Source organism: Rhopalosiphum maidis, chromosome 3, assembly GCF_003676215.2.
Source record: "Rhopalosiphum maidis isolate BTI-1 chromosome 3, ASM367621v3, whole genome shotgun sequence".
NCBI classification, from domain to species: domain Eukaryota; kingdom Metazoa; phylum Arthropoda; class Insecta; order Hemiptera; family Aphididae; genus Rhopalosiphum; species Rhopalosiphum maidis.
In genome coordinates this window covers 1,595,420-1,667,508 of record NC_040879.1, presented here as the reverse complement: position 1 = coordinate 1,667,508, position 72,089 = coordinate 1,595,420, and the positions used below count along the sequence as shown (strand labels likewise).

The 72,089-nt window shown below is 26.7% G+C and overlaps 5 protein-coding genes across 5 annotated transcripts in view; 2 read left to right on the top strand and 3 right to left on the bottom strand.

Annotated features, from left to right (window-relative positions):
- Window positions 1-29,003: 29,003 nt before the first annotated feature.
- LOC113560067 lies at window positions 29,004-30,270 on the bottom strand. The gene is made up of 2 exons (XM_026965847.1): window positions 30,129-30,270; window positions 29,004-29,218 (listed from the first exon to the last, which is right to left on the bottom strand). The coding sequence occupies exons 1-2, from the start codon at window positions 30,268-30,270 to the stop codon at window positions 29,004-29,006; spliced, it is 357 nt and encodes a 118-aa protein (XP_026821648.1).
- A 14,978-nt stretch (window positions 30,271-45,248) lies between these two features.
- On the bottom strand, window positions 45,249-46,529 carry LOC113560066. The gene is made up of 2 exons (XM_026965846.1): window positions 46,388-46,529; window positions 45,249-45,463 (listed from the first exon to the last, which is right to left on the bottom strand). Exons 1-2 carry the CDS (start codon window positions 46,527-46,529, stop codon window positions 45,249-45,251), a joined length of 357 nt encoding a protein of 118 aa, XP_026821647.1.
- An 88-nt stretch (window positions 46,530-46,617) lies between these two features.
- On the top strand, window positions 46,618-48,354 carry LOC113559811. Its single transcript, XM_026965569.1, has 4 exons — window positions 46,618-47,072; window positions 47,350-47,424; window positions 47,698-47,796; window positions 48,049-48,354. Exons 1-4 carry the CDS (start codon window positions 47,037-47,039, stop codon window positions 48,337-48,339), a joined length of 501 nt encoding a protein of 166 aa, XP_026821370.1. The 5' UTR covers window positions 46,618-47,036; the 3' UTR covers window positions 48,340-48,354.
- On the top strand, window positions 48,341-49,564 carry LOC113560065 (zinc finger MYM-type protein 1-like). Its single transcript, XM_026965845.1, has 3 exons — window positions 48,341-48,366; window positions 48,492-49,367; window positions 49,486-49,564. The coding sequence occupies exons 1-3, from the start codon at window positions 48,341-48,343 to the stop codon at window positions 49,562-49,564; spliced, it is 981 nt and encodes a 326-aa protein (XP_026821646.1).
- A 22,174-nt stretch (window positions 49,565-71,738) lies between these two features.
- Window positions 71,739-72,089, bottom strand: part of LOC114253658 (zinc finger MYM-type protein 1-like) — a 1,224-nt gene continuing 873 nt past the window's right edge. Inside the window, exons 2-3 of the mRNA XM_028188617.1 lie at window positions 71,936-72,089; window positions 71,739-71,817 (exon numbers count right to left, since the gene is read on the bottom strand). The exon at window positions 71,936-72,089 is cut by the window's right edge and continues 722 nt beyond it. Coding sequence (XP_028044418.1) covers window positions 71,739-71,817; window positions 71,936-72,089 — 233 coding nt within the window. The remainder of the gene's footprint in view (window positions 71,818-71,935) is intronic.

The window sequence follows — 72,089 nt, the reverse complement described above, 5'->3', positions numbered from 1 at the left end:
TGAACATTCAATTATTTATTCTATGCTGATATTTCATAATTACAAACAAACATGTTTTTTGTGATATTTTGGACTAACATTATGAATTAATATTTTTAACTGCCTCTAAAACACTAAACTTTTAAGTTATTATTCAACCATGATCTATTATTAATTGACAACATTTTTTTAGAAAGCAGCCATGCAGATCACTCAAGGAATGCTGAGACACAAATTGGAATTCATACGCTGTGGGGAAAGTAACAACCTCCAATGTTGAAAATAAATAAGAAGATACTGATAATAGTAATGGACTTATGTAATGTTTAGGTTATTAAATATTAGTGAATAATATTAAATTTGTTTAGAATCTGAATGAAAAAATTGGTAAATACCATTAGCTTGTAATAGTGTTTCTTAAGGTTTACTTTGGCAATTAGAATCTTATTAGTTTAGAAACATTTATATGATAATTTTGTTAAATATATCCGAATAATTTTTTGAACTGTTTATAAAACACTGAATTTTCAAGTCAGTGTCTTGAAACTTTTACTACTATATAAAAAAATGATACTTTTTTGCATTTTGAACATTCAATTATAAACACTTAGCTGATACTTTATAATTACTGAAAAACATATAATGTTATGATATTTTATACCAACATTAACAATTTATATTTTTATTCTGTTTATAAAACACTGATTTTTTCATGTTAGTGTTTTGAAAACTTCATTACTAGATTTGGAAAATGATACTTGTTTAGCCTTTTGAACTTTCAATTATTTATTTAAAACTGATACTTTATAAAAACCATAAAACATACAATCATATGGTAATTTTGAAAAATATATCCGATTAATATTTTGAACTGGTTATAAAACACTCAATTATCGAGTTCGAGTTTTGAAACCTCCACTACTAGATTAAGAAAGTGATACCTAATTAGCATATTGAACATTCAATTATTTATTCTATGCTGATATTTCATAATTACAAACAAACATGTTTTTTGTGATATTTTGGACTAACATTATGAATTAATATTTTTAACTGCCTCTAAAACACTAAACTTTTAAGTTATTATTCAACCATGATCTATTATTAATTGACAACATTTTTTTAGAAAGCAGCCATGCAGATCACTCAAGGAATGCTGAGACACAAATTGGAATTCATACGCTGTGGGGAAAGTAACAACCTCCAATGTTGAAAATAAATAAGAAGATACTGATAATAGTAATGGACTTATGTAATGTTTAGGTTATTAAATATTAGTGAATAATATTAAATTTGTTTAGAATCTGAATGAAAAAATTGGTAAATACCATTAGCTTGTAATAGTGTTTCTTAAGGTTTACTTTGGCAATTAGAATCTTATTAGTTTAGAAACATTTATATGATAATTTTGTTAAATATATCCGAATAATTTTTTGAACTGTTTATAAAACACTGAATTTTCAAGTCAGTGTCTTGAAACTTTTACTACTATATAAAAAAATGATACTTTTTTGCATTTTGAACATTCAATTATAAACACTTAGCTGATACTTTATAATTACTGAAAAACATATAATGTTATGATATTTTATACCAACATTAACAATTTATATTTTTATTCTGTTTATAAAACACTGATTTTTTCATGTTAGTGTTTTGAAAACTTCATTACTAGATTTGGAAAATGATACTTGTTTAGCCTTTTGAACTTTCAATTATTTATTTAAAACTGATACTTTATAAAAACCATAAAACATACAATCATATGGTAATTTTGAAAAATATATCCGATTAATATTTTGAACTGGTTATAAAACACTCAATTATCGAGTTCGAGTTTTGAAACCTCCACTACTAGATTAAGAAAGTGATACCTAATTAGCATATTGAACATTCAATTATTTATTCTATGCTGATATTTCATAATTACAAACAAACATGTTTTTTGTGATATTTTGGACTAACATTATGAATTAATATTTTTAACTGCCTCTAAAACACTAAACTTTAAGTTATATTCAACCATGATCTATTATTAATTGACAACATTTTTTTAGAAAGCAGCCATGCAGATCACTCAAGGAATGCTGAGACACAAATTGGAATTCATACGCTGTGGGGAAAGTAACAACGTCCAATGTTGAAAATATAAGAAGATACTGATAATAGTAATGGACTTATGTAATGTTTAGGTTATTAAATATATTAGTGAATAATATTAAATTTGTTTAGAATCTGAATGAAAAAATTGGTAAATACCATTAGCTTGTAATAGTGTTTCTTAAGGTTTTCTTTGGCAATTAGAATCTTATTCGTTTAGAAACATTTATATGATAATTTGTTAAATATATCCGAATAATTTTTTGAACTGTTTATAAAACACCTGAATTTTCAAGTCAGTGTCTTGAAACTTTTACTACTATATAAAAAATGATACTTTTGCATTTTGAACATTCAATTATAAACACTTAGCTGATACTTTATAATTACTGAAAAACATATAATGTTATGATATTTTATACCAACATTAACAATTTATATTTTTATTCTGTTTATAAAACACTGATTTTTTCATGTTAGTGTTTTGAAAACTTCATTACTAGATTTGGAAAATGATACTTGTTTAGCCTTTTGAACTTTCAATTATTATTTAAAACTGATACTTTATAAAAACCATAAAACATACAATCATATGGTAATTTTGAAAAATATATCCGATTAATATTTTGAACTGGTTATAAAACACTCCAATTATCGAGTTCGAGTTTGAAACCTCCACTACTAGATTAAGAAAGTGATACCTAATTAGCATAATTGACATTCAATTATTTATTCTATGCTGATATTTCATAATTACAAACAAACATGTTTTTTGTGATATTTTGGACTAACATTATGATTAATATTTTACCTGCTCTTAAAACACAAAACTTTAAGTTATTATTCAATCATGATCTATTATTAATTGACAACATTTTTTTAGAAAGCAGCCATGCAGATCACTCAGGAATGCTGAGACACAAATTGGAATTCATACGCTGTGGGGAAAGTAACAACGTCCAATGTTGAAAATAATAAGAAGATACTGATAATAGTAATGGACTTATGTAATGTTTAGGTTATTAAATATTAGTGAATAATATTAAATTTGTTTAGAATCTGAATGAAAAAATTGGTAAATACCATTATAGCTTGTAATAGTGTTTCTTAAGGTTTCTTTGGCAATTAGCATCTTATTAGTTTAGAAACATTTATATGATAATTTTGTTAAATATATCCGAATAATTTTTGAACTGTTTATAAACACTGAATTTTCAAGTCAGTGTCTTGAAACTATTTACTACTATATAAAAAAATGATACTTTTTTGCATTTTGAACATTCATTTATAAACACTTAGCTGATACTTTATAATTACTGAAAACATATAATGTTATGATATTTTATACCAACATTAACAATTTATATTTTTATTCTGTTTATAAAACACTGATTTTTTCATGTTAGTGTTTTGAAAACTTCATTACTAGATTTGGAAAATGATACTTGTTTAGCCTTTTGAACTTTCAATTATTTATTTAAAACTGATACTTTATAAAAACCATAAAACATACAATCATATGGTAATTTTGAAAAATATATCCGATTAATATTTTGAACTGGTTATAAAACACTCAATTATCGAGTTCGAGTTTTGAAACCTCCACTACTAGATTAAGAAAGTGAATACCTATGAGCATATTGAACATTCAATTATTTATTCTATGCTGATATTTCATAATTACAAACAACATGTTTTTGTGATATTTTGGACTAACATTATGAATTAATATTTTTAACGGCCTCTAAAACACTAACTTTTAAGTTATTATTCAACCATGATCTATTATTAATTGACAACATTTTTTAGAAAGCAGCATGCAGATCACTCAAGGAATGCTGAAACACAAATTGGAATTCAGACGCTGTGGGGAAAGTACACAACGTCCAATGTTGAAAATAAATAAGAAGATACTGATAATAGTATGGACTTATGTAATGTTTAGGTTATTAAATATTAGTGAATAATATGAAATTTGTTTAGAATCTGATGAAAAAAATTGGTAAATACCATTAGCTTGTAATAGTGTTTCTTAAGGTTTACTTTGGCAATTAGAATCTTATTAGTTTAGAAACATTTATATTATAATTTTGTTAAATATATCCGAATAATTTTTTGAACTGTTTATAAACACTGAATTTTCAAGTCAGTGTCTTGGAAACTTTACTACTATATAAAAAATGATACTTTTTGCATTTTGAACATTCAATTATAAACACTTAGCTGATACTTTATAATTACTGAAAAACATATAATGTTATGAATATTTTATACCAACATTAACAATTTATATTTTTATTCTGTTTATAAAACACTGATTTTTTCATGTTCGTGTTTTGAAAACTTCATTACTAGATTTTGGAAAATGATACTTGTTTAGCCTTTTGAACTTTCAATTATTTATTTAAAACTGATACTTTATAATAACCATAAAACATACAATCATATGGTAATTTTGAAAAAATATATCCGATTAATATTTTGAACTGGTTATAAAACACTCAATTATCGAGTTCGAGTTTTGAAACCTCCCACTACTAGATTACGAAAGTGATACTTAATTAGCATTATTGAACATTCAATTATTTATTCTATGCTGATATTTCATAATTACAAACAAACATGTTTTTTGTGATATTTTGGACTAACATTATGAATTAATATTTTTAACTGCCTCTAAAACACTAAACTTTTAAGTTATTATTCAACCATGATCTATTATTAATTGACAGACATTTTTTTAGAAAGCAGCCATGCAGATCACTCAAGGAATGCTGAGACACAAATTGGAATTCATACGCTGTGGGGAAAGTAACAACGTCCAATGTTGAAAATAAATAAGAAGATACTGATAATAGTATGGACTTATGTAATGTTTAGGTTATTAAATATTAGTGAATAATATTAAATTTGTTTAGAATCTGAATGAAAAAATTGGTAAATACCATTAGCTTGTAATAGTGTTTCTTAAGGTTTTCTTTGGCAATTAGCATCTTATTAGTTTAGAAACATTTATAATGATTAATTTTTGTTAAATATATCCGAATAATTTTTTGAACTGTTTATAAAACACTGAATTTCAAGTCAGTGTCTTGAAACTTTTACTACTATATAAAAAAAATGATACTTTTTTGCATTTTGAACATTCAATTATAAACACTTAGCTGATACTTTATAATTACTGAAAAAACATTAATGTTATGATATTTTATACCAACATTAACAATTTATATTTTTATTCTGTTTATAAAACACTGATTTTTTCATGTTAGTGTTTTGAAAACTTCATTACTAGATTTGGAAAATGATACTTGTTTAGCCTTTTGAACTTTCAATTATTTATTTAAAAACTGATACTTTATAAAAACCATAAAACATACAATCATATGGTAATTTGAAAATTATCGTTAATATTTTGAACTGGTTATAAAACACTCAAATTATCGAGTTCGAGTTTTGAAACCTCCACTACTAGATTAAGAAAGGTGATACCTAATTAGCAAATTGAACATTCCATTATTTATTCTATGCTGATATTTCATAATTACAAACAAACATGTTTTTTGTGATATTTTGGACTAACATTATGAATTATAATTTTTAACTGCCTCTAAACCACAAAACTTTTAAGTTATTATTCAACCATGATCTATTATTAATTGACAACATTTTTTAGAAAGCAGCCATGCAGATCACTCAAGGAATGCTGAGACACCAATTGGAATTCATACGCTGTGGGGAAAAGTAACAACTCCAATGTGGAAATAAATAAAGCAGATACTGATAATAGTCATGGACTTATGTAATGTTTAGGTTATTAACTATTAGTGAATAATATTAAATTTGTTTAGAATCTGAATGAAAAAATTGGTAAATACCATTAGCTTGTAATAGTGTTTCTTAAGGTTTACTTTGGCAATTAGAATCTTATTAGTTTAGAAACATTTATATGATAATTTGTTAAATATATCCGAATAATTTTTTGAACTGTTTATAAAACACTGAATATTCAAGTCAGTGTCTTGAAACTTTACTACTATATAAAAAATGATACTTTTTTTGCATTTTGAACATTCAATTATAACACTTAGCTGATACTTTATAATTACTGAAAAACATATAATGTTATGATATTTTATACCAACATTAACAATTTATATTTTTATTCTGTTTATAAAACACTGATTTTTTCATGTAGTGTTTGTGAAAACTTCATTACTAGATTTGGAAAATGATACTTGTTTAGCCTTTTGAACTTTCAATTATTTATTTAAAACTGATACTTTATAAAACCATAAAACATACAATCATATGGTAATTTTGAACAATATATCTGATTAATATTTTGAACTGGTTATAAAACACTCAATTATCGAGTTCGAGTTTTGAAACCTCCACTACTAGATTAAGAAAAGTGATACCTAATTAGCATATTGAACATTCAATTATTTATTCTATGCTGATATTTCATAATTACAAAAACATTGTTTTTGTGATATTTTGGACTAACATTATGAATTAATATTTTAACTGCCTCTTAAAACACTAAACTTTTAAGTTATTATTCACCATGATCTATTATTAATTGACAACATTTTTTAGAAGCAAGCCATGCAGATCACTCAAGGAATGCTGAGACACCAATTGGAATTCATACGCTGTGGGGAAAGTAACAACCGTCCAATGTTGAAATAAATAAGAAGATACTGATAATAGTAATGGACTTATGTAATGTTTAGGTTATTAAATATTAGTGACTAATATTAAATTTGGTTTAGAATCTGAATGAAAAAATTGGTAAATACCATTAGCTTGTAATAGTGTTTCTTTAGGTTTACTTTGGCAATTAGAATCTTATTAGTTTAGAAACATTTATATGATAATTTTGTTAAATATATCCGAATAATTTTTTGAACTGTTTATAAAACACTGATTTTCAAGTCAGTGTCTTGAAAACTTTTACTACTATATAAAAAAATGATACTTTTTGCATTTTGAACATTCAATTATAAACACTTAGCTGATACTTTATAATTACTGAAAAACATATAATGTTATGATATTTTATACCAACATTAACATTTATATTTTTATTCTGTTTATAAAACACTGATTTTTTCATGTTAGTGTTTTGAAAACTTCATTACTAGATTTGGAAATGATACTGGTTAGCCTTTTGAACTTTCATTATTTATTTAAAACTGATACTTTTATAAAACCATAAAACATACAATCATATGGTAATTTTGAAAAATATATCCGATTAATATTTTGAACTGGTTATAAAACACTCAATTATCGAGTTCGAGTTTTGAAACCTCCACTACTAGATTAAGAAAGTGATACCTAATTAGCATATTGAACATTCAATTATTTATTCTATGCTGATATTTCATAATTACAAACAAACATGTTTTTTGTGATATTTTGGACTAACATTATGAATTAATATTTTTAACTGCCTCTAAAACACTAAACTTTTAAGTTATTATTCAACCATGATCTATTATTAATTGACAACATTTTTTTAGAAAGCAGCCATGCAGATCACTCAAGGAATGCTGAGACACAAATTGGAATTCATACGCTGTGGGGAAAGTAACAACCTCCAATGTTGAAAATAAATAAGAAGATACTGATAATAGTAATGGACTTATGTAATGTTTAGGTTATTAAATATTAGTGAATAATATTAAATTTGTTTAGAATCTGAATGAAAAAATTGGTAAATACCATTAGCTTGTAATAGTGTTTCTTAAGGTTTACTTTGGCAATTAGAATCTTATTAGTTTAGAAACATTTATATGATAATTTTGTTAAATATATCCGAATAATTTTTTGAACTGTTTATAAAACACTGAATTTTCAAGTCAGTGTCTTGAAACTTTTACTACTATATAAAAAAATGATACTTTTTTGCATTTTGAACATTCAATTATAAACACTTAGCTGATACTTTATAATTACTGAAAAACATATAATGTTATGATATTTTATACCAACATTAACAATTTATATTTTTATTCTGTTTATAAAACACTGATTTTTTCATGTTAGTGTTTTGAAAACTTCATTACTAGATTTGGAAAATGATACTTGTTTAGCCTTTTGAACTTTCAATTATTTATTTAAAACTGATACTTTATAAAAACCATAAAACATACAATCATATGGTAATTTTGAAAAATATATCCGATTAATATTTTGAACTGGTTATAAAACACTCAATTATCGAGTTCGAGTTTTGAAACCTCCACTACTAGATTAAGAAAGTGATACCTAATTAGCATATTGAACATTCAATTATTTATTCTATGCTGATATTTCATAATTACAAACAAACATGTTTTTTGTGATATTTTGGACTAACATTATGAATTAATATTTTAACTGCCTCTAAAACACTAAACTTTTAAGTTATTATTCAACCATGATCTATTATTAATTGACAACATTTTTTTAGAAAGCAGCCATGCAGATCACTCAAGGAATGCTGAGACACAAATTGGAATTCATACGCTGTGGGGAAAGTAACAACCTCCAATGTTGAAAATAAATAAGAAGATACTGATAATAGTAATGGACTTATGTAATGTTTAGGTTATTAAATATTAGTGAATAATATTAAATTTGTTTAGAATCTGAATGAAAAAATTGGTAAATACCATTAGCTTGTAATAGTGTTTCTTAAGGTTTACTTTGGCAATTAGAATCTTATTAGTTTAGAAACATTTATATGATAATTTTGTTAAATATATCCGAATAATTTTTTGAACTGTTTATAAAACACTGAATTTTCAAGTCAGTGTCTTGAAACTTTTACTACTATATAAAAAAATGATACTTTTTTGCATTTTGAACATTCAATTATAAACACTTAGCTGATACTTTATAATTACTGAAAAACATATAATGTTATGATATTTTATACCAACATTAACAATTTATATTTTTATTCTGTTTATAAAACACTGATTTTTTCATGTTAGTGTTTTGAAAACTTCATTACTAGATTTGGAAAATGATACTTGTTTAGCCTTTTGAACTTTCAATTATTTATTTAAAACTGATACTTTATAAAAACCATAAAACATACAATCATATGGTAATTTTGAAAAATATATCCGATTAATATTTTGAACTGGTTATAAAACACTCAATTATCGAGTTCGAGTTTTGAAACCTCCACTACTAGATTAAGAAAGTGATACCTAATTAGCATATTGAACATTCAATTATTTATTCTATGCTGATATTTCATAATTACAAACAAACATGTTTTTTGTGATATTTTGGACTAACATTATGAATTAATATTTTTAACTGCCTCTAAAACACTAAACTTTTAAGTTATTATTCAACCATGATCTATTATTAATTGACAACATTTTTTTAGAAAGCAGCCATGCAGATCACTCAAGGAATGCTGAGACACAAATTGGAATTCATACGCTGTGGGGAAAGTAACAACCTCCAATGTTGAAAATAAATAAGAAGATACTGATAATAGTAATGGACTTATGTAATGTTTAGGTTATTAAATATTAGTGAATAATATTAAATTTGTTTAGAATCTGAATGAAAAAATTGGTAAATACCATTAGCTTGTAATAGTGTTTCTTAAGGTTTACTTTGGCAATTAGAATCTTATTAGTTTAGAAACATTTATATGATAATTTTGTTAAATATATCCGAATAATTTTTTGAACTGTTTATAAAACACTGAATTTTCAAGTCAGTGTCTTGAAACTTTTACTACTATATAAAAAAATGATACTTTTTTGCATTTTGAACATTCAATTATAAACACTTAGCTGATACTTTATAATTACTGAAAAACATATAATGTTATGATATTTTATACCAACATTAACAATTTATATTTTTATTCTGTTTATAAAACACTGATTTTTTCATGTTAGTGTTTTGAAAACTTCATTACTAGATTTGGAAAATGATACTTGTTTAGCCTTTTGAACTTTCAATTATTTATTTAAAACTGATACTTTATAAAAACCATAAAACATACAATCATATGGTAATTTTGAAAAATATATCCGATTAATATTTTGAACTGGTTATAAAACACTCAATTATCGAGTTCGAGTTTTGAAACCTCCACTACTAGATTAAGAAAGTGATACCTAATTAGCATATTGAACATTCAATTATTTATTCTATGCTGATATTTCATAATTACAAACAAACATGTTTTTTGTGATATTTTGGACTAACATTATGAATTAATATTTTTAACTGCCTCTAAAACACTAAACTTTTAAGTTATTATTCAACCATGATCTATTATTAATTGACAACATTTTTTTAGAAAGCAGCCATGCAGATCACTCAAGGAATGCTGAGACACAAATTGGAATTCATACGCTGTGGGGAAAGTAACAACCTCCAATGTTGAAAATAAATAAGAAGATACTGATAATAGTAATGGACTTATGTAATGTTTAGGTTATTAAATATTAGTGAATAATATTAAATTTGTTTAGAATCTGAATGAAAAAATTGGTAAATACCATTAGCTTGTAATAGTGTTTCTTAAGGTTTACTTTGGCAATTAGAATCTTATTAGTTTAGAAACATTTATATGATAATTTTGTTAAATATATCCGAATAATTTTTTGAACTGTTTATAAAACACTGAATTTTCAAGTCAGTGTCTTGAAACTTTTACTACTATATAAAAAAATGATACTTTTTTGCATTTTGAACATTCAATTATAAACACTTAGCTGATACTTTATAATTACTGAAAAACATATAATGTTATGATATTTTATACCAACATTAACAATTTATATTTTTATTCTGTTTATAAAACACTGATTTTTTCATGTTAGTGTTTTGAAAACTTCATTACTAGATTTGGAAAATGATACTTGTTTAGCCTTTTGAACTTTCAATTATTTATTTAAAACTGATACTTTATAAAAACCATAAAACATACAATCATATGGTAATTTTGAAAAATATATCCGATTAATATTTTGAACTGGTTATAAAACACTCAATTATCGAGTTCGAGTTTTGAAACCTCCACTACTAGATTAAGAAAGTGATACCTAATTAGCATATTGAACATTCAATTATTTATTCTATGCTGATATTTCATAATTACAAACAAACATGTTTTTTGTGATATTTTGGACTAACATTATGAATTAATATTTTTACTGCCTCTAAAACACTAAACTTTTAAGTTATTATTCAACCATGATCTATTATTAATTGACAACATTTTTTTAGAAAGCAGCCATGCAGATCACTCAAGGAATGCTGAGACACAAATTGGAATTCATACGCTGTGGGGAAAGTAACAACCTCCAATGTTGAAAATAAATAAGAAGATACTGATAATAGTAATGGACTTATGTAATGTTTAGGTTATTAAATATTAGTGAATAATATTAAATTTGTTTAGAATCTGAATGAAAAAATTGGTAAATACCATTAGCTTGTAATAGTGTTTCTTAAGGTTTACTTTGGCAATTAGAATCTTATTAGTTTAGAAACATTTATATGATAATTTTGTTAAATATATCCGAATAATTTTTTGAACTGTTTATAAAACACTGAATTTTCAAGTCAGTGTCTTGAAACTTTTACTACTATATAAAAAAATGATACTTTTTTGCATTTTGAACATTCAATTATAAACACTTAGCTGATACTTTATAATTACTGAAAAACATATAATGTTATGATATTTTATACCAACATTAACAATTTATATTTTTATTCTGTTTATAAAACACTGATTTTTTCATGTTAGTGTTTTGAAAACTTCATTACTAGATTTGGAAAATGATACTTGTTTAGCCTTTTGAACTTTCAATTATTTATTTAAAACTGATACTTTATAAAAACCATAAAACATACAATCATATGGTAATTTTGAAAAATATATCCGATTAATATTTTGAACTGGTTATAAAACACTCAATTATCGAGTTCGAGTTTTGAAACCTCCACTACTAGATTAAGAAAGTGATACCTAATTAGCATATTGAACATTCAATTATTTATTCTATGCTGATATTTCATAATTACAAACAAACATGTTTTTTGTGATATTTTGGACTAACATTATGAATTAATATTTTTAACTGCCTCTAAAACACTAAACTTTTAAGTTATTATTCAACCATGATCTATTATTAATTGACAACATTTTTTTAGAAAGCAGCCATGCAGATCACTCAAGGAATGCTGAGACACAAATTGGAATTCATACGCTGTGGGGAAAGTAACAACCTCCAATGTTGAAAATAAATAAGAAGATACTGATAATAGTAATGGACTTATGTAATGTTTAGGTTATTAAATATTAGTGAATAATATTAAATTTGTTTAGAATCTGAATGAAAAAATTGGTAAATACCATTAGCTTGTAATAGTGTTTCTTAAGGTTTACTTTGGCAATTAGAATCTTATTAGTTTAGAAACATTTATATGATAATTTTGTTAAATATATCCGAATAATTTTTTGAACTGTTTATAAAACACTGAATTTTCAAGTCAGTGTCTTGAAACTTTTACTACTATATAAAAAAATGATACTTTTTTGCATTTTGAACATTCAATTATAAACACTTAGCTGATACTTTATAATTACTGAAAAACATATAATGTTATGATATTTTATACCAACATTAACAATTTATATTTTTATTCTGTTTATAAAACACTGATTTTTTCATGTTAGTGTTTTGAAAACTTCATTACTAGATTTGGAAAATGATACTTGTTTAGCCTTTTGAACTTTCAATTATTTATTTAAAACTGATACTTTATAAAAACCATAAAACATACAATCATATGGTAATTTTGAAAAATATATCCGATTAATATTTTGAACTGGTTATAAAACACTCAATTATCGAGTTCGAGTTTTGAAACCTCCACTACTAGATTAAGAAAGTGATACCTAATTAGCATATTGAACATTCAATTATTTATTCTATGCTGATATTTCATAATTACAAACAAACATGTTTTTTGTGATATTTTGGACTAACATTATGAATTAATATTTTTAACTGCCTCTAAAACACTAAACTTTTAAGTTATTATTCAACCATGATCTATTATTAATTGACAACATTTTTTTAGAAAGCAGCCATGCAGATCACTCAAGGAATGCTGAGACACAAATTGGAATTCATACGCTGTGGGGAAAGTAACAACCTCCAATGTTGAAAATAAATAAGAAGATACTGATAATAGTAATGGACTTATGTAATGTTTAGGTTATTAAATATTAGTGAATAATATTAAATTTGTTTAGAATCTGAATGAAAAAATTGGTAAATACCATTAGCTTGTAATAGTGTTTCTTAAGGTTTACTTTGGCAATTAGAATCTTATTAGTTTAGAAACATTTATATGATAATTTTGTTAAATATATCCGAATAATTTTTTGAACTGTTTATAAAACACTGAATTTTCAAGTCAGTGTCTTGAAACTTTTACTACTATATAAAAAAATGATACTTTTTTGCATTTTGAACATTCAATTATAAACACTTAGCTGATACTTTATAATTACTGAAAAACATATAATGTTATGATATTTTATACCAACATTAACAATTTATATTTTTATTCTGTTTATAAAACACTGATTTTTTCATGTTAGTGTTTTGAAAACTTCATTACTAGATTTGGAAAATGATACTTGTTTAGCCTTTTGAACTTTCAATTATTTATTTAAAACTGATACTTTATAAAAACCATAAAACATACAATCATATGGTAATTTTGAAAAATATATCCGATTAATATTTTGAACTGGTTATAAAACACTCAATTATCGAGTTCGAGTTTTGAAACCTCCACTACTAGATTAAGAAAGTGATACCTAATTAGCATATTGAACATTCAATTATTTATTCTATGCTGATATTTCATAATTACAAACAAACATGTTTTTTGTGATATTTTGGACTAACATTATGAATTAATATTTTTAACTGCCTCTAAAACACTAAACTTTTAAGTTATTATTCAACCATGATCTATTATTAATTGACAACATTTTTTTAGAAAGCAGCCATGCAGATCACTCAAGGAATGCTGAGACACAAATTGGAATTCATACGCTGTGGGGAAAGTAACAACCTCCAATGTTGAAAATAAATAAGAAGATACTGATAATAGTAATGGACTTATGTAATGTTTAGGTTATTAAATATTAGTGAATAATATTAAATTTGTTTAGAATCTGAATGAAAAAATTGGTAAATACCATTAGCTTGTAATAGTGTTTCTTAAGGTTTACTTTGGCAATTAGAATCTTATTAGTTTAGAAACATTTATATGATAATTTTGTTAAATATATCCGAATAATTTTTTGAACTGTTTATAAAACACTGAATTTTCAAGTCAGTGTCTTGAAACTTTTACTACTATATAAAAAAATGATACTTTTTTGCATTTTGAACATTCAATTATAAACACTTAGCTGATACTTTATAATTACTGAAAAACATATAATGTTATGATATTTTATACCAACATTAACAATTTATATTTTTATTCTGTTTATAAAACACTGATTTTTTCATGTTAGTGTTTTGAAAACTTCATTACTAGATTTGGAAAATGATACTTGTTTAGCCTTTTGAACTTTCAATTATTTATTTAAAACTGATACTTTATAAAAACCATAAAACATACAATCATATGGTAATTTTGAAAAATATATCCGATTAATATTTTGAACTGGTTATAAAACACTCAATTATCGAGTTCGAGTTTTGAAACCTCCACTACTAGATTAAGAAAGTGATACCTAATTAGCATATTGAACATTCAATTATTTATTCTATGCTGATATTTCATAATTACAAACAAACATGTTTTTTGTGATATTTTGGACTAACATTATGAATTAATATTTTTAACTGCCTCTAAAACACTAAACTTTTAAGTTATTATTCAACCATGATCTATTATTAATTGACAACATTTTTTTAGAAAGCAGCCATGCAGATCACTCAAGGAATGCTGAGACACAAATTGGAATTCATACGCTGTGGGGAAAGTAACAACCTCCAATGTTGAAAATAAATAAGAAGATACTGATAATAGTAATGGACTTATGTAATGTTTAGGTTATTAAATATTAGTGAATAATATTAAATTTGTTTAGAATCTGAATGAAAAAATTGGGTAACTACCATTAGCTTGTAATAGTGTTTCTTAAGGTTTACTTTGGCAATTAGAATCATTATTAGTTTAGAAACTTTATATGATAATTTTGTTAAATATATCCGAATAATTTTTTGAACTGTTTATAAAACACTGAATTTGTCAAGTCAGTGTCTTGAAACTTTACTACTATATTAAAAAATGATACTTTTTTGCATTTTGAACATTCAATTATAAACACTTAGCTGATACTTTATAATTACTGAAAAACATATAATGTTATGATATTTTATACCAACATTAACAATTTTATATTTTTATTCTGTTTATAAAACACTGATTTTTTCATGTTAGTGTTTTGAAAACTTCATTACTAGATTTGGAAAATGATACTTGTTTAGCCTTTGAACTTTCAATTATTTATTTAAAACTGATACTTTATTAAAAACCATAAAACATACAATCATATGGTAATTTTGAAAAATATATCCGAGTAATATTTGAACTGGTAATAAAACACTCAATTATCGAGTTCGCAGTTTGAAACCTCCACTACTAGATTAAAGAAAGTGATACCTTAATTAGCATATTGAACATTCAATTATTTAATGTAAGCTGATATTTCATAATTACAAAAAAACATGTTTTTTGTGATATTTTGGACTAACATTATGAATTAATATTTTTAACTGCCTCTAAAACACTAAACTTTTAAGTTATTATTCAATCATGATCTATTATTAATTGACAACATTTTTTTAGAAAGCAGCCATGCAGATCACTCAAGGAATGCTGAGACACAAATTGGAATTCATACGCTGTGGGGAAAGTAACAACCTCCAATGTTGAAAATAAATAAGAAGATACTGATAATAGTAATGGACTTATGTAATGTTTAGGTTATTAAATATTAGTGAATAATATTAAAGTGTGTTAGAATCTGAATGAAAAAATTGGTAAATACCATTAGCTTTGTAATAGTGTTTCTTAAGGTTTACTTTGGCAATTAGAATCTTATTAGTTTAGAACATTTATATGATAATTTTGTTAAATATATCCGAATAATTTTTTGAACTGTTTATAAAACACTGAATTTTCAAGTCAGTGTCTTGAAACTGTTACTACTATATAAAAAAATGATACTTTTTTGCATTTTGAACATTCAATTATAAACACTTAGCTGATACTTTATAATTTCTGAAAACATATAATGTTATGATATTTTATACCAACATTAACAATTTATATTTTTATTCTGTTATAAAACAATGATTTTTTCATGTTAGTGTTTTGAAAACTTCATTACTAGATTTGGAAAATGATACTTGTTTAGCCTTTTGAACTTTCAATTATTATTAAAACTAATACTTTATAAAAACCATATAAAACTACAATCAATATGGTAATTTTTGAAAAGTATATCCGTTTAATATTTTGAACTGGTTATAAAACACTCAAATTATCGAGTTCGAGTTTTGAAACCTCCACTACTAGATAAGAAAGTGATACCTAATTAGCATATTGAACATTCAATTATTTATTCTATGCTGATATTTCATAATTACAAACAAACATGTTTTTGTGATATTTTGGACTAACATTATGAATTAATATTTTTAACTGCCTCTAAAACACTAAACTTTTAAGTTATTATTCAACCATGATCTATTATTAATTGACAACATTTTTTTAGAAGCAGCCATGCAGATCACTCAAGGAATGCTGAGACAACAATTGGAATTCATTACGCTGTGGGGAAAGTAACAACCTCCAATGTTGAAAATAAATAAGAAGATACTGATATAGTAATGGACTTATGTAATGTTTAGGTTATTAAATATTAGTGAATAATATTAAATTTGTTTAGAATCTGAATGAAAAAATTGGTAAATACCATTAGCTTGTAATAGTGTTTCTTAAGGTTTACTTTGGCAATTAGAATCTTATTAGTTTAGAAACATTTATATGATAATTTTGTTAAATATATCGAATAATTTTTGAACTGTTTATAAAACACTGAATTTTCAAGTCAGTGTCTTGAAACATTTACTACTATATAAAAAAATAATATTTTTTTGCATTTTGAACATTCAATTATAAACACTTAGCTGATACTTTATAATTACTGAAAAACATATAATGTTATGATATTTTATACCAACATTAACAATTTATATTTTTATTCTGTTTATAAAACACTGATTTTTTCATGTTAGTGTTTTGAAAACTTCATTACTAGATTTGGAAAATGATACTTGTTTAGCCTTTTGAACTTTCAATTATTTATTTAAAACTGATACTTTATAAAAACCATAAAACATACAATCATATGGTAATTTTGAAAAATATATCTGATTAATATTTTGAACTGGTTATAAAACACTCAATTATCGAGTTCCAGTTTTGAAACCTCCACTACTAGATAAAGAAAGTGATACCTAATTAGCATATTGAACATTCAATTATTTAATGTAAGCTGATATTTCATAATTACAAAAAAACATGTTTTTTGTGATATTTTGGACTAACATTATGAATTAATATTATTACCAGCTTTAAAACACTAAACTTTTAAGTTATTATTCAATCATGATCTATTATTAATTGACAACATTTTTTTAGAAAGCAGCCATGCAGATCACTCAAGGAATGCTGAGACACAAATTGGAATTCATACGCTGTGGGGAAAGTAACAACCTCCAATGTTGAAAATAAATAAGAAGATACTGATAATAGTAATGGACTTATGTAATGTTTAGGTTATTAAATATTAGTGAATAATATTAAATTTGTTTAGAATCTGAATGAAAAAATTGGTAAATACCATTAGCTTGTAATAGTGTTTCTTAAGGTTTACTTTGGCAATTAGAATCTTATTAGTTTAGAAACATTTATATGATAATGTTGTTAAATACTATCCGAATAATTTTTTGAACTGTTTATCAAACACTGAATTTTCAAGTCAGTGTCTTGAAACTTTTACTACTATATAAAAAAATGATACTTTTTTGCATTTTGAACATTCAATTATAAACACTTAGCTGATACTTTATAATTACTGAAAAACATATAATGTTATGATATTTTATACCAACATTAACATTTATATTTTTATTCTGTTTATAAAACACTGATTTTTTCATGTTAGTGTTTTGAAAACTTCATTACTAGATTTGGAAAATGATACTTGTTTAGCCTTTTGAACTTTCAATTATTTATTTAAAACTGATACTTTATAAAAACCATAAAACATACAATCATATGGTAATTTTGAAAAATATATCCGATTAATATTTTGAACTGGTTATAAAACACTCAATTATCGAGTTCGAGTTTTGAAACCTCCACTACTAGATTAAGAAAGTGATACCTAATTAGCATATTGAACATTCAATTATTTATTCTATGCTGATATTTCATAATTACAAACAAACATGTTTTTGTGATATTTTGGACTAACATTATGAATTAATATTTTTAACTGCCTCTAAAACACTAAACTTTTAAGTTATTATTCAACCATGATCTATTATTAATTGACAACATTTTTTAGAAAGCAGCCATGCAGATCACTCAAGGAATGCTGAGACACAAATTGGAATTCATACGCTGTGGGGAAAGTAACAACCTCCAATGTTGAAAATAAATAAGAAGATACTGATAATAGTAATGGACTTATGTAATGTTTAGGTTATTAAATATTAGTGAATAATATTAAATTTGTTTAGAATCTGAATGAAAAAATTGGTAAATACCATTAGCTTGTAATAGTGTTTCTTAAGGTTTACTTTGGCAATTAGAATCTTATTAGTTTAGAAACATTTATATGATAATTTTGTTAAATATATCCGAATAATTTTTTGAACTGTTTATAAAACACTGAATTTTCAAGTCAGTGTCTTGAAACTTTTACTACTATATAAAAAAATGATACTTTTTTGCATTTTGAACATTCAATTATAAACACTTAGCTGATACTTTATAATTACTGAAAAACATATAATGTTATGATATTTTATACCAACATTAACATTTTATATTTTTATTCTGTTTATAAAACACTGATTTTTTCATGTTAGTGTTTTGAAAACTTCATTACTAGATTTGGAAAATGATACTTGTTTAGCCTTTTGAACTTTCAATTATTTATTTAAAACTGATACTTTATAAAAACCATAAAACATACAATCATATGGTAATTTTGAAAAATATATCCGTTAATATTTTGAACTGGTTATAAAACACTCAATTATCGAGTTCGAGTTTTGAAACCTCCACTACTAGATTAAGAAAGTGATACCTAATTAGCAAATTGAACATTCAATTATTTATTCTATGCTGATATTTCATAATTACAAAAAAACATGTTTTTTGTGATATTTTGGACTAACATTATGAATTAATATTTTAACACCTCTAAAACACTAAACTTTTAAGTTATTATTCAATCATGATCTATTATTAATTGACAACATTTTTTTAGAAAGCAGCCATGCAGATCACTCAAGGAATGCTGAAACACAAATTGGAATTCATACGCTGTGGGGAAATAACAACTCCAATGTTGAAAATAAATAAGAAGATACTGATAATAGTAATGGACTTTTTTTTACGGTTAACATCGCACGACGTGCGTTTCTTATGGATATCTAATGAAAATGGTAGGTAGGTCCTACTTAACACTATTCATTCTACGACGTGCCGAAATATTATTTCTACAGACAATATATTTTTTCAACAAAAGTAACGCAATACGCAGTACGGCGTCAGGAAGTCGGACACTTTCATCCCCTGTACCATGTACAATATACATAAATTATGTAGACGACACACGTGCACTGCACGATCTTGACATCTTCTCTGTGTTTCTCGTTTCTTTATTCTACTCTATACAGCGATAAGTAAAATAAATCGTCCTCTGTATAGTTTCTTTTTAGAGAACATGTGACCGTCTTCATTGTGGGTGGTATTTGTACCATAACTTTTACACGTATTGCATTTTAGTTGTTATTGTTGCTTTCCGTGTTTTATACAGTGCCACGCGGCCGCCTTAAGAATTGGTGACGGACGGGTCGTTTTAGAAATGAAACGAACAGCGGGAAATATATATTGAAAAAGGTCGTGTACAGTGCATTACAATGGTTATTTTTTTATAAAGCCGAGAAAATGTTCGAATCTCACGTATTGCTATTGACCTTCGGCTTATTATTATCAGGCGGTCGGTGCCGTGTTCTGTGACTGACTATATGCACGAAGCCCCAGACATGCAATCCCCGAAGAATGCATGATTTTAATAATTTGATAAATAATATTAGGTTAATGAATATGATAATAATAACATTTTAATTTGCACTTATTGAGCACAGCACAAACACAATGAATTTAAGAATAAGATATAATATTTTAAGCCTTAAATTGTTAAATAGGTTGTAACGGACCAAATTCAATTTTTTATATTAACATATTATTATATGATGCGATAGCGCTCTCCGTCCCGCGGACCCCTCTGCCAAAGCCCGAAGACGACACCGATCTACTTAAAGAAGTGCACACACACAATCACCCATTGCCCAGTACCCATGGTTCGGAGTGACTGGCCGTCAATATATTAATTACTAATTAGCCATCACTTAAAATATTCAATATAGATATACCGGCCATGTAATATCATATAACCATTATGTAATGTCGTCGACGTATTTTGTCCGGTGCATGATATGGTAAACGTAAAACTGGTACGGTCTAAAATAGTCAGTGTCCCAAACTTTTATCAAAAAAAAAAAAAAATAATAAAATATCAACAATTATTTTTAATTAAATTTAATTTTAGCGACGATCGATAGGAAATCACGACTCACGAGTGACTGCGATTGAAAATAATACGATAACGATAAGATACGATAAATATATATTAATCGATCATTGTCACCAACTATAATATACAGCAAGTTCTCACCAGTACATCATTCGCAATAGTGGATTAAGTGTGTATATTTTTGACTTAAACAAAAGTTATACCTAATACGTATCATATAATGGACAATTTTGAAAGAGGCAGGTGAGTTAATAGTACATCAGAAATATTTTTATGTGGTTTTGAGGAAGAATAATAATTCTATAAGGTGGAAATGCACACAAAACACAAATTTTTAAATGCCCGGAAAAACTAACAACTAATTTGATCAAATCGGTAAACTATAATATTTCGGTTTCCAAATCTCGCCAATGGGTTGGCGACATTACCATTTTTGTCAATGTACGCTCCACACACCGAACCTGGGGATTACATTGTGCGAGACGTTACAAGGTCTAAACCAATAAATTATTTAGTTGAGTTATAACTGAGAAATGTAATATTCACGTAATAAAGTATACTGTGTACTGAGTATATATATATATTATTAAAGCGGCAACGAAATTATGACGTCATGTGTATTTTTCATTAACTATACCTATGGCTTGCTAAATAATTGTTGTGAATATTTTTTAATGGTATTTCTGTATTCATCTCATTTAATTAAACACTAATGCTTTATTTTATATTTTTCTTAAAAAGTGCTATAGCACCGGCGGCTCAGATTACTTAGCAGGACCAATACAGGTGAAGTACGAAATCAGAGATGCGTAATGTACGAACTTTTGTCAACCAGCAAATGCCTCACACCTGAAGAATTGCTGATTACAGTCATTAATTGGATCTCGCTAACTGACTGCAATTCATATATAGAGGTAAATAAATAATTTTTATATATTTTTATAATATCTCTGGTACAAATTTAGCATTTTATAATTCTATTAAAATACGAATTTAATATAAATAAATAGGTACTTAAGACATGAATATAGACGTATGTTCTGCGAGAACTTCTAAGTATAAATTCATAAATAAAGCACATAATAATGTACTCACTTAATAGTTAATATAATATAAAAATTATAAATATAGAACATAATAAACGTCGTACCATTATGACAACATCAGACGCCAGTTAAAAAAAGCGCTAGAGTTCTATCATATTATTATCGTTTATTCAATGGATCCATTATAATTCCATTGTTGTTACAATATGGATAGGTATAGTAGTACTCATCAAACCATACTTAATGTATAATACCCGCTTACTTATTATATTATATTTATATATATTATTCTACTGTACGTGTGTATGCCACTGAACACCTTATAAACGGTTGGACTGATTTGAATGAATTGTTTTGTATGCGTTTGGGTGACGCCCTGGATGGTTTAGATTCACAAATCAGCCCGAAGTTAATTATTAGTGCACCCTTTCACTGCTTAAGGAACCTCTGTACAATATTTCAAGTATTTTTAATTGTTTAATAATTGTTTGATATTTTTTCTAAGCGGTTGCTAGGATACTAAAAATATCAAAAAATAAAAAAAAACAGAAATTTTTAAGTGAATATTTGATAAAAAGTTGATATATCGGAAATATCGTCTATACACCAAATCAGAGAACCAAAAATATTATTTATCCTCACGCTCAATGTTAGCATAAGGCAACCAAACTTAAGACGGGTGCATTTTATAAGGACGACGAAGTGCACGGGGACAACTAGTTGTTATATAAATTGTAATAATATGTACATTGACCATTGGCGCCTACACAGAATGTTAACAAAAACGTCGTCTCTGCGACGCCACTGCAGACTTCTCCAAAATATGTCCCATAATACATCAGTTAATAACGCCCCGCTGAGGTGGTCGATTTTGAACACACGAAATAATAATGCGATAGATTGTTCCGAAGTATAAATGCGTACCTATACAATACCTACATCTGGCAGTTAGCTTGACATTTTTTCTTAAAAATATATTTTTTACACGAGTAGAAAAAATACAAATTGTTTGATTTTACAGAATCAATACAGATAATATATCCTGGATGTGTATTAAATACCCTATCGGTTTTTCGTTATTTTATTTTATATTATTTAATTATTTATTATTATGGTATATTATATTGATATTCCGCGGTAATATATTTTATACGTAATCAGCTTCTATTTTAGTGTGCAGTACCGAAATGCGTGTGTAATATATGAACTAAAAAAAGTATACGTGTATTAACCAAAGTTTTTAGAGTTTTTACTTATGTGAAAATATATAAGCCATGTAGTAAAAATTGTAGTATAGTTTGGTATTAAATATATCACAATATCACTATTACAGTAATACAAAAACAGTTCTTTTATTCTAGTGAATATGTTTAGAAACATCTCATACAGGGCTCCCATATGGGGGAGTCAGAAAGACCCATGGTACCAAGGCCCGGCGTTCGCCTTCAAGGGATATTAGAAAAATGTTTTAATACTTAAAATTTTTTCAAGTATAATTTTAGGATTTTTTTTAATCAACTCGAAAATCATATTATGCTAAATCTGTGGCTTATGATAATATCTTAAATATTATGATATCACACAAATATTAATAACTTGAAAACAATCTTTCCCAAATTAGTACCCAAAGTTGGTTTATTTATAAAATGTATACACGTAATATTATTTTTATAATAATTTATTAGTGTAATATTAAATGAAAGAATGTTTCTCTAGACATAAGTTAGTTTTTTATTTATATATTATATCGTGATATTATCATATACTTATTTTGTGTAAACGACAAACGTGCAGTTCTACACATAGACAATAGAAGACATATTAATATATTTATTAATTTATTAATATGTTTATGGTTCTACACTGTCAGTAATGTGTCACACTAAAAGTATTGGTATTATTTACAGATTTCATAATAACTAGCCTAATAATAACTATAATACGAATAAAATGTATAATCTGAAATATAAGTAATATTTGAACTTAAACAATAACTGATAAAAAAATTTAGTTGATATAGAAAAATGAATTCAAGTAATAATGTGTATTAAGTATTATAATTTATAAGTTTACCAGAAGTCCAGAACTATACATACATACATTAAAATATTATACAGTATAAGTTATAGCGATCACACTATTTTGTTTTTACCTAACAAATGTTTTATAACTTTTGTTTTCGAGATTTTAACTTTTAACATACATTTTTAGTGTGTACTATCAATGGTATTATGTATCTACATGATATTACACATCATGTTTTCAATTCTTAAGGGATAACTATACATTTGTTGGTATTTTATTTTTCAATTATCTTACTCTTATAATCTATACACAAAACTAGTATTTAAGGTGTATTCATATAAAAAAATTAATTATTATTAAAAAGGAGCTCGAATTTAGTTCTGTACCAGGGCCGAAAATGTGATGTGGCCGATGTAGAGGCCTGATCTCATACATATAATATATATCAATATATTATTATATACTGTATAGTGCAGTATACTTACAGAATCTTGACACCCATTGTGATATAGACCCCACCAAGTACAATAATAATAATGTACCTATACAAATGACACTTTTGTATTTTACCTTTTACAATATGAAGATTTATATACTCGGATGATGGCGACAATGATTTTTTCTACGGTGAACATCGCACGACGTGCACTATTATGGAAACTTTTTAAAATAGTAGGTTGGACCTACTTAACAATATACATTCTACGACGTAGGTACCGAAATATTATTTCGATAAGCAATATATTTTTCGAACAAAGTTACGCAGTCGGACATTTGAATCCCCTGTACCATTTATACATATATATGCAGACGACACACGTGCACTGAAAGACTTTGTCGTCTTCATTGTGTTTCTCGTTCCTTTATTCTACCTTGTATAGCAATAAGTAAAATAAATCGATCTCTGTACAATTCTTGCTTATAGAACGTGTAACCGTCTTCTTTGCATGTGGGTGGTATTTGTACCATAGCTACGTATTTTATACGTATTGCAATTTAGGTGTTATTGTTACTTTCGACGTTTTATGCAATGCCCTATGGCCTCTTAAGAATTGGTAACTGACGGGTCATTTTATAAATGAAACGAATTATTGGAAATATATATTGAGACGGGTCGTTACTCGTTGCTTTCAGTGCATTAAACTGGTTATTTTTCGATAATAAAGTCGAGAAAATGTTCGGACCTCAGAAATTGCTCTCAACCTTCGACTTCTTATTATCTCGCGGCCGGTGCCGTGTTCTGTGACTGACCATATGCACGAAACCCCAGACATGCAATCGCCGATGAACGAGCAATTTTAATGTGACAAATAATAAGTTGGTAATAATATTAGGTAAATTAAAATAATAATAATAATTTTTTGATTTGCGCTTATTGCGCATAGCGCAAACACAATGAATAAGATATAATATTGCAAACCTTAAATTGTTAAATAGGTCTAAACCAATAAATTATTTATTATAATACATTTTTGTTCAAATAAAATATTAAAAAATTCCCCCTCATAGCACATGTTAAGATGCATCATAACTCATATTTTAATATTTTGAAATATCACGCCTAAATATTACAAATGTTACAATAATTAACTAAATATTAGTTAGATATAATTTTTAGCAGGTATATTTATTATTTAGTTAATAATATATATTAAAAATCAATATATTTTTAGTGTCAGATAAATGCAGTTGTAGACAATGAATATTGGATACAATAATTGTATTACCACAAAATGTCAATGGTACCTAAAAGAAGATACTGTATTAAATTGTAGTATAATTTTATATTGTATAAAATGTAAATGATAATATATAATATTTCATTAAATCAATAAATTACATACCTTTGAGACAATTGTGCTTTATGCTTATACATTAACAGAAATAAGCTACTATTATGACAAAAGATGCCTGTTGAAAAAAATAAGCTAGAGTTCTATTATATTATTATCGTATATTCAATGTGTCCATTATCATTCCACTGTTGTTACAATATGGATAGGTATAGTAGTACTCACCAAACCATACTTAATGTATAATAAACGAAGGCATTTCCGCTCTATATAAAATAATTGAATGTACATTTCTGTTTCACCATATAAGGGAACGTGATTTAAAAGATACCACATTCGTATGTATTGTATTTTTAAATCCATTTTTGATTATTTTTGATCGGAAAAATATATTAGAAGACACCCGCCTTCTTATTATTGTTATAGAAATTGTAATAATATGTCCATTGGCCCCTACTATATAGAATGTTAACAAAGACGTCGTTTTTGCGACGCCACTGTAGACTTCACCAAAATATGTCTCATAATACATTGGTGTTGAAATAATACCCTATTGTGGGTGGTCGATTTCAAACACACCAACAAATTTTGCGTACCATCTGTGCAGATGTATAAATGCGTATACAATATCTACATCCAGCCGTTAGCTTAACATATTTCTTAAAAATATATTTTTTTTCAAGTGTAAGAAAAATACAAACTATTTCATTATATTGAATCAATAGATATGTCTTAGACGTATTTTAAACACGCTATCGGTATTTTATTTAACTTAAAATCATATAAACTGTTAATCACGGAATAGAAACAAAAAAAACGTATTATTTTGTTTATATTCTGAAGGTGAAAAATGGATACTATATAATATATATGTATAACTGTATAAGTTTCAATTTTTAAAGTATATAGCATAGTGCGATTGGGTATAATATCAATATAATATGTAAATATTTAAATGTTTTGTTTGTACGATAATCAAAAGCACCAGACTTGTTTATCAAACCACGAAAAATCGTTAAATATCATATAATTTTATTTTTTATTTTAAATATTGTGCTGTTTAATGTTTTTTATTTTGTTTTTTTATGATTATGAGTGTGTGATTTAAGATTCGATTCGTGAAACCGGCCGTCAAAATGTGTTAACTTGACATTGTTTAAGAATAAAAAATATTTTTTGATTGATCGTATTAATGTATAATATGTCAATATTCACTAACAACTTTAAACCTCTCCATTTTCCACAATTAAAATAGATTAAAAAATCTAATTACGTTCAGTGAAATAGCAATTAGAAAATTTAATAGAAAAATCTTTATATAATAAACTTGATATTTAGTTCTTTATATATTAAGTAAATTAAGTTATAAGTTATTGAGGCCGTAAATTAAAACTTATTGATGATTATGAATTTAATTATTATTATTAATTATAAAATAATTTATTTACTCTTGAGCAAAATTTAACAAACAGCATTTGTTTAATACTGCATATTATTCACCAAAATACATAATAAAGTTTATATATTGATTTTTATTAATTGAGTGTTGGATAACTATTACACTCCAGAAGCCTAATTAATTAACATAATATAAATCTTATGACAGAAAAATGTTACATAATATCATTTAATGTATTTATCTGAACTTATTGTCTATATAATAATACTTATTATCTTTGAATAACAACAAATATGGACATGAAAATTTAAATAATATACAATAATACATATGGTTATGTGAATTGTATACCTATGTGTTTATAATAAAATGTATATAATAGGTATAGTATTTTTAAGTAGCTTAAGGTACTATTATCCTGTAGTGCGCAATATAAAATATAAAACTCGCTCTGCTGTATAGTGGGGGTGGAGATAAGGTAACTATAATGGATGTGTTAAATTTAAATGCAATGATGGAATCATTACATCTAAACAAAAAACGATTCTGAAAAGAGATAATTTGTCAGTCTAGGATATATTTATTACCTATATTTAAATTGCAATATATATAAATAAATATTTTTTTTAATAAAGTACTTTATGTTTCTCAATTACTAGTGAAAGTTTCCAATTTCTATGACTTATAAATTTGACGAATATTACCAATTCATATTTTTAACTATTTATAAAACACTCAATACTCAAGTAAGTGCTTGAAACCTTCACTACTAGATTAAGAAAATTTTGGAAATAAATTTTTATTTAGCATTTTGAATATTCAATTATTTAATCTAAGCTGATATTTAATAATTACTAAAAAAACATATGTTTTTATGATATTTTAGACCAACATTAGCAATTTATATTTTTAAACTGTTTATAAAACACTGATTTCTCAAGTTAGTGTATTGGAAACTTCACAACTAGATTTAAAAAATTATACTTATTTTGCACATTAAACATTCAATTATTTAATCTAAGCTAATACTTCATAATCACTAAAAAACATACGTTCATATGATACATTTGACGAATATTTCCGTTTCAAATTTTTTACTGTTTGTAGAACACTCAATTCTGAAGGTAAGCTGGAGCTTAAAAAATGGCCAAAAAACTGTCTAGACATCCTTCAACATATTTCTATCAACGATCAAGTCATGAAGTCGTCATTTGACCCAAAAGATAACTGTTTGGTTAAAATCTTAGGTCTTCATTAATTAATATTGCTCATTCATTAATATGCTACCAAAGTGATGATGTTGATGAATAATAATTTTTTTTGTAAAAAATTCAATTCGAAAAACAATTTGATGTTTACCATCAATATTGTTTCTTTTTTGGGAAATAATTCTTGAAATTTCAATTGCTATTAGTAGTATTATTTTTAAAACTAAATGAAATTAATAAATGCAAATTGGTTTTTTTTTTGTCACATAGTACACCTGATAACTTCCTATGTTCTACGGAATATAGAAGTATACCTCTATATTATATATTGATTTTAAATAGACAACAGAATCAATTATAATAGTCAATTATTAATTAATTATGTATAAATAAATTTATTTAGTAGAATAAATCAATGTTATTAATAATTTAACATTTAGCGTCAATTACATGTAATGTTTATGAGTATTTTTATTTAAGTATGGTGTAATTGAATTTCATGCCATCCATAGACCTCCTTCTTCTTATTGGGCTGCCTGTCGTTCCAAAGTATTTATTGTTTTTTGCAAATGGTTCGACGGGATCCCAGGCTTTAGGGGGATGTCCAAAATCTGGGTCGCTGTACCCTGCCGTTGTTGTTGTTGGATCCGAATTCCAATTGCACCTCTTTTTCCTTTCACCCATCACTTGTAAATATATTATTAGATTAACATAATTTATTTTCATGAAGCGATATTTAAAAATTCGACAATATTGGATAGATAGGTATAAAAGCAATAAGTACCTGCGTGCCAAAGTGTTAATAAAAAATAAATAAACATTTAAGTATTTCATATTTAAGAGTAAGTTAGCGCAATATTTGTTTTTTCTCTCGTATCCACATACGACATATTATGTAAAACGTTTTCACCTAAAATCAATTTTGGTGACTGAGTTTACTATGAAAAAAATCACAACGATTGTAATTGAAAAAATAATCTTTTACAAATTTTTTACTGTTTTCTAAAAAATAGTATTTTAATTGATGTTCAAATTTTAATATCATATTTAAATATTAAAAAATGCTTTTTCTCACATTTGTTAAATATTAAAAATATTTTTAAATGATTTTTAAGAATGTAAAATAATGTTTTATCATTTTATTTAGAATGGAAAACTGGTCGTTTGAATATTTTATTAATGTTTATTAATTAATGAATGAATCATTTTCCAACTTTTTTTTAAACATTTAAAAAATTTTTTTTTGCTACCTGGTATAATACAGCTTAAAATTAAATATTACCAAGTATATATAATAGCTAATATCCTCAGCATATTATATTATTTTATTGCCGATTTACCAATATTATTATTTTTGTATTTTAGTGGAGGATGATTGTGAAATATTAGATTGTATAATGTGTTTATGCACTATTTATAACAATCAAATTAGAAAAAAATATATACAATTAAAAGCAAATCAATAAGGTATAAAATAAAAATAATAATATTGGTAATGGTTAAATAAAGTAATAAGTCTAACAATAAATAAAAATATACATGCACAAAAAATAATATCTATAAATATTTTATAACGATAAAGATTATAATTTTTACCTTCTAGATTTGGGAACTGATGCTGCGCTTCTACCGGTTTTGTCTGCGGAATCGTGTCGGGTGCATCATGGGTCGGCATCGCTTGTATATAGATAGCGACTCCAAGAATCACGAATAAAATTGCAATGGTAGATAATTTCATGTTGATGCAGAGCTGAAATGATACGAAAAATGTTATTGGAAAAATTCCTAAATAAAATATATACGACAGGCAAGAGAGTATAAAAAATATGTCACGAGACAAAAAAATTATGTTCGGAAATCGCGAAGTACTTACACGAAAAAAGTAATCTTGAAAATAAAGGTGACTATTGAGACATAAATGACGATCGGCGCTCCTAAGCACCCCCTTTTATGTCCTGGCAGCGGCGGCGGCTTCTTCGGTGTCGAAGTGGTGGTGGTGGTGGTGGTGGTGGTGGTTGTTTCCACCACCGATTACGCGTTGAAGGCCTATAAGGACAGGAGCCTACCGGAGCATCGGGGGTGAACTGAAATTCTATTCGGTGAACTGCCCTCCGACCTTCCTGCTCACCCATCGATCGGTCAACCCACTCAACCACCCTCATCGACAAGTACTGCGAACAAATACAGACATGCGCACAATGTCAAACACTCTCACTAACACACATACATCTTTACAGGGGAGTTTCGGCGGCGGTGACCGTGTTGGATGCCCGAAACCGGATGCCTGGACGACAAACGTCGAGTGTGTATCTACCTATATTAAATATCAAAAGATACGATGTATTCGAAATTATATATTTCAATAATATTTCGTAATACGGAACTTGTATACCCCTTCTCGATGCTTGACTGTGCAGCATTCACACTAATTTTCTAGTATATAATATTATATATTATAATAGGATTATGTTATATTATTATTCGATAGGTATATACATACACTTGAAATGTCGTCCTAAATTGTACGACTCCACGACGTAAATTCATCATATTTTGGTATATTGACCTAACATTTAAGTACATTGTATTTATATATTTTAGTATACTTACGGGTCCTGCCAAGTAGATAAACACTATATTGACAAAATGTTTAACGCGGCCGTTTAGCATTTCAACCTACATTTATTGGCCGTTATGGACAGATGGATACTTATGTATTAGATTATAGATCGTCAAGTTACCAATTATTAATATTGCTGCCGCCGAAAATATAATATGATTTCATAATAATATTATAGTCCATTACTCTTTATACTTTTACTATGGACCATATGGGCCCAATTAGGGGGCACTTAGGGTGTATTAGCACCCCCAATTTTGAAATTAGCACTCTCAAATATTTGTTTATAATAGGGTCGGCCAAACAGTCGATTGCAAACGATTTCATAGTCGATCGTGTTAGAATTTATTTTTAGCCTATGCATACGAAAATCATGGTGGTTAGGTTTTTTTTGGAAGTCGATCCTTAATGGTGAAGTATATTTGTAGTAGATGGTGGCCAAAAAAGGTTGATCGCCACTGGTATATAATAATATCACATTCAAAATAACCAAAACATTTATTTACCCATAAAAAGCTTTATACTATGCACTAGTAAACCGATTTTATTAATAAAATATTATATATATTAATATATTTTGTTCGTAATCAGCCCCTATTTTAGTGTGCAGTACTGAAATGCATGTGTAATGTACTATGAACTAAAAAAGTGTATACGTGTATTTACAAGCGTTTTTAGTTTTTACTTATGTGCCAAAAAATATATGCAAATGTAGTAAAATTTTTAGTATGGTATTAAGTACTATATATCACAATATCACTAGCACAGTAATACAAAAACAGTCCTTTTATTCCAGTGGGTAAATATAGAAACACCTCATATATATTATATATTGTATGTTGCAGTATACCGACAGAATCTTGGCGTCCGATATTATGTAGACCCGCCAAGTTCAACAATAATAACGTACCTACAAATGACACTTTTGTATTTTACCTACTACAATATAAAGATTTATAGACTCGGACGATGGTGACAATGATTTTTTTTACGGTTCACATCATACGACGTACGTTGTTATGGAAACCTTTTAAAATGGTAGGTAGGTACTACTTATTAGTAGATATTTATTCTATAACATGCCGAAATATTTTTTCGGCAGACTATATTTTTTGAACAAATTTAACGAAGTACAGCAGTATGCAGTACTACGTCAGAAAGCCGAACATTTGCATCCTCAGTACCATATATACGATGTACATTATACATGTTTGTAGACGACATACGTACACTGCAAGTTCTCGTCGTCTTCTTTGTGTTTCTTGTTCCTTAATTCTACCCCTGTACAGCGATAAATAAAATAAATTGACCTCTGTATAGTTTCTGCTTATAGAAAGTGTGACCGTTTTATTTGTGTTGTATTTGTACTATATTTTTTATACGTATGGCATTTTAGGTGTTATTGTTGCTTTCCATGGTTTATACAGTGCCCCACCACCCCGTAAAAATGATGGCTGACGGGTCATTTTAGAAATGAAACTAACTGCAAGAAATTTATATTGATATGGGTCGTCACTCGTCGCTTGCAGTGTGTTACAATGGTTATTTTTCTGTAAAGCCGAGTAAATGTTCGACTCTCACGTATTGCTCTCCTTCTTCGACTTATTATTACCAGGCCGCCGTTGCCGTGTTCTGTGACTGACCATATGGACGAATCCCCAGACATGCAATCACCGATGATCGCACGATTTTAATAATGTGATAAATAATAATTTAATAATAATATTTGGCTAATGTAAATAAAAATTATATTTTTATTTGGGCTTATTGCGCACAGCGCAAACACAATGAATAACATATTATAATATTGCAAACCTTAAATTGTTAAATAGGTCAAAACCAATAAATTATTTAGTTGAGTTATAACTAAGAATTGTAATATTCACGTAATAAAGTGTACTGTGTACTGAGTATATGGCGGCTACGAAATTATGACATCACGCGTATTTCTTATTAATTATAGCTTGCTAAATAATTGTTATAAATATTTTTTAATGGGTTCTCATCTTTTTTGATACTAAATATTTTTAGTGTTTTTTCCTAAATCTTAATATTAAGTAATTATAAGACGTACATATTTCGTAAATGAAGAAATAAAAACTATCGATAACTTTTAATAGCTTGAATCGCATCATCTTGTCACTTATTTTAATAATTATTCGATTCATATATTTTTTCGATTTTTGATAAATAAGAAATTGTTCCAAATCATATACTTTACAAACAATTTTTTCAAAATCATACTCGTAAACAGATGTCAGATACACAAGTACCCGGTATAAGATAAGGCATAAAATTATAAAATATAGGAATTTGAAATTCCATCGAAAAACTGCGTCGTATATGATATTATCAGTTTTGTAAATGTATGTATACAACCACAATCATTGTACGCGGGATTTCTATAACAAGCGAAACATATTTCAATACTGCTGTGAATAGATCAAACACCTACCCTATATGTATGGATATTATATACAGCGGGCACCTGAATTCTTCACAACAAAGCATAATACACAAAAAGTTTTGGCCATTTATTGGGCGAAAAATAACTTATGATGGTTTGAATAATATAATATATATTTTATCATCCTCGAAACGCACCGGATGCAAAATAATTTTGAAATTGTTTAATTACGACAAAATTATTTCAGTACACGATTAACATCAGGTGTAGTAACAAGTGTTTTTAGTTTGTTTCCCTATTACAAAAATCGATAATGAAGTAAAAGTCAATATTTTGTTGTGGCAAATTTTGGAGTTTTTGAAATTAGAAAAAGAAAGAGAAAATAGATTTTGGGTTCACCCGATTAATCAACTATAAAACCTCTGGTTTTATTCATGAACTAAAAAACGATTTAGAAAAATTTTATAACTGCTGCCGAATGAATATTAAAACCTTTTATGAGGTTTTAATCCTAGTTGAAAACAGAATAAAAAGTTGAATAAAAATTTTAGGAGAAGTATTTCAGCTGAGGAAAGATTATTAATAATAATAAGGTAAATTTTGACAGTTTATTCATTTTTATACTTGATCTTTAAAATACAATATTTTGAACGCCACTAGACGAAATATGATTATTGTAAATTGAATGCATACTTATAGGAGGGAATGAGGGACAGTAAATGTATATAATCATATATCAAGCTATAAACTATAAAGGTACAATAACAAACCGATATCAAATATATAAATATACATTAGATTCTAATGATTAGAACACTATATAATATATTATTATGTTCAAATAATTATCACATATATCGATAATCAACGAATTTACACACGACAAAATGCATAATGCGTCAAAATGACGGGCACCGAAATGTCCTGCGTTCAAATAACTGCGACGAATTTATCAGACGTTTCCGTTTAGCAGCAGTTGGAATTTAAGTGTATGTAAAAAAATGACATTAATTTCCAATGTTTATCTGTTTAGGATTATTTCTACAATATAATACATTTATGATATTATTATCTCATAACTCACAAATACGGTAATCAACTTTATCACATTGTTAGTGACTAATTACTAAACACCCGATTACCTTCCCTACTAAATTTTTAAATTCTCAGTTCTGAAAATACTCGAAATCTGATGACCAACAAGTCATATAATGCGCAATAGCATTGGTCCGTTAAGTTCCATCTGTCGGAAAGGGCGCGAGCCTCCTCGGGACATGACTGCGGCGGTACAGCGAGCAACAGATATCCAATGGCCAATTAAAAACTGCCCCAGCGTCACTCACTTTTGGTCATGCGGATCGGTCGAGGCAGGTGTCAGCGGGCGAGAGTTGAATACGGATACTATGCGGGTCAACACAGTGGTGAACTCTTCATACGTAAACACATGTGTGCCTATCACTCGAACCAATAACCGTTTGGTAGACCTTCCACAAATCACCAAACTTTGGGGCACTAGGCCTATAGGTTGGTTAAAATGCTACACACACATAGCACGAAAGTTCGCTACGGCGCTCAAGCCTAACCTAACGTAAATCGTTATAATCGTGGTTGCGTTATTCGAGTGTTACCGGCCGATTCTTAAGATAGTGTCTTGAAATCTTGACAACTAAATTCAGAAAATGATTAAAATTTTTCATTATTAACTCTCATATAACTCATTTAACCTAATATTTTGAATGCACTATAAACAAGTGTATTCTTTAGTTACACTAATTTTACATTCAAGTTCAATAAACATTTTGATAGATTTCTACTATCTTTTAAGGCTTATCAAAATTATTATTTCTTATCACCTGTTAAAAGATTATATTTCATATTTTGTTGTAGTTTTACAATAATATATCGTATTTAAAATTCAACTGTAAATGTTTTTAAATGTTTTGTATTAAGAAGGAAGTTTGTCTGTTAGTTATTATTTGTTTGATTCCTTTTCTGAATTATTCAGTTTTAATCACATGCTAATTTTCATATAAAATATTTGTTCTCTTTATGGTGCGTAGTAGTGATATTTTATCTTTCAACAATTAAACATATTTAACTGACAATATATATTTAAATAGCAGTACAGCAGATCACTCAAGCCATGTTAAGACATGAATTGGCATTCATACATACTGAAAAAAAATATCAACATCCTATATTGAAAATAAACAACAAGATACTGATAATAATAATGGACTTATGCAATGTACGTGTTATTCAATAATAATGAATAGTATTAAATTTGATAGAATCTGATTGAAAAAATTGTTTAGCTTGTAATCTTGTGTCCTAAGGTTTTCTTAAGCAAATAAAATCTTCTTAGTTTCGCAACGTTATATGATATTTTGACGAATATATACAATTCATACTTTGAACTGTTTATAAAACACTCATTTCTCAAGTTAGTGTCTTGAAACCTTCACTACTAGATTAAGAAAATAATTTTTATTTAGCATTATGAACTTTCAATTGATTAATCTAAGATGATACTTTATGATTACTATAAAATATACAATCAAATGATAATATTGACGAATGTTACCGATTCATATTTTTAACTGTTTATAAAACACTCAATTCTCAAGTTCGAGTTATGAAACCTCCACAACTAGATTAAAACATAAATTGGAACTAATAAACTGTGGGGAAAGTAACAACCTCCAATGTTGAAAAAACCAAGAAGATACTGATAATAATAATGTACATATGCAATGTTCGTGGTTTATAATAATAGTGAATAATATTAAATTTCTTTAGAATCTGAATGATAAAATTAGTAAGCACCAATAGCTTATAATCTTGTTTCTTAAGGTTTTCTATACCCGATAAAATCATATTAGTTTCTCAACATTTATGATAAATATATCCGATTAATATTTTGAACTGTATATAAAACACTCAATTCTCAAGTTCGAGTTTTGAAATCTCCACAACTAGATTAAGAAAGTGATACCTATTTAGCATTTTGAACATTTAATTATTTAATCTAAGGTATTATTTCCTAATAACTAAAAAACCATATGTTTTTATGATAGTTTATACCAACATTATCAATTTATATTATTATTTGCTTCTAAAACAATAAACATTTAAGTTATTATTCAACTATTATGTATAATTAATTGAAAACATTTTTTAGAAAGCAGCCATGCAGATCACTCAAGGATTAATGAGACATAAATTGGAGTTCATACCCTGTGGGAAAAGTAACAACCTCCAATGTTGAAAATAAACAAGAAGATGCTGATAATAGTAATGGACTTAATAATATTAAATTTGTTCAGAATCTGAATGAAAAAATTGGTAAACACCATTAGCTTGTAATCTTGTTTCTTAAGGTTATCGTTGGCAATTAGAATCTTATTAGTTTCTAATCATTTATATGATACTTTTGTTAAATACATCTGATTAATATTTTGAACCGTTTATAAAACACTGATTTTTCAAGTTAGTGTCTTGAACCATTTAATAATAGAGTAAGAAAATTATACTTTTTTGCATTTTGAGCATTCAATTATTACTTCTAAGCTGTTACTTTATATTTACTAAAAAACAAATGTTGTTTTAATATATTTGACCAACATTAACAATTTATATTTTCAATCTGCTTATAAAACACTGATTATTTATGTTAGTGTATTGAAAACTTCACTACTAAATTTAGAAAATGATACTTATTTAGCCTTTTGAACTTTCAATTATTTTTTAAAATTGATACTTTATAAAAACTATAAAAAAAACAATCATATGGTAATTTTGACAAATATATATCCGATTAATATTTTGAACTGTATATAAAATACTCAATTCTCAAGTTCGAGTTTTGAAATCTCCACAACTAGATTCAGAAAGTGATATCTATTTAGGATTTTGAACATTTAATATTTTAATCTAAGCTGATATTTCCTAATTACTAAAAACCATATGTTTTTGTGATAGTTTATACCAACATTATCAATTTATATTGTTATCTGCTTGTAAGACAATAAACTTTTAAGTTATTATTCAACCATTATCTATAATTAATTGAAAACGTTTTTTTAGAAAGCAACCATGCAGATCACTCAAGGATTGGTGAGACATAAATTGGAGTTCATACCCTGTGGGGAAAATAACAACCTCCAATGTTGAAAATAAACAAGAAGATGCTGACAATAGTAATGGCCTTATGCAATGTTCGTGGTTTATAATAAAAGTGAATAATATTAAATTTGTTTTGAATCTTAATGAAACAAATGGTATGCAGCATTAACTTGTAATATTGTGACTTAAGGTTATCTTTGGCAATTAGAATCTTAGTAGTTTTTAATCATTTATATGATAATTTTGTTAAATACATCTGATTAATATTTTGAACTGTTTATAAAACACTGATTTTTCAAGTTAGTGTCTTGAACCCTTTAATACTAGATTAAGAAAAATATTCTTTTTTGCATTTTTGAATATTCAATAATTAATTCTAATCTGATACTTCATAATTACTAAAAAACAAATAATGTTATAATATTTTTGACCAACATTAACAATTTATATTTTCAATCTGTTTATAAAACACTGAATATTTATGTTAGTGTTTTGAAAACTTCACTTCTAAATTTAGAAAATGATACTTATTTAGCCTTTTGAACTTTCAATTATTTATTTAAAATTGATACTTTATAATAACCATAAAACATACAATCATATGGTAATTTTGAAAAATATATATCCGATTAATATTTTGAACTGTATATAAAACACTCAATTCTCAAGTTCGAGTTTTGAAATCTCCACAACTAGATTAAGTAAGTGATATCTATTTGGCATTTTGAACATTTAATTATTTAATCTAAGCTGATATTTTCTAATTACTAAAAACCATATGTTTTTATGATAGTTTATACCAACATTATCAATTTATATTGTTATCTGCTTGTAAAACAATAAACTTTTAAGTTATTATTCGACCATTATCTATAATTAATTGAAAACGTTTTTTTAGAAAGCAGCCATGCACATCTCTCAAGGATTGGTGAGCCATAAATTGGACTTCATACCCTTTGGGGAAAATAACAACCTCTAATGTTGAAAATAAACAAGAAGATGCTGACAATAGTAATGGACTTATGCAATGTTCGTGGTTTATAATAAAAGTGAATAATATTAAATTTGTTTTGAATCTTAATGAAAAAAATGGTATGCAGCATTAACTTGTAATATTGTGACTTAAGGTTATCTTTGGCAATTAGAATCTTATTAGTTTCTAATCATTTATATGATAATTTTGTTAAATACATCTGATTAATATTTTGAACTGTTCATAAAACACTGATTTTCCAAGTTAGTGTCTTGAACCCTTTAATACTAGATTAAGAAAATTATACTTTTTTGCATTTTTGAACATTCAATTATTAATTCTAATCTGATACTTCATAATAACTAAAAAACAAATAATGTTATAATATTTTTGACCAACATTAACAATATATATTTTCAATTTGTTTATAAAACACTGAATATTTATGTTAGTGTTTTGAAAACTTCACTTCTAAATTTAGAAAATGATACTTATTTAGCCTTTTGAACTTTCAATTATTTATTTAAAATTGATACTTTATAATAACCATAAACCATACAATCATATGGTAATTTTGACAAATATATATCCGATTAATATTTTGAACTGTATATAAAATACTCAATTCTCAAGTTCGAGTTTTGAAATCTCCACAACTAGATTAAGAAAGTGATATCTATTTGGCATTTTGAACATTTAATTATTTAATCTAAGCTGATATTTCCTAATTACTAAAAACCATATGTTTTTATGATAGTTTATACCAACATTATCAATTTATATTTTTATCTGCTTGTAAAACAATAAACTTTTAAGTTATTATTGAACCATTATCTATAATTAATTGAAAACATTTTTTTAGAAAGCAGCCATGCAGATCACTCAAGGATTGGTGTGACATAAATTGGAGTTCATACCCTGTGGGGAAAATAACAACCTCCAATGTTGAAAATAAACAAAAATACGCTGACAATAGTAATGGACTTATGCAATGTTCGTGGTTTATAATAATAGTGAATAATATTAAATTTGTTTTGAATCTTAATGAAAAAAATGGTATGCAGCATTAACTTGTAATATGGTGACTTAAGGTTATCTTTGGCAATTAGAATATTAGTAGTTTTTAATCATTTATATGATAATTTTGTTAAATACATCTGATTAATATTTTGAACTGTTTATAAAACACTGATTTTTCAAGTTAGTGTCTTGAACCCTTTAATACTAGATTAAGAAAAATATTCTTTTTTGCATTTTTGAACATTCAATTATTAATTCTAAGCTGATACTTCATAATTACTAAAAAACAAATATTGTTATAATATTTTTGACCACCATTAACAATTTATATTTTCAATCTGTTTATAAAACACTGAATATTTATGTTAGTGTTTTGAAAACTTCACTTCGAAATTTAGAAAATGATACTTATTTAGCCTTTTGAACTTTCAATTATTTTTTTAAAATTGATACTTTATAAAAACCATAAAACATACAATCATATGGTAATTTTGAAAAATATATATCCGATTAATATTTTGAACTGTATATAAAACACTCAATTCTCAAGTTCGAGTTTTGAAATCTCCACAACTAGATTAAGAAAGTGATATCTATTTAGCATTTTGAACATTTAATTATTTAATCTAAGCTGATATTTCCTAATTACTAAAAACCATATGTTTTTATGATAGTTTATACCAACATTATCAATTTATATTGTTATCTGCTTGTAAAACAATAAACTTTTAAGTTATTATTCAACCATTATCTATAATTAATTGAAAACTTTTTTTTAGAAAGCAGCCATGCAGATCACTCAAGGATTGGTGAGACATAAATTGGACTTCATACCCTTTGGGGAAAATAACAACCTCCAATGTTGAAAATAAACAAGAAGATGCTGACAATAGTATTGGACTTATGCAATGTTCGTGGTTTATAATAATAGTGTTTAATATTAAATTTGTTTTGAATCTTAATGAAAAAATTGGTATGCAGCATTAGCTTGTAATCTTGTTTCTTAAGGTTATTGTTGGCAATTAGTATCTTATTAGTTTCTAATCATGTTTATGATAATTTTGTTAAATACATCTGATTAATATTTTGTACTGTTTATAAAACACTGATTTTTCATATTAGTGTCCTTAACCCTTTAATACTAGATTAAGAAAATTATACTTTTTTGCATTTTTGAACATTCAATTATTAATTCTAATCTGATACTTCATAATAACTAAAAAACAAATAATGTTATAATATTTTTGACCAACATTAACAATATATATTTTCAATTTGTTTATAAAACACTGAATATTTATGTTAGTGTTTTGAAAACTTCACTTCTAAATTTAGAAAATGATACTTATTTAGCCTTTTGAACTTTCAATTATTTATTTAAAATTAATACTTTTTAATAACCATAAACCATACAATCATATGGTAATTTTGACAAATATATATCCGATTAATATTTTGAACTGTATATAAAATACTCAATTCTCAAGTTCGAGTTTTGAAATCTCCACAACTAGATTAAGAAAGTGATATCTATTTGGCATTTTGAACATTTAATTATTAAATCTAAGCTGATATTTCCTAATTACTAAAAACCATATGTTTTTATGATAGTTTATACCAACATTATCAATTTATATTTTTATCTGCTTGTAATACACTAAACTTTTAAGTTATTATTGAACCATTATCTATAATTAATTGAAAACATTTTTTTAGAAAGCAGCCATGCAGATCACTCAAGGATTGGTGTGACATAAATTGGAGTTCATACCCTGTGGGGAAAATAACAACCTCCAATGTTGAAAATAAACAAAAATACGCTGACAATAGTAATGGACTTATGCAATGTTCGTGGTTTATAATAATAGTGAATAATATTAAATTTGTTTTGAATCTTAATGAAAAAAATGGTATGCAGCATTAACTTGTAATATTGTGACTTAAGGTTATCTTTGGCAATTAGAATATTAGTAGTTTTTAATCATTTATATGATAATTTTGTTATATACATCTGATTAATATTTTGAACTGTTTATAAAACACTGATTTTTCAAGTTAGTGTCTTGAACCCTTTAATACTAGATTAAGAAAAATATTCTTTTTTGCATTTTTGATTATAAAACACTGAATATTTATGTTAGTGTTTTGAAAACTTCACTTCGAAATTTAGAAAATGATACTTATTTAGCCTTTTGAACTTTCAATTATTTTTTTAAAATTGATACTTAATAAAAACCATAAAACATACAATCATATGGTAATTTTGAAAAATATATATCCGATTAATATTTTGAACTGTATATAAAACACTCAATTCTCAAGTTCGAGTTTTGAAATCTCCACAACTAGATTAAGAAAGTGATATCTATTTAGCATTTTGAACATTTAATTATTTAATCTAAGCTGATATTTCCTAATTACTAAAAACCATATGTTTTTATGATAGTTTATACCAACATTATCAATTTATATTTTTATCTGCTTGTAATACACTAAACTTTTAAGTTATTATTGAACCATTATCTATAATTAATTGAAAACATTTTTTTAGAAAGCAGCCATGCAGATCACTCAAGGATTGGTGTGACATAAATTGGAGTTCATACCATGTGGGGAAAATAACAACCTCCAATGTTGAAAATAAACAAAAATACGCTGACAATAGTAATGGACTTATGCAATGTTCGTGGTTTATAATAATAGTGAATAATATTAAATTTGTTTTGAATCTTAATGAAAAAAATGGTATGCAGCATTAACTTGTAATATGGTGACTTAAGGTTATCTTTGGCAATTAGAATATTAGTAGTTTTTAATCATTTATATGATAATTTTGTTAAATACATCTGATTAATATTTTGAACTGTTTATAAAACACTGATTTTTCAAGTTAGTGTCTTGAACCCTTTAATACTAGATTAAGAAAAATATTCTTTTTTGCATTTTTGAACATTCAATTATTAATTCTAAGCTGATACTTCATAATTACTAAAAAACAAATATTGTTATAATATTTTTGACCACCATTAACAATTTATATTTTCAATCTGTTTATAAAACACTGAATATTTATGTTAGTGTTTTGAAAACTTCACTTCGAAATTTAGAAAATGATACTTATTTAGCCTTTTGAACTTTCAATTATTTTTTTAAAATTGATACTTAATAAAAACCATAAAACATACAATCATATGGTAATTTTGAAAAATATATATCCGATTAATATTTTGAACTGTATATAAAACACTCAATTCTCAAGTTCGAGTTTTGAAATCTCCACAACTAGATTAAGAAAGTGATATCTATTTAGCATTTTGAACATTTAATTATTTAATCTAAGCTGATATTTCCTAATTACTAAAAACCATATGTTTTTATGATAGTTTATACCAACATTATCAATTTATATTGTTATCTGCTTGTAAAACAATAAACTTTTAAGTTATTATTCAACCATTATCTATAATTAATTGAAAACTTTTTTTTAGAAAGCAGCCATGCAGATCACTCAAGGATTGGTGAGACATAAATTGGACTTCATACCCTTTGGGGAAAATAACAACCTCCAATGTTGAAAATAAACAAGAAGATGCTGACAATAGTATTGGACTTATGCAATGTTCGTGGTTTATAAAATAGTGTTAATATTAAATTTGTTTTGAATCTTAATGAAAAAATTGGTATGCAGCATTAGCTTGTAATCTTGTTTCTTAAGGTTATTGTTGGCAATTAGTATCTTATTAGTTTCTAATCATGTTTATGATAATTTTGTTAAATACATCTGATTAAAATTTTGTACTGTTTATAAAACACTGATTTTCCAAGTTAGTGTCTTGAACCCTTTAATACTAGATTAAGAAAATTATACTTTTTGCATTTTTGAACGTTCAATTATTAATTCTAATCTGATACTTCATAATTACTAAAAAACAAATAATGTTATAATATTTTTGACCAACATTAACAATTTATATTTTCAATCTGTTTATAAAACACTGAATATTTATGTTAGTGTTTTGGAAACTTCACTTCTAAATTTAGAAAATGATACTTATTTAGCCTTTTGAACTTTCAATTATTTATTTATAATTGATACTTTATAAAAACCATAAAACATACAATCATATGGTAATTTTGACAAATATATATCCGATTAATATTTTGAACTGTATATAAAAACTCAATTCTCAAGTTCGAGTTTTGAAATCTCCACAACTAGATTAAGAAAGTGATATCTATTTAGCATTTTGTACATTTAATTATTTAATCTAAGGTATTATTTCCTAATTACTAAAAAACCATATGTTTTTATGATAGTTTATACCAACACTATCAATTTATATTGTTATCTGCTTGTAAAACAATAAACTTTTAAGTTATTATTCAACGATTATCTATAATCAATTGAAAACATTTTTTTAGAAAGCAGCCATGCAGATCACTCAAGGATTTGTGAGACATAAATTGGAGTTCATACCCTGTGGGGAAAGTAACAACCTCCAATGTTGAAAATAAACAAGAAGATGCTGATAATAGTAATGGACTTATGCAATGTTCGTGGTTTATAATAATAGTGAATAATATTAAATTTGTTTTGAATCTTAATGAAAAAATTGGTAACCATCATTAGCTTGTAATATTGTGACTTAAGGTTATCTTTGGCAACTTCACTTTCAGTTTTAGAAAATGATACTTATTTAGCCTTTTGAAGTTTTAATTTTTTATTTACAACTGATACTTTTTAAACATTAAAATACATAGAATTATATGATAATTTTGACAAATATTACCTATTCATATTTTTAACTGTTTATAAAACAGTTAGTTCTCAAAGTAGTGTCTTGAAACATTGACTTCTAATTTAAGAAAATGATTCTTATTTAGCATTATGAACTTTTATTCATTAAATTTAAGCTGATAATTCATAAACACTATATAACATACGTTCATATGATAAATTTGACGAATATTAATATTCCAAATTTTTAAACTGTTTGTTGAACATTCAATTCTGAAGGTAAGCTGGAGCTTAAAAAATTGCCAAAAAATTGTCCAGACATCCTTCTTCATATTTCTATCAACGATCAAGTCATGAAGTCGTAATTTGACCCAAAAGATAACTGTTTGGTTAAAATTTTAGGTCTTCATTAATTAATATTGCTCATTCATTAATATGCTACCAAAGTGATGATGTTGATGAATAATAATTTTTTTTGTAAAAAATTCAATCCGAAAAACAATTTGATGTTTACCATCAATATTGTTTCTTTTTTGGGAAATAATTCTTGAAATTTCAATTGCTATTAGTAGTATTATTTTTAAAACTAAATGAAATTAATAAATGCAAATTGGTTTTTTTTGTCACATAGTACATCTGATAACTTCCTATGTTCTACGGAATATAGAAGTATACCTGTATATTATATATTGATTTTTAAATAGACAACAGAATCAATTATAATAGTCAATTATTAATTAATTATGTATAAATAAATTTATTTAGTAGAATAAATCAATGTTATTAATAATTTAACATTTAGCGTCAATTACATGTAATGTTTATGAGTATTTTTATTTAAGTATTGTGTAATTGAATTTCATGCCATCCATAGACCTCCTTCTTCTTATTGGGCTGCGTGTCGTTCCAAAGTATTTATTGTTTTTTGCAAATGGTTCGACGGGATCCCAGGCTTTAGGGGGATGTCCAAAATCTGGGTCGCTGTACCCTGCCGTTGTTGTTGTTGGATCCGGATTCCAATTGCACCTCTTTTTCCTTTCACCCATCACTTGTAAATATATTCTTAGATTAACATAATTTATTTTTATGAAGCGATATTTAAAAATTTGACAATATTGTATAGATAGGTATAAAAGCAATAAGTACTTGCGTGTCAAAGTGTTAATAAAAAATAAATAAACATTTAAGTATTTCATATTTAAGAGTATGTTAGCGCAATATTTGTTTTTTCTCTCATACCCACATGCGACATATTATTTAAAACGTTTTCACCTAAAATCAATTTTGGTGACTGAGTTTACTATGAAAAAAATCACAATGATTGTAATTGGAAAAATAATCTTTTACAAATTTTTTACTGTTTTCTAAAAAATAGTATTTTTATTGATGTTCAAATTTTAATATCATATTAAAATATTAAAAAATGCTTTTTCTCACATTTGTTAAATATTAAAAATATTTTTAAATGATTTCTAAGAATTTAAAATAATGTTTTATCATTTTATTTAGAATGGAAAACTGGTCGTTTGAACATTTTATTAATGTTTATAAATTAATGAATAAACCATTTTCCAACTTTTTTTTAAACATTTAAAAAATATTTTTTGCTACCTGCTATAATACAGCTTAAAATTAAATATTACCAAGTATATATAATAGCTAATATCCTCAGCATATTATATTATTTTATTGGCGATTTACCGTTATTATTATTTTTGTATTTTAGTGGAAGAAAATTGTGAAATATTAGATTGTATAAAGTGTTTATGCAGTATTTATAATAATCAAATTAGAAAAAAATATATACAATTAAAAGCAAATCAATAAGATATAAAATAAAAATATTATGTTTAAAAATAATAATATTGGTGATGGTAAAATAAAGTAATAAGTCTAACAATAAATAAAAAAATACATGCACAAAAAATAATATCTATAAATATTTTATAACGATAAAGATTATGATTTTTACCTTCTAGATTCGGGAGCTGATGCTGTGCTTCTACCGGTCTTGTCTGTGGAATCGTGTCGGGTGCATCATGGGTCGGCATCGCTTGTACATAGATAGTGACTCCAAGAATCACGAATAAAATTGCAATGGTAGATAATTTCATGTTGATGCAGAGCTGAAATGATACGAAAAATGTTATTGGAAAAATTCCTAAATAAAATATAAACAACAGGCAAGAGCAGTGGCGTAAACTGGGGGTCGCACGGGGTCGCACTTGCAACCCCTGAAAATATCATAGGGTCGCAAGAGTATCTTTTTGCGACTCCAAAAAATTACGATTTCAATTATCAAAAAATTGAAATATCAATATAATAATAAACTAACTAATTTATATTTTGAGAACCAATGTTTAACGTTGTCTTGAAGCACTGGAATTATTATTATACTATATCCTTTCCACATTTATTTATAGTTTTGTTATTAATAATTTTCTATTATTATACCAATATGTATATTTATTGTGATCGGCCGACTCGAGTCTCAATGGTAGCTGATAATGAAAACGTGTTTCATAGTTTAAAATTACTATTTGTTTGTTTTATTCATGAATTTAATTTTTACACTTGTTATTTCTTATTCGTGATCGACTTAAAATTAAGTACTTACTACAATGGACAAATTTCTTATAAAAGTATCGAAGTCAAAAGTAAGTGTCTATTTTTACTTTAAATTCATATAATTGTTTAGTCTTTAGTACACATATTTAGTATACATTAAGTTAAGAGTAGCCATTAAAATATATTACTGATTTATATTATATTAAAACTACAATTTTGATGAATAAAACAGTTTATTTTTGATCTGTAATTTAATTTTTATATTAATTATTAAGGTAATATTATATTATTGGGAAAATTAAATTTATTTTGCTATATATTTTTTTATTATTTTGATTCTAATAAATTGTTGTACCTGCTTATTAGAAAAATACTAATGCTGAGAAAAATGTTAACTTACCTGAAGAAAACCACCTTTCCCCAGAAAAAAGATCAAAAATGGTAAATACAGTTAATACTTAATTTCATATCATATCTTTAGTATTAATTTACAATTTATTGAAATTAAATTTATATTAATTTAATATCATTTAATATTTAAGGATATTTTGGTTAACAGTAAACACTTTACCTTAATAAATTTAAAGTGAAAATTCTGTAACTAGTTACCTACGTTAAATAAATAATAGTAAATGTATTGGTTATTTTGTGTAGTATAAAAGTGATAAATATGTATATAAATCATGTTTGTATTAATTTCATTGATCATTTTAGGATATTCTACCAAATACCAAGGACATAAATCAAATTCAGAATGCTATATCTAGCCATGTAGGTACATCAAAGTCAGATCAAACTACAAATACACTATTGGTAAATATAAAATATTGCATTCAATTTTAATCTTTAAACCAATGATAAAAGTTTTGAATTTTAAATAGTATGTACATGCAATCACAAAACATAAAACAAGTATTGAAATAATTATAATTTCAATTTGTAGAATTTTAAATGTTGTACAAAATAGTCAATATTCACTCATTTTTATACTCTTTAATAAATTGAATAATTGTATATGGTATTTGTTAAAATTTATTTTAATTTCAAGTATATATATTTATCTAGATAAGTGACAATCTTAATCGAGATCCTGGTCATAAGAATACAAATGCTTTAATTTTATTTTCAAGTGGGTTTGGACCGTATCAACCAAATAACATTATATTTCCACAGCATTTAGGAAGAAAATTTCGAACAGAGTGGTATACTTCTTTTCCTTGGATAGAATATAGTCCTAGCAGTAACTCTGCATATTGTTTTTACTGTCGTGTTTTTCCATCTAAAACATCAGATCCAACTTTTGTTAGTGTTGGATTCAAGCAATGGTCAAAAGCTAGTTTCAAGTCTTTTCCTTAGCATGAAAAATCATTTGGACACAAAGAAGCTAGTGCCAAATTAGCTGGTTATAAAAATTCTAAGAAATCTGGGAGTATAATTAGCAAAGTTAATACACACCATCAGCAGATAGTAGCTGATAATCGAGCCTATTTAAAATGTATTTTAGACAGTTTACTTTTTTGTGCTCGTCAAGGAATAGCTATCAGAGGTCATAGAGTAGACGAAGACTCTTCAAACAAAGGAAACTTTCTAGAACTATTAACACTTCGTGCTAAAGATAATGATATTATTCAACGATATTTTATTGAAAAAGAAAAGACATTTCGTTATGTCAGTGGTGATTACACAAATACATTTCTTGAGTATTTAGCTAATATTGTTATTGAAAATATAATTGATAATGTAATAGCTGCGGGTATTTTCAGTATAATAGTTGACGAAACTCAAGATTTGTCTCGACATGAACAAGTCGCAATTATTATAAGATACGCAACAAAAGATTTATCTCCAGCAGAAGTTTTTCTTGGTTTTTATAAAACAGAAAATACAGATGGAGAAACACTTTCAATGTTAATAAAATCAACTCTTGTATCTCATGGTTTAAAAATAGAAAACTTGAGAGGGCAGTGTTACGACGGTGCAGCGTCAATGAGAGGGTCGTATAAAGGGGTACAAGCAAGAATTAAAGAAGAAAATCATTTAGCAATGTACATTCACTGTAATGCACATATTTTAAATTTATGCCTTATAGATTTGGCTAAACAAGTATCTTATGTAAGAAATGTATTTGGAACATTAAATACATTACATAATTTTATTGGTGCATCATCCAAGAGGCATGCGATTTTTGAAAAAATGTATTCAGTTTTAAATATAAGTACATGTGAAGGACCTAAAACTTTAAAAAGTCTCAGTGATACTAGGTGGAGTTGCCGACTAGATGCCCTCAAGGCGGTTTTATTCAATTTTCAAACTGTGGTTAGTACTTTAGAAGATATTTCGGAAAATGATGCTGTTTATGGATCTGATGCTAATGCATTACTAAAGTCAATAAATACTTTTGAATTTTTATTTTGTATATACTTTCTTAAAAAGATACTGTTGTTAACTAATATTTTATCAAAGTATTTACAATCAAGTTCAATAATTTATAGTAATGTACAGTCAATGGCAAAAGAAACAATACAAGAATTATGCAATATGCGGTGTGAAGAAAGTTTTAATAACACTTGGAATGAAGTAGACATTTTAAGAAAACAATATAATGTTTCTTCTCCTATACTTCCCAGAAAGCAAAAAATACCAGCTAAACTTGGCGGTGGATTGAAGGAGGTTGAAAATACTACCATAAATAAACATTATAAAATAAATATATATTTTGCTGTTCTGGATAATATTATAAATGACATGAGTGAAAGGTTTGAAGAAAATAATTTATATATTTTAAACTGTATGCAAGACATACTCTTAAATGATACTCCAAATAATAATTCTTTTAAAGAAATAAATAAAATGTATGGTTTTGATGAGGATAATCTTAAAGCAGAAACAAAAATTTTAAATAGGATGTATAAAGCTGTACATAATCAAAGTAATGTGCAATCAAAAATCAATTTCATTGCATCAGAAAATTATAAAGCTGGATTTCCAACATTAACAAGTTTGATACAATTATTTATTACTATACCAACTAACTCCGCATCATGCGAAAGAAGTTTTTCTTGTTTACGTAGGTTAAAAACATATTTAAGAACCACAATGGGACAATCAAGATTAAACAGTCTTGGAATCTTGCAAATTGAACGTGAAAGATCATCTCTTATAGATAAAGATTTAGTAATAGAAAAATTCAGTGCTGCCGCAGAATGTAGAGGCCGCCGATTACTACTGCAGTAAATGATATTATTCCCTCAGTAAAAAACCAACTAATATTTTAAATCTACCTATAATGTATATATATATATTATATTGTATTAGGTATTATATTACACAAAAAATATAAATGGCAGCTGTTATTAAAATATAAATTTTATAAAATAAAAAAATTGTTTTTTTTTAATGTACTCATATATTGTTTAAGAAAATTATAAATATTTTATTGACAGTAAGTAATTATATACCCTATTTATAGCGTATATTCATAATACTAATTGCCAATAGATACAATATGTGTTTAAGGTTAAAATAGTTTTGTTGAATTTATGTACTTGTAATGTTAAATCTAGAATAAAATAAAATATTTTAGGGGGGTGTGGGGGGCAAAGCCCCCCACAAGTCTGTCTAACCTAGAAACTGATTGCAACCCTAACAATTTAGCCCAATTTACGCCACTGGGCAAGAGAGTATAAAAAATATGTCACTAGACAAAAAAATAATCGGAAATCGCGAAGTACTTACATGTAAAATGTAAACTTGAAAATAAAGGTGACTATTGAGACATAAATGACGATCGGCGCTCCTACGCACCCCCTTTTATGCCCTGGCTGCGGCGGCGGCTTCTTCGGTGTCGAAGTGGTGGTGGTGGTGGTGGTGGTTGTTTCCACCACCGATTACGCGTTGAAGGCCTGTAAGGACAGGAGCCTAGCGGAGCACCGGGGGTGAACGGAAATTCTATTTGGTGAACTGCCCCCCGACCTTCCCGCTCAACCATCGATCGGTCAGCCCACTCAACCACTCTTATCGACAAGTACTGCGAACAAATACAGACATGCGCACAAGGTCAAACACTCTCACTAACACACATAAATCTTTACAGGGGAGTTTCGGCGGTGGTGACCGTGTTGGATGCCCGAAACCGGATGCCTGGACGACAAACGTCGAGTGTGTATCTACCTATATTAAATATCAAAAGATATGATGTATTCGAAATTATATGTTTCAATAATATTTCGTAATACGGAACTTGTATACCCTTTCTCGATGTTTGACTGTGCAGCGTTCACATGAATTTTCTAGTATATAATATTATATATTATAATAGGATTATGTTATATTATTATTCTATAGGTATATACATACACCTTAAATGTCGTCCTAAATTGTACGACTCCACGACGTAAATTCATCATATTTTGGGATATTGACCTAACATTTTGGTACATTGTATTTATATATTTTACTTACGCGTCCTGCCAAGTAGATAAATACTATATTGACAAAGTGTTTAACGCCGCCGTTTAGCATTTCAACCTACATTTATTGGCCGTTATGGACAGATGGATACTTATGTATTAGATTATAGATCGTCAAGTTACCAATTATGAATATTGCTGCCGCCGAAAATATAATATGATTTCATAATAATATTATAGTCCATTACTCTTTATATTTTTACTATGGACCATATAGGCTCAATTAGGAGGCACTTAGGGTGTATTAGCACCCCCAATTTTAAAATTAGCACTCCCAAATATTTTTTTATAACAGGGGCGGCCAAACAGTCGATTGCAAACGATTTCAAAGTCGATCGTGTTAAAATTTATTTTTAGCCTATGCATACGAAAATCATGGTGGTTAGGATTTTTATGAAAGTCGATCCTCAATGGTGAAGTATATTTGTAGTAGATGGTGGCCAAAAAAGTTTGACCGCCACTGGTTTATAATAATGTCACATTCAAAATAACCAAAATATTTTTTTACCCATAAAAAGCTTTATACCATGCACTAGTAAATCAATTTTTTTAATAAAATATTATATATATTAATATATTTTATTCGTAATCAGCCCCTATTTTAGTGTGCAGTACAGAAATGCATGTGTAATGTACTATGAACTAAAAAAGTGTATACGTGTATTTACAAGCGTTTTTAGTTTTTACTTATGTGCAAAACAAAATATGCAAATGTAGTAAAATTTTTAGTATGGTATTAAATACCATATATCACAATATCACTAGCACAGTAATACATAAACAGTGTATTTTATTTTATTTTATTTTATTCCAGTGGGTAAGTATAGAAACACCTCATATATATTATATATTGTATGGTGCAGTACACCGACAGAATCTTGGCGCCCGATATTATGTAAACCCGTCAAGTACAACAATAATAATGTACATATAAATGACACTTTTGTATTTTACCTTTTACAATATAAAGATTTATAGACTCGGATGATGGCGCAATGATTTTTTTACGGTTCACATCGCACGACGTGCGTTCTTATGGAAACCTTTTAAAATGATAGGTAGGCCCTACTTATCAATAGATATTCATTCTACGACGTGACGAAATATTATTTCGACAGACAATATATTTTTTGAACAAAAGTAACGCAGTACGTAGTACGGCGTCAGAAAGTAGGACATTTGGATCCCCTTGGAAACACGTGCACTGCAACATCTTGTCTTCTTCATTGTATTTCTCGTTCCTTTAGTCTACCACTCTACCCTATACAGTGATAAGTAAAATAAACTGGCCTCATGTATAGTTTCTTTGTATAGAACGTGTGACCGTTTTCTTTGTGGGTGGTATTTATACTATAACTTTAATACGTACGGTATTTTAGGTGTTATTGTTGCTTTCCATGTTTTATACAGTGCATTACCATCCCGTAAGAATGGTGACTGACGGGTCGTTTTAGATATGAAACGAACTGCAGGAAATAAATATTTAAATGGGTCGTGTCCAGTGCGTACAATGGTGATTTTTCTATAAAGCCAAAAAAATATTTGGATCTCACGTATTGCTCTCGACCTTCGACTTATTTGTGGGAGTATGGGACCGTCTTCTTTATCGAATACCGATTATAATTTATAATAATACGGCCACGTTCGGAACTTACGTCTTTCAATTTAGACCAAGCAGGTGTTTTACCGAAAATCATAAAGGCTTATATATTTATTTATTTTTATATATATAAGGCTATACAGAATGATCAAATTTTTAATTTTACAAAACCCATACAAATTACAAAACGTATACCGAACGATACATTAAATAGTTAACGAATCACGAATAAATTTCAATAAAATATTCAAAAAATGTATATTATAGGTCGTATATTACATATTATTTATGATACAAAGGTTAAATTGGTGTACAATACAATATTTGTATTTGATATTATATAATATTATTCATGGGTATAATATTTATACAGTTCGTGTTTGACTCCCGTCCGAGCAACACGCGTGTTCCGTTATCGCGCCCGTATTTTTATCTTCCGATAGACAACACAGCACGGGACCCAACCGGTAATATGTTTATACCTTATTTATCTAACAAACTGTTTATCGATAATTAATATAATAAAACACACTCACACGCTCAACGGCGAGCTCTCATTATGAGTAATGGCCTATCTAACCCACCATATACCACCGAACATAAAAACCCCACCAAGTCAATTCTCAATGATAAACTGTTAGCTTCTAACAAAGTAGCTACAAAAATTAGTAAACCTTCACCTACATCTCAACAAATCTCCAATGAACCCATCTCTTCTGAAGTTCCTAAAGAAAACATGCACGTCAAAAGTTTTGCGGAAACGACAGCCAACTCCATACTGCCTAAAATGAACCAAGCCATAGTACTCAACTTACTTGATGGCATCAAACAAATCCAATATATTATCGCACTGAACCAAATTATCGTAGCATCAAATATTATCTCTGCATCGCGCATATCTAATAATAGATTCTGTATTTTCCTCAAAAGTCAACAAATAGTCGACGACCTAATTAACAATCATTCGGCAATTTTTATAGATAACATAAGAGTGCCGATACGTAAACTAATTAATCCATCTAAACGCATTATACTATCGAACGTCTATCCCGCCATTTCAAACAACATCATCACTGATGCGCTTGTGAATCTCGGTGTAAAAATAACATCGCCAATTACAGCACTCAAGGCTGGCTTTCAACTAGATAAATTTGCACACATCACAAGTTTCCGAAGATAGCTATATATAAACCCTGACGACTTCTCAAAACTTCCCGGATCGATTGCAATCTCCTCAGAGAATACTACTTACCGTATTTTTATTACCGACGATATTGTAACATGCTTTCTATGTAAAAAAACAGGCCATGTCTCATCCGCATGCAAGACTGTTTATTCCTTTTCACCCGAAAATATGGACACCTCAAACGAACACACCGCCGTTATAACAAACCCAGATAAAAATATGACGATCAACCAAATTAAAACGACACACATCGACTTACCATCATCTGAAAATATTGCCACTCCTATAGAAAACTCAGCCATAAATGCCTCAACCCACCTAACCGCCGAGAAAACCTTTAATGATAACGAGACAACCGACCTAAGCGAGACGACACCCAATCATATAATACATGAGAGTATGGAGCCCTTAAACGAACTCCCAGTCACATCCCATGCATATATATTGGACTTACAAGCAATGTTCGTGGTTTATAATAATAGTGAATAATATTAAATTTGTTTTGAATCTTAATGAAAATGGTATGCAGCATTAACTTGTAATATTGTGACCTAAGGTTATCTTTGGCAATTAGAATCTTATTAGTTTCTAATCATTTATGTGATAATTTTGTTAAATACATCTGATTAATATTTTGAACTGTTTATAAAACACTGATTTTTCAAGTTAGTGTCTTGAACCCTTTAATATTAGATTAAGAAAATTATACTTTTTTGCATTTTTGAACATTAAATTATTAATTCTAATCTGATACTTCATAATTACTAAAAAACAAATAATGTTATAATATTTTTGACCAACATTAGCAATTTATATTTTCAATCTGTTTATAAAACACTGAATATTTATGTTAGTGTTTTGAAAACTTCACTTCTAAATTTAGAAAATGATACTTATTTAGCCTTTTGAACTTTCAATTATTTATTTAAAATTGATACTTTATAAAAACCATAAAACATACAATCATATGGTAATTTTGACAAATATATATCCGATTAATATTTTGAACTGTATATAAAATACTCAATTCTCAAGTTCGAGTTTTGAAACCTCCACAACTAGATTAAGAAAGTGATATCTATTTAGCATTTTGAACATTTAATTATTTAATCTAAGCTGATATTTCCTAATTACTAAAAACCATATGTTTTTATGATAGTTTATACCAACATTATCAATTTATATTGTTATCTGCTTGTAATACACTAAACTTTTAAGTTATTATTCAACCATTATCTATAATTAATTGAAAACATTTTTTTAGAAAGCAGCCATGCAGATCACTCAAGCATTGGTGAGACATACATTGGAGTTCATACCCTGTGGGGAAAGGAACAACCTCCAATGTTGAAAATAAACAAGAAGATGCTGACAATAGTAATGGACTTATGCAATGTTCGTGGTTTATAATAATAGTGAATAATATTAAATTTGTTTTGAATCTTAATGAAAAAAATGGTATGCAGCATTAACTTGTAATATTGTGACCTAAGGTTATCTTTGGCAATTAGAATCTTATTAGTTTCTAATCATTTATGTGATAATTTTGTTAAATACATCTGATTAATATTTTGAACTGTTTATAAAACACTGATTTTTCAAGTTAGTGTCTTGAACCCTTTAATATTAGATTAAGAAAATTATACTTTTTTGCATTTTTGAACATTAAATTATTAATTCTAATCTGATACTTCATAATTACTAAAAAACAAATAATGTTATAATATTTTTGACCAACATTAGCAATTTATATTTTCAATCTGTTTATAAAACACTGAATATTTATGTTAGTGTTTTGAAAACTTCACTTCTAAATTTAGAAAATGATACTTATTTAGCCTTTTGAACTTTCAATTATTTATTTAAAATTGATACTTTATAAAAACCATAAAACATACAATCATATGGTAATTTTGACAAATATATATCCGATTAATATTTTGAACTGTATATAAAATACTCAATTCTCAAGTTCGAGTTTTGAAACCTCCACAACTAGATTAAGAAAGTGATATCTATTTAGCATTTTGAACATTTAATTATTTAATCTAAGCTGATATTTCCTAATTACTAAAAACCATATGTTTTTATGATAGTTTATACCAACATTATCAATTTATATTGTTATCTGCTTGTAATACACTAAACTTTTAAGTTATTATTCAACCATTATCTATAATTAATTGAAAACATTTTTTTAGAAAGCAGCCATGCAGATCACTCAAGCATTGGTGAGACATACATTGGAGTTCATACCCTGTGGGGAAAGGAACAACCTCCAATGTTGAAAATAAACAAGAAGATGCTGACAATAGTAATGGACTTATGCAATGTTCGTGGTTTATAATAATAGTGAATAATATTAAATTTGTTTTGAATCTTAATGAAAAAAATGGTATGCAGCATTAACTTGTAATATTGTGACCTAAGGTTATCTTTGGCAATTAGAATCTTATTAGTTTCTAATCATTTATGTGATAATTTTGTTAAATACATCTGATTAATATTTTGAACTGTTTATAAAACACTGATTTTTCAAGTTAGTGTCTTGAACCCTTTAATATTAGATTAAGAAAATTATACTTTTTTGCATTTTTGAACATTAAATTATTAATTCTAATCTGATACTTCATAATTACTAAAAAACAAATAATGTTATAATATTTTTGACCAACATTAGCAATTTATATTTTCAATCTGTTTATAAAACACTGAATATTTATGTTAGTGTTTTGAAAACTTCACTTCTAAATTTAGAAAATGATACTTATTTAGCCTTTTGAACTTTCAATTATTTATTTAAAATTGATACTTTATAAAAACCATAAAACATACAATCATATGGTAATTTTGACAAATATATATCCGATTAATATTTTGAACTGTATATAAAATACTCAATTCTCAAGTTCGAGTTTTGAAACCTCCACAACTAGATTAAGAAAGTGATATCTATTTAGCATTTTGAACATTTAATTATTTAATCTAAGCTGATATTTCCTAATTACTAAAAACCATATGTTTTTATGATAGTTTATACCAACATTATCAATTTATATTGTTATCTGCTTGTAATACACTAAACTTTTAAGTTATTATTCAACCATTATCTATAATTAATTGAAAACATTTTTTTAGAAAGCAGCCATGCAGATCACTCAAGCATTGGTGAGACATACATTGGAGTTCATACCCTGTGGGGAAAGGAACAACCTCCAATGTTGAAAATAAACAAGAAGATGCTGACAATAGTAATGGACTTATGCAATGTTCGTGGTTTATAATAATAGTGAATAATATTAAATTTGTTTTGAATCTTAATGAAAAAAATGGTATGCAGCATTAACTTGTAATATTGTGACCTAAGGTTATCTTTGGCAATTAGAATCTTATTAGTTTCTAATCATTTATGTGATAATTTTGTTAAATACATCTGATTAATATTTTGAACTGTTTATAAAACACTGATTTTTCAAGTTAGTGTCTTGAACCCTTTAATATTAGATTAAGAAAATTATACTTTTTTGCATTTTTGAACATTAAATTATTAATTCTAATCTGATACTTCATAATTACTAAAAAACAAATAATGTTATAATATTTTTGACCAACATTAGCAATTTATATTTTCAATCTGTTTATAAAACACTGAATATTTATGTTAGTGTTTTGAAAACTTCACTTCTAAATTTAGAAAATGATACTTATTTAGCCTTTTGAACTTTCAATTATTTATTTAAAATTGATACTTTATAAAAACCATAAAACATACAATCATATGGTAATTTTGACAAATATATATCCGATTAATATTTTGAACTGTATATAAAATACTCAATTCTCAAGTTCGAGTTTTGAAACCTCCACAACTAGATTAAGAAAGTGATATCTATTTAGCATTTTGAACATTTAATTATTTAATCTAAGCTGATATTTCCTAATTACTAAAAACCATATGTTTTTATGATAGTTTATACCAACATTATCAATTTATATTGTTATCTGCTTGTAATACACTAAACTTTTAAGTTATTATTCAACCATTATCTATAATTAATTGAAAACATTTTTTTAGAAAGCAGCCATGCAGATCACTCAAGCATTGGTGAGACATACATTGGAGTTCATACCCTGTGGGGAAAGGAACAACCTCCAATGTTGAAAATAAACAAGAAGATGCTGACAATAGTAATGGACTTATGCAATGTTCGTGGTTTATAATAATAGTGAATAATATTAAATTTGTTTTGAATCTTAATGAAAAAAATGGTATGCAGCATTAACTTGTAATATTGTGACCTAAGGTTATCTTTGGCAATTAGAATCTTATTAGTTTCTAATCATTTATGTGATAATTTTGTTAAATACATCTGATTAATATTTTGAACTGTTTATAAAACACTGATTTTTCAAGTTAGTGTCTTGAACCCTTTAATATTAGATTAAGAAAATTATACTTTTTTGCATTTTTGAACATTAAATTATTAATTCTAATCTGATACTTCATAATTACTAAAAAACAAATAATGTTATAATATTTTTGACCAACATTAGCAATTTATATTTTCAATCTGTTTATAAAACACTGAATATTTATGTTAGTGTTTTGAAAACTTCACTTCTAAATTTAGAAAATGATACTTATTTAGCCTTTTGAACTTTCAATTATTTATTTAAAATTGATACTTTATAAAAACCATAAAACATACAATCATATGGTAATTTTGACAAATATATATCCGATTAATATTTTGAACTGTATATAAAATACTCAATTCTCAAGTTCGAGTTTTGAAACCTCCACAACTAGATTAAGAAAGTGATATCTATTTAGCATTTTGAACATTTAATTATTTAATCTAAGCTGATATTTCCTAATTACTAAAAACCATATGTTTTTATGATAGTTTATACCAACATTATCAATTTATATTGTTATCTGCTTGTAATACACTAAACTTTTAAGTTATTATTCAACCATTATCTATAATTAATTGAAAACATTTTTTTAGAAAGCAGCCATGCAGATCACTCAAGCATTGGTGAGACATACATTGGAGTTCATACCCTGTGGGGAAAGGAACAACCTCCAATGTTGAAAATAAACAAGAAGATGCTGACAATAGTAATGGACTTATGCAATGTTCGTGGTTTATAATAATAGTGAATAATATTAAATTTGTTTTGAATCTTAATGAAAAAAATGGTATGCAGCATTAACTTGTAATATTGTGACCTAAGGTTATCTTTGGCAATTAGAATCTTATTAGTTTCTAATCATTTATGTGATAATTTTGTTAAATACATCTGATTAATATTTTGAACTGTTTATAAAACACTGATTTTTCAAGTTAGTGTCTTGAACCCTTTAATATTAGATTAAGAAAATTATACTTTTTTGCATTTTTGAACATTAAATTATTAATTCTAATCTGATACTTCATAATTACTAAAAAACAAATAATGTTATAATATTTTTGACCAACATTAGCAATTTATATTTTCAATCTGTTTATAAAACACTGAATATTTATGTTAGTGTTTTGAAAACTTCACTTCTAAATTTAGAAAATGATACTTATTTAGCCTTTTGAACTTTCAATTATTTATTTAAAATTGATACTTTATAAAAACCATAAAACATACAATCATATGGTAATTTTGACAAATATATATCCGATTAATATTTTGAACTGTATATAAAATACTCAATTCTCAAGTTCGAGTTTTGAAACCTCCACAACTAGATTAAGAAAGTGATATCTATTTAGCATTTTGAACATTTAATTATTTAATCTAAGCTGATATTTCCTAATTACTAAAAACCATATGTTTTTATGATAGTTTATACCAACATTATCAATTTATATTGTTATCTGCTTGTAATACACTAAACTTTTAAGTTATTATTCAACCATTATCTATAATTAATTGAAAACATTTTTTAGAAAGCAGCCATGCAGATCACTCAAGCATTGGTGAGACATACATTGGAGTTCATACCCTGTGGGGAAAGGAACAACCTCCAATGTTGAAAATAAACAAGAAGATGCTGACAATAGTAATGGACTTATGCAATGTTCGTGGTTTATAATAATAGTGAATAATATTAAATTTGTTTTGAATCTTAATGAAAAAAATGGTATGCAGCATTAACTTGTAATATTGTGACCTAAGGTTATCTTTGGCAATTAGAATCTTATTAGTTTCTAATCATTTATGTGATAATTTTGTTAAATACATCTGATTAATATTTTGAACTGTTTATAAAACACTGATTTTTCAAGTTAGTGTCTTGAACCCTTTAATATTAGATTAAGAAAATTATACTTTTTTGCATTTTTGAACATTAAATTATTAATTCTAATCTGATACTTCATAATTACTAAAAAACAAATAATGTTATAATATTTTTGACCAACATTAGCAATTTATATTTTCAATCTGTTTATAAAACACTGAATATTTATGTTAGTGTTTTGAAAACTTCACTTCTAAATTTAGAAAATGATACTTATTTAGCCTTTTGAACTTTCAATTATTTATTTAAAATTGATACTTTATAAAAACCATAAAACATACAATCATATGGTAATTTTGACAAATATATATCCGATTAATATTTTGAACTGTATATAAAATACTCAATTCTCAAGTTCGAGTTTTGAAACCTCCACAACTAGATTAAGAAAGTGATATCTATTTAGCATTTTGAACATTTAATTATTTAATCTAAGCTGATATTTCCTAATTACTAAAAACCATATGTTTTTATGATAGTTTATACCAACATTATCAATTTATATTGTTATCTGCTTGTAATACACTAAACTTTTAAGTTATTATTCAACCATTATCTATAATTAATTGAAAACATTTTTTTAGAAAGCAGCCATGCAGATCACTCAAGCATTGGTGAGACATACATTGGAGTTCATACCCTGTGGGGAAAGGAACAACCTCCAATGTTGAAAATAAACAAGAAGATGCTGACAATAGTAATGGACTTATGCAATGTTCGTGGTTTATAATAATAGTGAATAATATTAAATTTGTTTTGAATCTTAATGAAAAAAATGGTATACAGCATTAACTTGTAATATTGTGACTTAAGGTTATCTTTGGCAATTAGAATCTTATTAGTTTCTAATCATTTATATGATAATTTTGTTAAATACATCTGATTAATATTTTGAACTGTTTATAAAACACTGATTTTTCAAGTTAGTGTCTTGAACCCTTTAATATTAGATTAAGAAAATTATACTTTTTTGCATTTTTGAACATTAAATTATTAATTCTAATCTGATACTTCATAATTACTAAAAAACAAATAATGTTATAATATTTTTGACCAACATTAGCAATTTATATTTTCAATCTGTTTATAAAACAACTGAATATTTATGTTAGTGTTTTGAAAACTTCACTACTAAATTTAGAAAAGGATACTTATTTAGCATTTTGAACTTTCAATTATTTATTTAAAATTGATACTTTTTAAAAACCATAATACATACAATCATATGGTAATTTTGACAAATATATATCCGATTAATATTTTGAACTGTATATAAAATACTCAATTCTCAAGTTCGAGTTTTGAAATCTCCACAACTAGATTTAGAAAGTGATATCTATTTAGCATTTTGAACATTTAATTATTTAATCTAAGCTGATATTTCCTAATTACTAAAAACCATATGTTTTTGTGATAGTTTATACCAACATTATCAATTTATATTGTTATCTGCTTGTAAAACAATAAACTTTTAAGTTATTATTCAACCATTATCTATAATTAATTGAAAACGTTTTTTTAGAAAGCAGCCATGCAGATCACTCAAGGATTGGTGAGACATAAATTGGAGTTCATACCCTGTGGGGAAAATAACAACCTCCAATGTTGAAAATAAACAAGAAGATGCTGACAATAGTAATGGACTTATGCAATGTTCGTGGTTTATAATAATAGTGAATAATATTAAATTTGTTTAGAATCTGAATGAAAAAATTGGTAAACACTATTAGCTTGTTATATTGTGACCTAAGGTTATCTTTGGCAATTAGAATCTTATAAGTTTCCAATCATTAATATGATAATTTTGTTAAATACATCTGATTAATATTTTGAACTGTTTATAAAATACTGATTTTTCAAGTAAGTGTCTTGAACCCTTTAATACTAGATTAAGAAAATTATACTTTTTTGCATTTTTTAACATTAAATTATTAATTCTAATCTGATACTTCATAATTACTAAAAAACAAATAATGTTATAATATTTTTGACCAACATTAAAAATTTATATTTTCAATCTGTTTATAAAACAACTGAATATTTATGTTAGTGTTTTGAAAACTTTACTACTAAATTTAGAAAAGGATACTTATTTAGCATTTTGAACTTTCAATTATTTATTTAAAATTGATACTTTTTAAAAACCATAATACATACAATCCTATGGTAATTTTGACAAATATATATCCGATTAATATTTTGAACTGTATATAAAATACTCAATTCTCAAGTTCGAGTTTTAAAACCTTCACAACTAGATTAAGAAAGTGATATCTAGTTAGCATTTTGAACATTTAATTATTTAATCTAAGGTATTATTTCCTAATTACTAAAAAACCATATGTTTTTATGATAGTATATACCAACATTATCAATTTATATTATTATCTGCTTGTAATACACTAAACTTTTAAGTTATTATTCAACCATTATCTATAATTAATTGAAAACATTTTTTTAGAAAGCAGCCATGCAGGTCACTCAAGCATTGGTGAGACATAAATTGGAGTTCATACCCTGTGGGGAAAATAACAACCTCCAATGTTGAAAATAAACAAGAAGATGCTGACAATAGTAATGGTTTTATGCAATGTTCGTGGTTTATAATAATAGTGAATAATATTAAATTTGTTTAGAATCTGAATGAAAAAATTGGTAAACACTATTAGCTTGTTATATTGTGACCTAAGGTTATCTTTGGCAATTAGAATCTTATAAGTTTCCAATCATTAATATGATAATTTTGTTATATACATCTGATTAATATTTTGAACTGTTTATAAAATACTGATTTTTCAAGTAAGTGTCTTGAACCCTTTAATACTAGATTAAGAAAATTATACTTTTTTGCATTTTTGAATATTCAATTATTAATTCTAAGCTGATACATTATATTTATTAAAATACATATGTTGTTATGATATTTTTGACCAACATTAGCAATTTATATTTTCAATCTGTTTATAAAACACTGATTATTTATGTTAGTGTATTGAAAACATCATTACTAAATTTAGAAAACGATACTTATTTAGCATTTTGAACTTTCAATTATTTATTTAAAATTGATACTTTTTAAAAACCATAAAACATACAATCATATGGTAATTTTGACAAATATATATCCGATTAATATTTTGAACTGTATATAAAATACTCAATTCTCAAGTTCGAGTTTTGAAATCTCCACAACTAGATTTAGAAAGTGATATCTATTTAGCATTTTGAACATTTAATTATTTAATCTAAGCTGATATTTCCTAATTACTAAAAACCATATGTTTTTGTGATAGTTTATACCAACATTATCAATTTATATTGTTATCTGCTTGTAAAACAATAAACTTTTAAGTTATTATTCAACCATTATCTATAATTAATTGAAAACGTTTTTTTAGAAAGCAGCCATGCAGATCACTCAAGGATTGTTGAGACATAAATTGGAGTTCATACCCTGTGGGGAAAGTAACAACCTCCAATGTTGAAAATAAACAAGAAGATGCTGACAATAGTAATGGACTTATGCAATGTTCGTAGTTTATAATAATAGTGAATAATATTAAATTTGTTTTGAATCTTAATGAAAAAATTGGTAACCATCATTAGCTTGTAATCTTGTTTCTTAAGGTTATTGTTGGCAATTAGAATCTTATTAGTTTTTAATCATTTATATGATAATTTTGTTAAATACATCTGATTAATATTTTGAACCGTTTATAAAACACTGATTTTTCAAGTTAGTGTATTGAACCCTTTAATACTAGATTAAGAAAATTATACTTTTTTGCATTTTTGAACATTCAATTATTAATTCTAAGCTGATACTTTATATTTATTAAAATATATATGTTGTTATGATATTTTTGACCAACATTAGCAATTTATATTTTCAATCTGTTTATAAAACACCGATTATTTATGTTAGTGTATTGAAAACATCACTACTAAATTTAGAAAACGATACTTATTTAGCATTTTGAACTTTCAATTATTTATTTAAAATTGATACTTTATAAAAACCATAAAACATACAATCATATGGTAATTATGAAGAATATATATCCGATTAATATTTTGAACTGTATATAAAATACTCAATTCTCAAGTTCGAGTTTTGAAATCTCCACAACTAGATTTAGAAAGTGATATCTATTTAGCATTTTGAACATTTAATTATTTAATCTAAGGTATTATTTCCTAATTACTAAAAAACCATATGTTTTTATGATAGTTTATACCAACATTATCAATTTATATTGTTATCTGCTTGTAATACACTAAACTTTTAAGTTATTATTCAACCATTATCTATAATTAATTGAAAACATTTTTTTAGAAAGCAGCCATGCAGATCACTCAAGGATTGGTGAGACATAAATTGGAGTTCATACCCTGTGGGGAAAGTAACAACCTCTAATGTTGAAAATAAACAAGAAGATGCTGACAATAGTAATGGACTTATGCAATGTTCGTAGTTTATAATAATAGTGAATAATATTAAATTTGTTTTGAATCTTAATGAAATAATTGGTATGCAGCATTAACTTGTAATATTGTGACTTAAGGTTATCTTTGGCAATTAGAATCTTATTAGTTTCTAATCATTTATATGATAATTTTGTTAAATACATCTGATTAATATTTTGAACTGTTTATAAAACACTGATTTTTCAAGTTAGTGTCTTGAACCCTTTAATACTAGATTAAGAAAATTATACTTTATTGCATTTTTCAACATTCAATTAGTACTTCTAAAGTGATACTTCATATTTACTAAAAAACTTATATTGTTATAATATTTTTGACCAACATTAATAATTTATATTTTCAACTGTTTATAAAACACTCAATTCTCAAGTTCGAGTTTTGAAATCTCCACAACTAGATTTAGAAAGTGATATCTATTTAGCATTTTGAACATTTAATTATTTAATCTAAGCTGATATTTCCTAATTACTAAAAACCATATGTTTTTGTGATAGTTTATACCAACATTATCAATTTATATTTTTATCTGCTTGTAAAACACTAAACTTATAAGTTATTATTCAACGACTGTCTTTAATCAATTGTCATCATTTTTTTAGAAAGCAGCCATGCAGATCACTCAAAGAATGGTGTGACATAAATTAGAGTTCATACCTTGTGGGGAAAATAACAACCTCTAATGTTGAAAATAAACAAGAAGATATTGATAATATTAATGGACTTATGCAATGTTTGAGTTATTTAATATTAGTGAATAATATTAAATTTGTTTAGAATCTTAATGAAAAAATTGGTAAACACCATTAGCTTGTAATATTGTTTCTTAAGTTTATCTTTGGCAACTTCACTTTCAGTTTTAGAAAATGATACTTATTTAGCCTTTTGAAGTTTTAATTTTTTATGTAAAACAGATACTTTATAAACACTAAAAAACATACAATTATATGATAATTTTGACAAATATTACCTATTCATTTTTTTAAGGTAAGCTGGAGCTTAAATAATTGCCAAAAAACTATCCAGACATCCTTCAACATATTTCTATCAACGACCAAGTCATGAAGTCGTCATTTGACCCAAAAGATAACTGTTTGGTTAAAATTTTAGGTATTCATTAATTAATATTGCTCATTCATTAATATGCTACCAAAGTGATGATGTTGATGAATAATAATTTTTTTTGTAAAAAATTCAATGTAAGAAACAATTTGATGTTTACCATCAATATTGTTTTTTTTTTTTGGGAAATAATTCTTAAAATTTCAATTGCTATTAGTAGTATTATTTTTAAAACTAAATGAAATTAATAAATGCAAATTGGTTTTTTTTTGTCACATAGTACACCTGATAATTTCCTATGTTCTACGGAATATAGAAGTATACCTCTATATTATATATTGATTTTTAAATAGACAACAGAATCAATTATAATAGTCAATTATTAATTAATTATGTATAAATAAATTTATTAAGTAGAATAAATCAATGTTATTAATAATTTAACATTTAGTGTCAATTACATGTAATGATTAGGAGTATTTTTATTTAAGTAAGATGTTATTGAATTTCATGCCATCCATAGACCTCCTTCTTCTTATTGGGCTGCGTGTCGTTCCAAAGTATTTATTGTTTTTTGCAAATGGTTCGACGGGATCCCAGGCTTTAGGGGGATGTCCAAAATCTGGGTCGCTGTACCCCGCCGTTGTTGTTGTTGGATCCGAATTCCAACTGCATCTCTTTTTTCTTTCACCCATCACTTGTAAATATATTCATAGATTAACATAATTTATTTTTACAAAGCGATATTTAAAAATTCGACAATATTGGATAGATAGGTATAAAAGCAATGGTTATTTTCGTGCCACTGTTAATAAAAAATAAATAAACATTTAAGTATTTCATATTTAAAACTATGTTAGCGCAATATTTGTTTTTTCTCTCGTACCCACATGCGACATATTATGTAAAACGTTTTCACGTAAAATCAATTTTGGTGACTGAGTTTACTATGAAAAAATCACAACGATTGTAATTGAAAAAATAATCTTTTACAAATTTTTTACTGTTTTCTAAAAAATAGTATTTTTATTGATGTTCCAATTTTAATATCATTTTAAAATATTAAAAAATGCTTTTTCTCACAATTGTTAAATATTAAAAATATTTTTAAATAATTTCTAAGAATTTAAAATAATGTTTTATCATTTTATTTAGAATGGAAAACTGGTCGTTTGAACATTTTATTAATGTTTATAAATTAATGAATAAACCATTTTCCAACTTTTTTTTAAACATTTAAAAAATATTTTTTTGCTACCTGGTATAATACAGCTTAAAATTAAATATTACTAAGTATAGCTAATATCCTCAGCATATTATATTATTTTATTGGCAATTTACCGTTATTATTATTTTTGTATTTTGTGGAGGAAGATTGTGAAATATTAGATTGTATAAAGTGTTTATGCAGTATTTATAACAATGACATTAGAAAAAAATATATACATTTAAAAGCAAATCAATAAGATATAAAATAAAAATATTATGTTTATAAATAAAAATATTGGTGATGGTAAAATAAAGTAATAAGTCTAACAATAAATAAAAATATACATGCACAAAAAATAATATCTATAAATATTTTATAACGATAAAGATTATGATTTTTACCTTCTAGATTCGGGAGCTGATGCTGTGCTTCTACCGGTCTTGTCTGTGGAATCGTGTCGGGTGCATCATGGGTCGGCATCGCCTGTACATAGACAGTGACTCCGAGAATCACGAATAAACTTGCAATGGTAGATAATTTCATGTTGATGCAGAGCTGAAATGTTAAAATGAAAAAAAAATAAATAAAATTAAAAAAAAAAAAATTGAAAAATGTTATTGGAAAAATTCCTAAATAAAATATAAACAACAGGCAAGAGAGTATAAAAAATATGTCACGATACAAAAAAATAATCGGAAATCGCGAAGTACTTACACGTAAAATGTAAACTTGAAAATAAAGGTGACTGTTGAGACATAAATGACTATCGGCGCTCCTACGGCACCCCCTTTTATGCCCTGGCTGCGGCGGCGGCTTCTTCGGTGTCGAAGTGGTGGTGGTGGTGGTGGTTGTTTCCACCACCGATTACGCGTTGAAGGCCTATAAGGACAGGAGCCTACCGGAGTATCGGGGGTGAACGGAAATTTTATTTGGTGAACTGCCCTCCGACCTTCCTGCTCACCAATTGATCGGTCAGCCCACTCAACCACCCCCATCGTCAAGTACTGCGAACAAATACAGACATGCGCACAATGTCAAACACTCTCACTAACACACATACATCTTTACAGGGGAGTTTCGGCGGCGGTGACCGTGTTGGATGCCCGAAACCGGATGCCTGGACGACAAACGTCGAGTGTGTATCTACTTATATTACCCCTCGTATACCCCTTCTCGACGCTTGGCTGTAGAGCGTACACACGAATTTTCTAATATATAATATTATAATGGATTGTAATAGGATTATGTTATATTATTATATATATATACGTACACCTGAAATATCAGCCGAAATTGCACGACTCTTCGATGTAAATTCATTATGTTTTGGTATTTTTATCTAACATTGTACAATAATAACGTTCTTACAAATGAAACTTTTGTATTTTACCTTTTACAATATAACACAATATTGACTCGGACGATGGCGACAATGATTTTTTCTACAGTGATCATTACACGACGTGTGTTCTTATGGAATTTTTTTAAAATGGTAGGTAGGACTTACTTAACAATATATATTCTACGACCTGCCGAAATATTATTTCGATAGGCATTATATTCTTCGAACAAAATTATGCAGTATGCAGTTAAGCCGGTTGCATACTCCTGCACTGAAAGATTTTGTCGTCTTCTTTGTGTTTCTCGTTCCTTTATTCTACCCTATAGACTATAGAGCAATAAATAAAATAAATCGATCTCTGTAGTCTGTATAATTTTTGCTTACAGAACGTGCGACCGTTTTCTTTGTGGGTGGTGTTTGTACCATAGCTTTTATACGTATGGCATTTTAGGTGTTATTGTTGCCTTCTATGTTTTATACAGTACCGTATTGCCTCGTATCAATGGTGACTAACAGGTCGTTTTAGAAATGAAACTAACTGCAAGAAAAAGATATTGAGATGGGTCGTCACTCTTCGCCTGCAGTGCATTACAATGGTTATATTTCTATAAAGCCGAGAAAATGTTCGGATCTCACGTATTGCTCTCAACCTTCAACCTATTATTACCACGCAGCTGGTGCCGTGTTCTGTAACTGACCTACTTGGCTGGTGTCGTGTTCTGTGACTGACATACGCGTTCAACCCCACCAATTCAATCGCCGATGAACGCACAATTTTAATAATGTGATAAATAACAAGTTGGTAATAATATTAGGTTAATGAATATAATAATAATATTTTAATTTACACTTATTGAGCACAGCACAAATACAATGAATTTTCGTATAAGATATAATATTGTAAACCTTAAATTGTTAAATAGGTTGTAACGGACCAAAATATCTATTAATCGATAATTATCATGTAGAAGTCGGAAATTTTTACGAGATTATCTTAGGACCGTACCAAAATTCCGAGTATCGCATGATACACCTAACTGCCTTTTCTTTTCACTTGTGTTTTTCCACTCCACCAGACAACATTATGTTGGAGTAGATTATGTAGACCAGCCAAGTATAATAATAACGTTCCTACAAATGACACTTTTGTATTTTACCTTTTACAATATAAAGATTTATTGATACTCGGACGATAGCGACAATGATTTTTTTCTACGGTTAACATCGCACGACGTGCGTTCTTATGGATACTATTTAAAATGGTAGGTAGGTCCTACTTAACACTATTCATTCTACGACGTGCCGAAATATTATTTCTACAGACAATATATTTTTTGAACAAAAGTAACGCAATACGCAGTACGGCGTCAGGAAGTCGGACACTTGCATCCCCTGTACCATGTACAATATACATAAATTATGTAGACGACACACGTGCACTGCAAGATCTTGTCATCTTCTTGGTGTTTCTCGTTTCTTTATTCTACTCTATACAGCGATAAGTAAAATAAATCGTCCTCTGTATAGTTTCTTTTTAGATAACATGTGACCGTCTTCATTGTGGGTGGTATTTGTACCATAACTTTTACACGTATTGCATTTTAGTTGTTATTGTTGCTTTCCGTGTTTTATACAGTGCCACGCGGCCGCCTTAAGAATTGGTGACGGACGGGTCGTTTTAGAAATGAAACGAACAGCGGAAAATATATATTGAAAAAGGTCGTGTACAGTGCGTTACAATGGTTATTTTTCTATAAAGCCGAGAAAATGTTCGAATCTCACGTATTGCTATTGACCTTCGGCTTATTATTACCAGGCGGTCGGTGCCGTGTTCTGTGACTGACTATATGCACGAAGCCCCAGACATGCAATCCCCTAAGAATGCATGATTTTAATAATTTGATAAATAATATTAGGTTAATGAATATGATAATAATAACATTTTAATTTGCACTTATTGAGCACAGCACAAATACAATGAATTTAAGAATAAGATATAATATTTTAAGCCAGTGGCGTAAATTGGGCTAAATTGTTAGGGTTGCAATCAGTTTCTAGGTTAGACAGACTTGTGGGGGGCTTTGCCCCCCACACCCCCCTAAAATATTTTATTTTATTCTAGATTTAACATTACAAGTACATAAATTCAACAAAACTATTTTAACCTTAAACACATATTGTATCTATTGGCAATTAGTATTATGAATATACGCTATAAATAGGGTATATAATTACTTACTGTCAATAAAATATTTATAATTTTCTTAAACAATATATGAGTACATTAAAAAAAAACAATTTTTTTATTTTATAAAATTTATATTTTAATAACAGCTGCCATTTATATTTTTTGTGTAATATAATACCTAATACAATATAATATATATATATACATTATAGGTAGATTTAAAATATTAGTTGGTTTTTTACTGAGGGAATAATATCATTTACTGCAGTAGTAATCGGCGGCCTCTACATTCTGCGGCAGCACTGAATTTTTCTATTACTAAATCTTTATCTATAAGAGATGATCTTTCACGTTCAATTTGCAAGATTCCAAGACTGTTTAATCTTGATTGTCCCATTGTGGTTCTTAAATATGTTTTTAACCTACGTAAACAAGAAAAACTTCTTTCGCATGATGCGGAGTTAGTTGGTATAGTAATAAATAATTGTATCAAACTTGTTAATGTTGGAAATCCAGCTTTATAATTTTCTGATGCAATGAAATTGATTTTTGATTGCACATTACTTTGATTATGTACAGCTTTATACATCCTATTTAAAATTTTTGTTTCTGCTTTAAGATTATCCTCATCAAAACCATACATTTTATTTATTTCTTTAAAAGAATTATTATTTGGAGTATCATTTAAGAGTATGTCTTGCATACAGTTTAAAATATATAAATTATTTTCTTCAAACCTTTCACTCATGTCATTTATAATATTATCCAGAACAGCAAAATATATATTTATTTTATAATGTTTATTTATGGTAGTATTTTCAACCTCCTTCAATCCACCGCCAAGTTTAGCTGGTATTTTTTGCTTTCTGGGAAGTATAGGAGAAGAAACATTATATTGTTTTCTTAAAATGTCTACTTCATTCCAAGTGTTATTAAAACTTTCTTCACACCGCATATTGCATAATTCTTGTATTGTTTCTTTTGCCATTGACTGTACATTACTATAAATTATTGAACTTGATTGTAAATACTTTGATAAAATATTAGTTAACAACAGTATCTTTTTAAGAAAGTATATACAAAATAAAAATTCAAAAGTATTTATTGACTTTAGTAATGCATTAGCATCAGATCCATAAACAGCATCATTTTCCGAAATATCTTCTAAAGTACTAACCACAGTTTGAAAATTGAATAAAACCGCCTTGAGGGCATCTAGTCGGCAACTCCACCTAGTATCACTGAGACTTTTTAAAGTTTTAG

What these genes read in the sequence shown, in the direction of transcription:
- LOC113560067 (XM_026965847.1), bottom strand. Translation starts at nt 30,270, where the DNA reads ATGAAATTATCTACCATTGCAATTTTATTCGTGATTCTTGGAGTCGCT. An exon ending in TCAGTTCCCAAATCTAGAAG is followed by an intron (nt 29,219 to 30,128) that starts GTAAAAATTATA and finishes TATATTTACAAG; the next exon opens with TGATGGGTGAAAGGAAAAAG.
- LOC113560066 (XM_026965846.1), bottom strand. Translation starts at nt 46,529, where the DNA reads ATGAAATTATCTACCATTGCAATTTTATTCGTGATTCTTGGAGTCACT. An exon ending in TCAGCTCCCGAATCTAGAAG is followed by an intron (nt 45,464 to 46,387) that starts GTAAAAATCATA and finishes TATATTTACAAG; the next exon opens with TGATGGGTGAAAGGAAAAAG.
- LOC113559811 (XM_026965569.1), top strand. Translation starts at nt 47,037, where the DNA reads ATGGACAAATTTCTTATAAAAGTATCGAAGTCAAAA. An exon ending in TAAAAGTATCGAAGTCAAAA is followed by an intron (nt 47,073 to 47,349) that starts GTAAGTGTCTAT and finishes CCTGCTTATTAG; the next exon opens with AAAAATACTAATGCTGAGAA. An exon ending in AAACTACAAATACACTATTG is followed by an intron (nt 47,797 to 48,048) that starts GTAAATATAAAA and finishes ATATTTATCTAG; the next exon opens with ATAAGTGACAATCTTAATCG.
- LOC113560065 (XM_026965845.1), top strand. Translation starts at nt 48,341, where the DNA reads ATGAAAAATCATTTGGACACAAAGAA. An exon ending in AATCATTTGGACACAAAGAA is followed by an intron (nt 48,367 to 48,491) that starts GCTAGTGCCAAA and finishes TATTTTAGACAG; the next exon opens with TTTACTTTTTTGTGCTCGTC. An exon ending in GATGCTAATGCATTACTAAA is followed by an intron (nt 49,368 to 49,485) that starts GTCAATAAATAC and finishes AGTAATGTACAG; the next exon opens with TCAATGGCAAAAGAAACAAT.